The sequence below is a fragment of the Metopolophium dirhodum genome, chromosome 3, assembly GCF_019925205.1.
Source record: "Metopolophium dirhodum isolate CAU chromosome 3, ASM1992520v1, whole genome shotgun sequence".
NCBI lineage: Eukaryota > Metazoa > Arthropoda > Insecta > Hemiptera > Aphididae > Metopolophium > Metopolophium dirhodum.
This window is the reverse complement of record NC_083562.1, coordinates 2,021,940-2,090,404: the sequence shown is the minus strand read 5'-3', so window position 1 is coordinate 2,090,404 and position 68,465 is coordinate 2,021,940. Positions and strand designations below refer to the sequence as shown.

General features: G+C 29.9%; 5 protein-coding genes and 1 pseudogene across 5 annotated transcripts; 1 reads left to right on the top strand and 5 right to left on the bottom strand.

Moving 5' to 3' along the window:
• Positions 1-3,072: 3,072 nt before the first annotated feature.
• Positions 3,073-7,182, top strand: LOC132941046 (uncharacterized). The gene is made up of 2 exons (XM_061008894.1): positions 3,073-3,691; positions 6,721-7,182. The coding sequence occupies exons 1-2, from the start codon at positions 3,354-3,356 to the stop codon at positions 6,827-6,829; spliced, it is 447 nt and encodes a 148-aa protein (XP_060864877.1). The 5' UTR covers positions 3,073-3,353; the 3' UTR covers positions 6,830-7,182.
• A 96-nt stretch (positions 7,183-7,278) lies between these two features.
• LOC132941045 (uncharacterized) lies at positions 7,279-14,226 on the bottom strand (annotated as a pseudogene).
• Positions 14,227-21,267: 7,041 nt separating this feature from the next.
• LOC132941095 (troponin C, isoallergen Bla g 6.0301) lies at positions 21,268-28,402 on the bottom strand. The gene is made up of 5 exons (XM_061008974.1): positions 28,239-28,402; positions 27,774-27,801; positions 22,683-22,826; positions 22,362-22,613; positions 21,268-21,494 (listed from the first exon to the last, which is right to left on the bottom strand). Exons 1-5 carry the CDS (start codon positions 28,239-28,241, stop codon positions 21,466-21,468), a joined length of 456 nt encoding a protein of 151 aa, XP_060864957.1. The 5' UTR covers positions 28,242-28,402; the 3' UTR covers positions 21,268-21,465.
• Positions 28,403-37,127: 8,725 nt separating this feature from the next.
• On the bottom strand, positions 37,128-42,491 carry LOC132940873 (venom protease-like). Its single transcript, XM_061008670.1, has 7 exons — positions 42,265-42,491; positions 40,151-40,360; positions 38,340-38,521; positions 38,143-38,255; positions 37,800-38,062; positions 37,533-37,693; positions 37,128-37,458 (listed from the first exon to the last, which is right to left on the bottom strand). Exons 1-7 carry the CDS (start codon positions 42,374-42,376, stop codon positions 37,285-37,287), a joined length of 1,215 nt encoding a protein of 404 aa, XP_060864653.1. The 5' UTR covers positions 42,377-42,491; the 3' UTR covers positions 37,128-37,284.
• Positions 42,492-46,938: 4,447 nt separating this feature from the next.
• LOC132940874 (serine protease snake-like) lies at positions 46,939-48,777 on the bottom strand. The gene is made up of 6 exons (XM_061008671.1): positions 48,750-48,777; positions 48,085-48,272; positions 47,885-47,997; positions 47,500-47,762; positions 47,241-47,407; positions 46,939-47,158 (listed from the first exon to the last, which is right to left on the bottom strand). The coding sequence occupies exons 2-6, from the start codon at positions 48,247-48,249 to the stop codon at positions 46,985-46,987; spliced, it is 882 nt and encodes a 293-aa protein (XP_060864654.1). The 5' UTR covers positions 48,250-48,272; positions 48,750-48,777; the 3' UTR covers positions 46,939-46,984.
• Positions 48,778-59,369: 10,592 nt separating this feature from the next.
• LOC132941160 (ribosomal protein S6 kinase 2 beta-like) lies at positions 59,370-67,476 on the bottom strand. The gene is made up of 16 exons (XM_061009096.1): positions 66,778-67,476; positions 63,436-63,723; positions 63,295-63,376; positions 63,078-63,238; positions 62,867-62,973; positions 62,600-62,777; positions 62,377-62,542; positions 62,149-62,304; positions 61,945-62,093; positions 61,690-61,812; positions 61,528-61,617; positions 61,111-61,269; positions 60,759-60,997; positions 60,583-60,700; positions 60,377-60,514; positions 59,370-60,311 (listed from the first exon to the last, which is right to left on the bottom strand). Exons 1-16 carry the CDS (start codon positions 66,844-66,846, stop codon positions 60,198-60,200), a joined length of 2,337 nt encoding a protein of 778 aa, XP_060865079.1. The 5' UTR covers positions 66,847-67,476; the 3' UTR covers positions 59,370-60,197.
• Positions 67,477-68,465: the final 989 nt, after the last annotated feature.

The following is a 68,465-nucleotide window of genomic DNA, read 5'->3' as shown; positions in this document are numbered from 1 at the left end:
CGTATGCGGTACTGGCTGGCAATCGTATTAGCGGTCTCTCAGCGGTGAACTTCCCATAAGATGCTTTTTGGGTAGGTACCTAATGCAAGATTAATAATTAATAAAAGTACGAATAAGGGTAGTATGGTAATATTTAATTGGTTTTTATTCTTACATAAATATAGAATTAATTAACGTGTTTTCTTATAAATTCGTAAAATTACTCAATTATTATACCTATAATCGTTTTATTAATAATTTAATACGGTTTTTCAAATCGAATTAACTCTTACTCCAGAACCACTATATAGACATGCAGTGCCGGATTTAGGCATCATAGCCCTACTGCCCCAGGCACAACATTTTTGAAAACGTACTAAAATAAATATTATATATATATATGTAGATATTTTGTTTAGCAATAAATTGTTATAATGTTAAATAAAAATTGACTATAAATTATAATATTGGAATAATAAACAAACTGTGAGATTCGTGAATAAATGTAAAACTGCAGAATTTTGGATCTGTTAGTTCACTTTCATATACCTACCTACCTTTAATATTTTGGCTGGTATAAACATTTGATTGACTTTCGATTCATCTTAGATATTTGTATTTAGAAAATATTGTCCAATTATTATTAGAGTACACATTTGTCTTATAGGTGGGTACAATTGATAGGTAACAATAACTGTTCAAATTGTAGTCGCTACGCATTTTATATGATTCCATGTTGGTATGTTTGTGCTTGTTAAATTGTAGGTAGGTTAAAACTAAGTGACAAATTCATAAGTAGGTTATACACATCTATTCACGTATTTTCTTCTTATTATATTATCTTCTTTGATAGATTTTAAATTGTTTTTCAATAACGATTTATATGTGTTACATTTATTTTGGTTGATAGGCACATCGGGCGATTTTGATGGATTGTTATTAAAACTTTATAAACGTTTGTTATAGTGGATTTTGTACCTACATACAACTAAAATAAACTATATTATTACGTTGTAGGAAACAATTTTTTTAATCCTAAAATCAAATAAATATTTTTCATTTCAAATTGGTTGGTTTTTATATATCATTTATTATAATTATTTGTGTTATACGGTTTTACCATCACTGATGATTTGTATTTTTAAAAAAAATATTATTAGTTATAAGTACTTTAAATATTTCTTTAAAAAATTAAATTTTTTAGATGATAAGTTAATGATATCTATGTTTTAAAAAGTATAGAGGGAAAAATGTGGTTTCATAAATAGAATAATCAATCAGAAAAGTATTTTTTTCAAATATCTAACTATACATATAATATATTATTATAACGTGAAATTGGCTGAGAATAGTCAAAGAAACGTAGGTATTTATTATCATATTATATTTATTTAAAATAAGGACTTTCTGGTTCATTGAATAATTATGTACGCATCACGCTTACAATATAATTTTTTTAAAAAACTTAGCCGATTAACTAGGTAGGTAGGTATATTCACCGTTCATTTTTAAGTGATTTCCGGAAATTTTCAAATTAATCTACATTTAAATCAAATTGGTAGGTATATAATATTTATGTGGTATAAAACAATCTATTCATACAATATTTTTTGTGGAAACAATTTATTTATTGTTTATACCTTAACTAAAATAAAATGGAATAATATTAGATACTACATTCCGCATACCTTTTCCACAAAAAATAATACGTTTTATTGTTCATTAATTATTGATGTAAATAACACTAAGTGTTATAGTCCTAAACTGAACGGCATGAAAATTTTAAGTAAAAAATAGAGTAAAATATAGAGTAAAAAATTATGTAAAGTTACAGAAGACACATAGAAGTCACGATATAGCTCGAACTCGTTCAAATAAACATTGATGAAAAAAGAGGCCCAAAAGTTTTTAGTTTTTACATTGTACAGGAGAGCTAAAATATGTTTGATCTCGTAAATGTATTATATATTTTATATATGCGTTGAAAGTGTTTATTTTTGAGAACGAATTATTATGGGACTTTTATCATATCGACAAAGATGTCTATAACTTTTTCTATAATTAGTACCTATTTATTTTTTTTCATAAACACCCGAGTAATAATAGAGAACAGTGGTAAAATCTTCGGAAGTAGGGGTGTATAGTCCCCAACAAAAATTCAGTGGTACCTATAGGCATGTTTGTATAATATAGTGGTTGGTGGATCCGATTACAGTAGCCGGTAGAGGTTATACTCATATGATTATATTAATATTCTAGAAATCCCCTATATCTCTGTAGTACCCACATAATATATTGCAGTAGATAGGCGATAGCGGTATTGTACTTGTTAATGAATTACAATTTTTTCAAAGCACGCCGCCATCTTCTCCGCGATCGTTATATTAATACAGGCGGCTGCAGACTTCTATAATAATATACGTTTCTGCTGCACCTATATATGCGATAAGATAGTCGTCAAGATAAGCATTAATCATTGATTTCAAAGGTTAGGTGAAGTTTTATATTGATTGTATACTTTTCCTGCTTTAGGTTAGGTAATCTATAGAATACCTAGTTATTGTATGTATTTTATACTTTTACTGCTCATTTTTGGCATTCTATAGAATACCTAGGATTTCTATATAATACCGGATTCAACACTTTACCGGTAACATATATATATAGATGAGGCGGAACGTACATACCTAATAAAGATAATTATACTGTATTCGGTACTTACTGTACTTGGGTACTTCTGTTTGATATTTACGCAGGTACCCATATAAATTATTATATTATATTTATAAATACATTAACGGGGGATATCGGACACACAGGTACATCGCATATCATTATGTGCAAGCAGTAACGGTCATGTCGTATGGAGGTTACGCGTCAATGACCCGAACTGCAATAATGATATTATTATTATAATAATATATAGGTACGCGTATACCTATAACATACAAATAGATACACCGGGCATCGACCGGTTTTACGCGAAGTAGGAGGCTATTCTGCGAACGTTCCGCGAGATCTCCGCGCAGAGATCCGCGTCCACCTCTTCCGCCGCACAGCTCCGCGACCGTCGCCACATCCTCCTCCTGCAGCTCATCGTCGGAGCTACGCGCCGTCGTCGCGGGCCGGCGGAGGAGACAGAGCACTTTGTCCTTGCAGCCGTCCACCGGTCCAGTTAGCGCAGTTCCTCCGGTGTAACGTCTGCAGCGAATCCCGCCGTCACCGCGATCTGAGCACGGATCGACACGACGTCGCGTACATAATATTACCGTCACAAACATACGTCCTGCGAGATCTGCGGATCCATCATCATATCAATACGCGCTCAGCGATCCACGTCAGTCCCCGTCATCGTCGTCGTCGTCGCTGCCACTATGCGCCGACAATTGTTTTGGAGCGGTTACGTCCTGTTGGCGCTGACCGCCGGGGCGGCAGTGACCATCGCGGCCCCGCTGGCCGAGCCCGCAGCGCCGGACGCGGAGGACGTGGTGACGTACGACCAGCGGCAGAACGGCACCGAGAACGTGCGGATCAGCCTGAGCGACCTGAAAGTGGTGCTGGCCCCGGCCGACGGCCTGTTCCAGATTATGTCCATGGCCGGCGCGCAGTTTCTCAACTCGGAGTTTGCAGGCGCAGCGTCGGAACACCGGCCGACGGGTGTCGAGTGCACCGGGTTCAAGTGCAACAACCGACATAGGCAGGCCGCCAAGAAGTCAGTATTGCTATAACCTAATTACCTATATTTAACATAATAATATTACTTACCTACGCACCTGCAGAAGCATTATATGATAGTTTATAATTATTCATTTTTATAATATTTTGCGTAGTTTATACAGTTGTAGGTATCGTATACGTATTGAGTAGGTACGTTAAAAAAAAACACGTGATCACAGGCGCGTTGATATGTCATTAATCAGTGATACATTATAAGTATGTAGAAAATTGATAGTACCTATAGGTAGATCGACAGGTGTTATATAAATTGTGGAGCCCAAATTTATATATTCCATCGCGATTGGTTCCCGTGACGTATATTAAACGTGTATATAGTACGAATACTTATGCATATAAAAATTAATACATACACACAAGCCACAAAGTGCCAAGGTGGGATCTGTTTAACCTATGGACATTAATTTTCTTGGCCAATTTTTGTGGTTTCCTATATTATATACTTACGGCATGATAATAAGAGGATTGCCTACTACAATAATAAAACAGTAAAATTACTATATTTATTAAATTTCGAAAATGGCAAAAAAGGCGTACCGGAAACTGGCAGAGGGGTATAAGTGATAAGTACCTCGATATGACGAGACATGGTACCTATAGACTATGACAATTAGTGTAGTCCAACTTCGGTGACCATTCATTATTTCAAAAATTAATAACTTGAAAATTTCTTTATGAAGAATTGAAAATAATTACGATTTTGACATTTTATATTGCTCTTGTTATTGTAATTGTACCATTATATTTGTTGTTGAATGACTTATTATAACAACAAATGATTTTAAATGATAGATATAATGTAAACCATACCGCTTTTTAATTTCAATAAATCAAGCAAAATCATATGATTAACAACTTATGAAAAACCTTGTACTAGATTTTCAAGCTTCAACTATGCATTAAAAATGAAAAATTGTAGGTATGTATTTAACTAGAAAATAATTTGCACATGTTCGTTATTTTGTGAAAATATGAACATTCAACGCTTATAAAAAAATGGTGACTTTATATTATAGATAATTGCTATAAAAATCGTATGATTAACCTTATATTACATTTTCAAACTTTTTGACATAGAAAAACATAAATCGAAAAAAACTTTAGTTAACCCTTAGTACCAACGTTCAACACTACCTACATGATTCAATTTTCTATCATAAACCACTCTCAATGTGGACGATTAAAACATTTTTTACTCCTCCAAAAAACGATGACAGACACATAAAACACAAATTATATTTTCAATAATAATAATACATACATTGTAGAACATGCATCGCTAACCTAACCGTTTAGAATCTAAAATACAGTTTTTATCTATAGTTTAAAAATTAAGTTAATAAAGTATGGGCAATGGGAAAATACGAAAATTGGTTTACCAAGAAAGTATGTTTGTTACATAAAGGGCAACATAAAATGGCAGAATTGAATAAATTGTCAAAAAATATAGTTTCTAAGAGTTACTATCTTTCCATGTGAGTGTTCGCTGTTAAAAGTATCAATTGGGTATCACTAATGACTAATCACACAATGTTTGATATATATCTGTTAAATATTTATTTTTATTTTTATAATCTATAATATTCTGTGTAGTATACTATTATGCACCGTTTGTAACTCTCAAAGTTATGTAAAAATTGTGTATGGAACTGTCTTCGTGCAAATGTAATAATAGTACGAAAAATCATTAAAATACGAACACGTTTAATAGGAATTTACTGTATTTGTGTAGGTACCTATAGCCTATATATATATTATTGTAATTGATAAACATCATGATACATAATATCAATATTTGATATACATGCACAATGTATATTATGTAGTTTAGGTTACAAATATATACCATATTCTGAGCTGCAGGTTAATATATATTAGAATTTATAAGTAAGCAATCAAAAGTTTCGAGGTAAAAGGGTGTAAAAGGGAGTAAAACAATTCAATATTTAAACAATTTTATCAAAGTTACTTATAAATCATTTGGAAAATATTAAAACCCAAATGTGTTTTTTATTATATTTTTTAAATTCATTTATTACGTTTTAGATATATTTATAATATACACATATGAAATGTCACTGCAGGTTTAGGTATGCTCGGACTCTTCAGCTTAGAACTATTAACTACTACTTACAGTGGAACCTCGATGAGTCTAAAACCTTAATAAGTCGAAATAATTGTCGTTTCCTTCCCTAATGTAACCTAACCTAACCGTTGAAAGTCAAAATCCTCTACAAGTAAAAAAAAAAGAAGGAATTTCTCTTAAATTGCGACTTATCAAAGGTTTCACCTGTATATCAGAATTGTTATAGAATTAACTATTATATTATTTGTCCATTTTATAAATTCTAAGTATTAGAGAGAAGAGTTTTATTTGTATAGACAATTTAAACAAACTATTTAAAATGGTATGAATAAATTATGATAACTTTAAAAGGTTCCTAAATTAAAAACTTAACTTAACTCAATTTAGGATTTTTTCAAATTTAAAAATATATACCTAATAAGTACTCACATTTAATAAAGAATAAAAATATGTCCTAGTTTCACTAGAATTCACAATGTATTAAAATATATTGTTATTATTCTATAAATTGTGTGTCTATACCTATTATATAGAATTGTATATATAGCTTTAGTGAAAGTTAATGGATTTTTTTTAAATTGAAAAAACTCAATCGTGATGGGATAAAAGCAGGATTTTCCATTCAAGTTATGTATGATAATATGTTCCTTATTATTTATTAATTAGGTAACAACAATAATTCGTAACCTATTTATTTTCCATTACTTAAAGTTATTTTAATATTAAATTTAGTCCATCACTTCACATAACTGTGGACACACCCCGTAAACGTAGAGTGTATATAGACACACGTATGATGTTATATTCTAGATATATTCTACGATATTATATTCTCACCAATCACTATAATAACATATTATTTTGTGTACATGTGCTAAACGTTTATACAAAAATTAAACTGATCATTTATTTATTTTTAGGAATCGTTTCAAACTATCGAGTCTTATAGCGCCACTGTTAAACAGCCAAGCCGAACAGAAAATTTCAGAAACAGAAAGTATTAGTATCAACAACCATAATACTAATTAAACATTAAGTAGGTAGAAATACAATTTACAATATCGGCTCAAATAGGTACAGTTAATAACAAGGACGAATGCAATATTATAATACCCATTTATAGGTACGGTGTAATAGATTTTTTAAATCTAAAATATTGTTATTCGTTATCGTGGTATATTTAATAATTTATTTCAGTATATTTTGTACTATTGGCATTAAAAATATAAATTGTAAAAAGTTTTCGTAAAAATTAAGTATACAATATTTTAGTCTAATAATTTATTTGTAAATTGTTTGCATTTATATAAGTACTTACATTTAATCATGTTTAAAGTTTTGTATAAAATGCAGTTTTGTTCAATAAAGAACTTCAAAATTAAGTGTTTTATGTATTTAACTTATAAATACCTATATATTATGTTTTACATCATAGGATAGAAGAGGAAATTGTTCATTTTATTATACATATATTCACATGCATGTAAATAGAACATATTTTTGTATTTATTTAATTTATATTATTTAACAATACGGGCTGAAGCCCAATTACATGAACATGTTTTAACAATATTAACTAATAATAATTTATAATATTATACATAACAATTAACAACAAATACAAAATATACTAATAAGATGATGCCATTTACCAATTACCGCACACATCATTCTAATTAATGGCTGGTTCTCAAGACAATTGGTGTTGAATTTAGGCATAGAAAATGGATACATGTGAGTATATGACGGACACAAGGTGAAGGGACTTTAAAGTTTATCATAGAACATGGTACAGGTCAGTTCACATAGCCATCCATTAGTCAGCTGAGAAAAATTAAATTATCAACTAATAAGTATATTCAAACCAAGCTTGTTCATAACTGAATACAAACCATGAGCCATGAGGTGTATAATATGTATAGGTAATATAATAAAATAGTTATGTCGGTTAACAATTTTACATATATACAGCATTCACTTAGTATATTACATTATAAACTAAGGTATACACGTAAATAACAATAGTAGTACAATACTATAAAAATGAAAATAAGTGATGATAGTTAAGACTTGTCTATTTGAACTTTGAAACAATGAAAATAAAATTCATTTGCGATGGTTATAATAATATAGTCATATTATATTTGTTAAATCTATATTTACAGGTATAATATCAAATAATGATACTTCAATAATTTTAAATATTTAAAACTATTTACATGTTATACAATATGAATTGATAAAACTAGCAAGTAGACCTACCTAACTGTTATTTAAAATTAATTAATACCGAAGTATGATGTAATGATGTGGACATTATAACGTGTATTTTTTGTATGAGAGTAATATATATAAATATTATACAAGTATATGAAATCATCTTTTTTCTTTTTCATTTGTTATTTCCATATAAAATAACGATTTATTTTGATCATAGTACCGTTTGGCAGTTTTTTCTTCATCACGTCACTGCGATAGATTTAATATTTTAATAATAATATGTAGGTGATTATTATTATTGGAAAAAATATTCATTTTCCGAAGCATGACGAAGGCTTACAATAGTAGTCATTGCGGGGTAGCCATAGTCTGGTAGTATGTACTGGTGCAGGCACTACTAGTCAAGTAGTGTACGAATAACTATGGAATTTCGTTTCCAAGTCGGGAAATTAATAGTAATGGAAGCCACATCGAGCTGGATGTCATTCAGTTATTGATAATTATTCAGACTTCTCAATTCTTCGAGACGTCGTGTGTGGATTTAGTCCAAATGAGTGGCAGATATCTAAAACGAAAAAAAAAAAAATAAATAAAAGTTAACTAACATAAAAAGCCAATTACTATTTTTTTAGCAGAACATTCTAAATTGCATATGCAGACTTATCAGAGTTCAACACATTTTGAATGCTAGAAACATCGCGAATACCGATAATTTTTTTAAAAATAAAAATCAACTACCTATTTATATTTATAGAGCGTCCTTTATCGTGTTTGTTATTCATCACCATTTACTTTTATTCATAACCAAATATTCCGCAGGTGGGAATACAATATATAATAATATTTTAGAACCAGAATTACTTGTATATGTATAATGTCCAGCTTAATATATTTGACAGTATTATCTAATCTTTCCATCGTAATCGTTTTCTGTATTCACAATGAATAAATTAAAAAAAAAAACACGGATAAATTCTAAATAATATGTAAACAAATAATTGTCGATTACAATGACCTAAATATCGAATAGTAAGTATAGGTGCAAAATAGTAAATCATAATACAAACAAATAGTTTGCGGACAGGATACAGAACTACTTGCAGAATATCGGGTGATATGTCTCACCTCGAGTTACTCGTCTCACCTGCAGATGGCATAAGCAATTTAATATTTATCATCAATAATTAATCATTATTCATTATACGGTATTAAACAACCATTGCGTTCGAGGAGAAATTTGTTCTCAGCATGATTTGCCAGCTAAATGTTGGTATTTTTAATAGGATTCGACACCATGATTTTCTGTTTTCGTCGAACACACGCTGCAAGGCATAGGATTTTTACCGTATTCTTTGCCAAATGTATCGATTGATATAGTGAAACGATAAGAATTCTGAAAACAGGTTTAAATTTGTCGTCAAGTCCTAAATCCTCACGTTTTTGATTTTTTGATTTTACTCCTCCAAAATTGAAATAAATTACTTTTTTTTTTAAGAATTTGGGAGGATAATAAGTCGGGAAAGTCAATTTCAAATCTTTTTTTAGAATTCTTATCGCTTCATATTAGATCAATTAGGACGTTTGGAAAAGAACACGTCTGTAGCGAAAATCCTATGTTGCACGCGTGTGTTATGTATAAAGACAGAAAATCACGGTACTGAATCCCCCCCCCCCCCCTTAAGTGTTCAAAAAAATAACGAAAACCTGTTTTATTGTAATTTGTGAAATTAATATATTTTGGTAAAATCTGCAATAACCTTTTTCAAAACTATTTTTTAAATAATTCATTATTGCAAGTTTTAATTAATATTATAGTCTATATAGATGATTATTATTTTTTTTTATAGAATTACGATATATACATCTAATATTTGCATATATTTTAAATTATTAGGCTAATTAGTACCTACGTTTATTGATTGAATCGAAATTCTTTTAACGACATATTGAAGGACCTAGGTCTAAAATCTTTAGGTAAATATCGAGTAGGTACTGTCTATAAAATGCATTAATAAATAGATTGAGGTATATACAACAATTATACAACTACATATAAATATAATATACAAGATAATGAATCGAGCAATGAGCATCACCAAATCGGTAACAAAATACCCACCTTAAGTGTTTTTCAAAAAAATAACGGAAACATGTTTCATTGTAATTTATGAAATTAATATATGTTGGTAAAATCTGCAATAACCGTTTACAAAATTATTTTTTAAATAATTCACTATTGCAAGTTTTAATTAATATTATAGATGATTATTATATTTTTTATAGATTTACGATATATACATCTAATATTTGCATATATTTTGAATTATTAGGCTAACAATTAGTACCAACGTTTGTTATATTGAATCGAAATCCTTTTAACGACATATCGAAGGACCAAGGTCTAAAATACTTAGGTAAATATCGAGTACTGTCTATACAATACATTAATAAACATATTAACAGCTACATATAAATATAATATAAAATGTGATGAACCCAGCAATGAGTATCACCAAATCACCCACTTTTTTCTTAGAAAATGCGGTTATTTTGGAATTTTTTAATGTCCATAAGGACCATATTTTAAAATTCTTTATATATTCTGTATTACTTAAGGAGTAATTTCAAAATGAAAATCCCCCTTTTCTACGATAAATTATTTAGTGTATAATTTTTCCGAACATTTAGATGTATCAAAATCAAAGTTCGAAAGAGTTGTGTTTTGAAGATATGACGGCTATGGCGTGATTTTTAAATGTTAGTAATTGTTATTAATTTATAAAAATTTACAATTTGTTAAAATGAGCCGGGTATCATTAATACCATATCTAATATTACATCTATTTGATATTTTTGAAAACCATTTTTAATGATTTCATTATTCTTAGTAATTTAGTAAGTAAAATTATTTTAATAACTGAGAAACTATACTCGTTTGAATTTTGAATTAATAATATAAATTTCATTATTTGAGATAAATTATATAAATTAAAATATATTTATACATTTTTTGTCTTATCAGATTATAAATCGATAAATTTGGTCAAATCAGAGTACAAAATTAACAATAGTTAAATTTTTTTAAATTCCAGCATGCCATCTTTACTTCGTATATACAATATATACCTACCAATACAGTACCTATACATAACACGTATCCATGTACTATATTCACATTTGAGGTCTCGTTAAGTTTTTTACCATTATTAAACAAAAACACAGTGAAATGTTATTTTTTAGCTAATGCACGCATGTTATATAATAACTCAAATAAGTATATAAGACACGATAAACCATTAACATTTTCGCGTACGGATTTCAAATTAAAACGGTGTTTTAGAATTTGCAATTCGGTATTCTAGTAACCGTGTTCTCAATTATTTTTAAAATAAATTTATATATTTTTTGTTTTATCAGATTCTAAATCGATAAATTTGGTCGAACCAGAGCATACAAAATTAACAATAATTATATTATTTTTAAATCCCAGCATGCCATATTCACTTTGTATATTATACAATATATACCTACCAATACAGTATACCTAACACATAGGTACCCATGTACTAGATACACATTTCAGGTCTCGTTATGTTTTTTACCATTATTAAACAAAAACACCGTGAAATGTTATTTTTTGGCTAATGCACGCATGTTATATAATAACTCAAATAAGTATATAAGACACGATAAACCATTAACATATATCGCGTACGGATTTCAAATTAAAACGGTGTTTTAGAATTTGCAATTCGGTATTCGAGTAACCGTGTTCTCAATTATTTTTCATTGCTACACGCCGAAGGACATCACGTTTCAAGATTATGTTGTTTTTTTTTTTTTTTTTGTTCGATATCGCTATTAAATTGATTCAAAATCGTTTTTTTTTTTTTTTTACGTTAAACTGTTTTGGCAATGAATTTACCGTGACTTAATAAATTTGTATCTGCCGTCTATACGTTTGAACACGACTCGCATAATATGTTGTTCCATAGTTGTTGTTGATTCGGTAACGTACGTTTTCCATCTAATACAATACAGGTATAGTATACTAACTGCAGGCATAATATGCCTATGAATATTTATTACTGAATAAACAACGATTTCATCTCGACATCTTTTAACGCGTCGATGATGATAATGTTATGTTTTAAACATTCTTACCATTTACTATATATATATATATATAATATATATTATACAGCTATACGCGATTAAGAGAAGGGGAAATATGGTACTATTAGCGGTAGGTACCATATATTTATTTTATATGGCTATGTAATATTATATTGGCGTGTAACATATAGCCATATCGTTCAATAAAAACTAGAAAATAAAATACCTACTGTATAAAATAAAAAGTGAGTGGTTATTGACCTTCGTCGTACTAATATATTTAAATCATTTGTGGGTGTTTAGTATGAAAAACAGAGTATGTTTTTTTTCTAACGTTGTAAACATACACATTTACTCTTATATTAACAAGGTACATACACAAAATTGTATTTAATCATATTATTATCTGTATAATATATGTATAACGGAATATATTATTATAGTGTATTAAACTTTAGGTAATTTCAATTTATTTTATGAATAAAAATAACCCAGCAGCTAGTTGTTATAAAAAATATAAAATACTGAATCCGTAACAAATAATTAAGCACCAATACAGATTCGGTTTGAACTAGATACAATGTATCCAACCCAAAAAATTCAAACACATTCATCTAAGTAATGTCCGAGATTTTTTTAAGGAGCACTGCGCAGTAATAGTAACAACTTTTCAAAATAGGTTTTAAATTTCTTAAGTTAGGTATTCAAAAAAATAAATAAATTAGTAATTACCTACTAACAAAAATATAAATACAAATTTACACTGAACATTAACACGGTTTTGATATCCATATAAATATATGGCGTCGTACAAATATATCTATTATTGTAGTAAAATAAATTCATCTAAGTATTCTTCTATGAAAACTGGTCAAAAGTGACTTCGATTTTTATAGCTATCAAGTTGTGTGCAGTCACAAACATGAAGTGACGTTAAATAAGCTGTAACAAAATAAGTAAGTCAATTTATCTATTTAAATAAATGCATAATAGTTATAGATGCACGGGAAGAAAATATTGAAGTTATTTTATTTTAAACGTTTTACAACTAACTTTAAATCGTATATAATTATGATTTGATTTTGTCCATTTTGTATTAAAATTCAATAGATACTTCACATTTATATACATAATAGTAACGTTATACGTACTTATATAGTTATAGTAAATACTAAATAGTAATTGATAAAACATTTTAACTATTTTAAGACTAGGTGTGTGCAGGTTATTATGATAACGAATCACTGTACCTAGTTGTGACTTGTGAACCGGCATTTTCGAAATCGCCGTCTAGCCGCAGTAGCAGATCCAGAAGTCACCGAAGCGGGGGTGCATTTTCAAAAATGAAATTACCTTTTTTTAGTCCAGCAAGAGAAAACGTCGATTCTGCGCATTCCCGCGTGACACCCTGTCATCGAGACCGGTTGCACTTTGGCAGGGTGTCGCGCAGAAGAACCGATTTCCGTCGGGCCGCGGCTTGTTCTCGCTGGACAGAGTACCTATGCATATTTGTGCGCGGGACCGTCGCGTCGCGGGCACACTCGCAGTACCCATACACGCTTAGAAGTTAGAGCGCCGTTACCGTTTGTATAAAAGAAGCGGTACTGCGTGTGATCCGACGGCGATGCGTCGTGTTCCGGGCTGCCGTGGCATCAGACGAACTGCAGTTGGGCGCTAGCGGACCCGGCGAACTCGTCGTACACCACGTGCTGGAGCGCGGGCCTGGTGGCGTTGTCGTAACGGAACGCGCCCAGCCCGTCGCCGTGCGGATTGCCCAGGCAGTACTTGAAGAACACGAATATGGACAGCGAGACGAACAGCACGGTGAGTGCCGAATAATCGGCCATAATAATAATATATTGGGTGCGTATTGCACTGTTCCGGGGCGGGCGCGGTGTACCTGTACGATAACGCGTGTGATGTGTCGTATACGATATTAGAGGTATGTTATATGCACCGTGTATTGCACCACCACCGTACGATCGCTGCACCGCGCCGAAGTGCCGAGATCGGATCGATTCCGTGCGTCGTTCGGATCACGTTTTTGTCGCGCGTGCGTCTATGTCGCGGGTGTGCGTCGCGTGTGACATGCCGGCATGGATCGCGATTCCAAGCTCGCGGCCGCGGCGCGTGTCCTCTCTCCCACCGACCGACCGACCGACCGGCCGACCGCGTGCACGATAATATTATTATTATTTTATTGTGTGCATAATAATACACGATTGGCCGGATACCCGGTGATTTACCCGCGACCCCCCCCCCCCACCCTGCCGGCGGACGAAACTCGCAGACATAATAATAATAATAATGACGCTCGACATTGGGCTGTTATTGGGATTTAGAATGTCAACCACTTATTACCGTCATTGATAATAATCAACGATGAATTTTATAGCTCGTACCGAATGCGCACGGCCTGCAGTTCCCGTATATTACGTGTAGGTGTACCTACAGGGTGCGTCAGATAACATATTATTATGTCTATAGTGTGCGATGGTTTTTTTTAAATGGAAAAACACTCGTTGTTTCGAAAAGTGTACATATTATTTGAACATAATATTATGGTTGTTAATATTATATTCTACAAAAAAATAAAAAAAAATTGAACTGCTTACCGATTTCAATCATAATAAATTATAATTCAAGTTTTTACTCTTTTGAACGAAAACATATTTTGTACATTTTTAATTTCATATTATGAGTGCCGTAGAAGAATATTTTCCGGAGTTACTTATCATTTTATAAATTTAATTTAATTTAAAATTTTTTTTCGAATTTCGGACGTGTAGCTAAATATTGATATAAATACAAGTTAAAACAATATATTACTATAGTTACGTATTGCACACCAATATTATATAATATTATAATATTATTATATTATGGCATTATATTATTACTAGGTATACCTCTAACCACTGTTTAAATTCGATTTTTATGCGATGTTGCACCGAAAAATATTTTGCGTGGACTTCAGAATGTATTCAAAAAAGTTATAAAGTAAAAAAAAATTACAAGATAAAAATATAATTTTCAAACAGTTCTTTTTGAATCACTTCAAATCAAAACACATTTGAAAAAAAACCATAATTATATATATAATGTTTTGTCGATATCACAATAATTGTACATATTATTTCGTCCGCAAGTGCCTATATAGTATAGTATAACCGTCTACTGCGTCGTATTGTTCCGGTGAAAATAGTATTGATTGTAAAGTGCATCGATCTATATTAGCGGTTCTGTGACGAATCCGTCGGTAAAAGTAGCTTGGTCTCGATATAGATATTATTGTAATCGTACAGACGATATTATGTTATGCATATTGTCGTGAGCACTGCGCAGGTCTATAGACGAAAACACGATATTGTTATATTATACTCATAATAATATATACGAGTGTAATATATATATATTAGGTACCTACATAATAATAGTTTTTAATTTAACATTTACATTGTATACACCGCGGACCGTTACGCCGTCAAGTATATTATATTATATGGTCTGCCGGCTTTCTTTCCTATTTCTTATGAGCCGATAATGAGAAAGCCGACATTTACGTATCGTATAATATATAATATACTGGCTATGATATGACTTGGTCATAACGACTACTGTGTATATTGTTGTTATTTACGCGACAGCGATTTAATGAGGAAGCAATGCTGAACATAGCTGACCATATTTTTAAACTTGGGTATATCGCGCCGGAGAACGATGATAATATTATGATAAATATACACAGAAAACATAATAAATTACCATGACTAATTTTTATGAATTTCCACTTCTTGATTTTTGTTGGACGTGTTTTTGACGATAAATGTAAACAAACTGAGCCGACGTAAAGCCAATATCGGTAGGATTGGTATTCGTCTTTATAGGTTTACGTAAAAAAATTGTCCTGCAGGATAAAGAAAGTAAAATATCATTATTGCAAATCATAAAAGTTATCATTGTAATAATTGTGTTCATAAGTATTTAATTTTAAGATTTGTTTTTTAAATAATATTTGATTAGACAAACAGTTTTGATGAAAAAATTTTCCACAAAAAGAACACGTGATTTTTTTTGTTGGTGAAACGTTCGATTTACAGACGTTACACGGCATTATAGATAAGAGAGCGAGGACAACTATATTAATCGTAACACAACCGCACTAGACAGACAAAAGATCACAACAATAATAATATATTTGTAAACAATTTTTATGCCGTTTTTTATTTACTATAATATATTATAACTCATTATATTATATTCTGTAACTAATGGCAACCATTTAAGTAAAGAAAAAACATTGAATTTTCGAGAGTCAAGACTAAGTTCATGTGTAGTGACTGCAACCAAACATAGCTTATAGAGGGGTTGATATATAACGAGCTATACCTAGATAATCCAGTTTCAATCAATCTATTGATATAACTTTTATTAAAAACGGCCCAATAGTTTTAGAGTACAAATAGAGGACAAACAAACGGAGAAATATTCTGTTGAATATTATCCTAGACGACCATGCATGAAGTTGCCCGTGCAAAATTAGACAGAGCCAGTGGATTTACCTTAATCTCCGTTAAATGTAGACCTCACATAATTTTAACACAGTATTTTGAGTTGTTTCGGCCTAATATAAATTTCAACAAGTTTAAAATTGTATACAATTTTAATGACTATCAATTTTTCTGTAACCAATACAAACAAACAAATATTTGTTTTTCGTGAGCCTACAAATCTCTGTCGCACTTCCTTAGAGTGTAAAATTTCAAAAATTTTCTTCGGGGTGCACATCCTCAGGTGTTATAGGATTACCTGCTATGTACTAAATTTTAGAACCATGCGTGTGGTAGATTTGGCTGTGGATAGCTTATATACAGTATACACAGAAAAACATTGTATTTTATTACCATAGATGAGTATAGTAGATTTCAGGTTACCTACATCTTGTCAAACGATCACGAATGACTCGGTGATGCATCAATAATAATATATTCGTCGGCTGCTACGCAGCCGACCCGAGTTCGATACCTCGGTCGCGGGCGGCATTTTTCTTCGGGCAAGTCACGGTGTCCGGAGAACAATAGCGCCGCCACCCCCCACCCGGGCATGGCAGATACCTACGGGTGCCCAAGTTAAAAATTCTGCAAAAACATACACACACGTGTAAACTAATCTACAGTACCGCAGGCTAACGACCTAGTAGTCGAAGCCTTAACCCTAATAAAAAAAAAAAATAAATAATAATATATTTACATAGTAGTATCAAACTTTTTTTTTTGTAATCATGGTGACAACAGCTATTACAACACTATATAGATTTATTTAATTATAATATCAAATGATAAGTTGCGATATTTTAATCTAAATGAACGAAGTGTCTACCAACAGTTAACAACTATACCATCAAGAATGTGAATGACATATCGCGACGAGTTATACATTATTTATATACTAATATATATATATATATTGTATTATTAAAGTATGTGAGGGGAGTGAATATTTAATAATTATTGGCCCGCGTGCAAAACATAATATCATAACGAGACGGCTATGTATATATAGACAGTCAGCATCTACGTATAATTATAGTTTCATATAAATCCAGCTCTTTGGTCATATTTTATTCAGCACTGAGATTCTAATAATTTAAATAACGATTGGTAGGTATAATAAATGTAGTTTATTCAATGAGTATTATTTCTCATTTTTTCATGTGTTATTTGAATTTTTTTGTAGAAATAGGAGGATTTTTAATAGCCTATGCATAACAGGATCGCGATTTCCGAGCTTACCGCAGTGAATGTGTTTTTGACACACATTTTTGGCCATCGTTTATTATTTTTTTTTTATTTAAAAAATTAATATTAATTGGTTTCTCTAATTAAAATAAAACGTATAACGTTTTTAAACGTTATAAGATCATAATTATAAATATAAATATGCTGAACACTATTATAGGTAGGGTACATATACGACACAGCTCAGTTTTCAAGGCAACACCCAAAAAATGTTTTAAATATATTGCCTTGAAAACGGATGTATATCGTATAATATATATATATTATACAATGGTGCAGGTCAGGTTAGGTTAGGATAGGTTGTACCGCAGTGTCCTTCTCAGTCTTTCCAAAATGCCAATTGTTTAAAATATTCCTTTGCTTACATCACTAAAATCAGAATAACTAATTCAATAACACAAATTTTCTAGCGTGTGCGTATCGCGTTATTAACATGGATCAATGTACGTTTATATATTATCATGTAAAATTGGCTATCGGAGTAAGTGAGTAACGGAATAAATATGATTTTTGGCCGACGTTAAATGAAGAAGACAACTCACAAGGTAATGGTAACCAATGATGTTCAATCAACATTTATATCGTTAAATGATACAATAAGCATAATGTTTATATTATTTGTCTTTGAGGTAATATTTGTCATTTCAAGGACCGAATAATAAGTTTCGCCGTTAAATAACAAACATGCACAGCGTTTAGGGTTAGGTTGGCGCTTAAAACTATTGTCTATTACTACAGGTACCTATAATGAGTATAATGGCTCATGAGATATATCTTATGTTTCATTAGGAAAATCGTGGTTGGACCATTAGCAACTCATAGGTACTGCAAATGTCGAGAAATGGTACTTTACAAACATCGGATAATATATAATATTTTGGTGAAAAAAATTCGTAGACTCAACCATCTCTTGACTCTGAGCTGGGAAAATTCCGCGGCTCAAGTATTTACGCCAATGGCGTCTTATTTGGCGTTTTCTGTATCTGCGGTACAGTGATAATACGTGCGACCTGCCGGGAAAGTTGATTTTCCCCAATTCAATTTCAAACTTTAGGTATAGATGTATTCAAGTAGGAATAGTATAAATTGGGTAGTACCTAAATATGCGGTAAAATAGTTCTGTAGACTTGAGTAAGTGGTAAACATTGATCTTCACAGTCCATACCTGGGTATCTAAACTATATTTCTGTCATAATTGTCACTTATATTATAAGTACATTATTATCTATTACTTATGTTTCTGACGACTCGTGTGCCTCAGATTGAGTCAGATAATATATGATAAAATTAGCTATTGTAATAAGGCACCTATATATTTTATATTTAGATACTATAGTTGTTCAATAGGAATATCTCGTAAGCGAGTGTTAAGCGGTATAACGGTATCGTAGGTACAAGCAAAAATATTAAACAGAGCCCATGACCCGTGTATTTAAATAAAAATAAAAAATATCAATTCAAAATATTCAAAATATCAATCTAAATATTATACGTTTACTCAAAACATATTGATAAAATAGGTACTTATATTATTCTGTATCTCTGGGTAATGTTATTAAATATTAATGTATTCGAACCTAGAAATTATACTATTGGTATAATATTGGTATAATATTGGTCTCGTTCCGTAATAATAATATAATAATATACGATAATATAGATCGGAGAGATATTAAAGTATAATAATATACGATAATATAGGTAGTTGATTTTATTCTGTTTTACGTAAGCATATAATATGGCATACCTATGGGCTATGACTTAAGATAAATGGTTACCAAAAAAAAAAATTGTTTGAATGATTATTAATTTCAGATAAGCGACGATAGCGTTATAATTTGCCAAGCATTGGCTGGTGGATAGTCATGGCTTTATACACAAATACACATAATTATTAACTAAAACATTATATTTTCATAGAAATGAACAAAATTGATTAGATCGAATCATTAAAATGTATTAAGTATTCATATTCATAAATTAAATTGAGCTGGTAAAATCATATAATTGCGTGTATTCGCATTAGGTGCTTAAATAAGTTACAACGAATTTCTTTTGACCTTGAGAGTTTTACGTTTATTAAATAAATGCTATCACTTTTTATTGTTTAAATTAGGTTAATAAAATATTTTAGGCTAAAATAACCGCATCGATATTTTATATCGTCTAACATATTAATACTATAATATTAAATAATATTTAGTCAACTAAGTAAAGTGTAGTCTGCAATTTTGTAATTTATGTACATTGTACCTACGCAATTACTTATACTGTGACTTTCATACAAAGTGCTTAAAAGTTAAGGTTATAACTTTGGAGAAAATTTAAAGTCCTTTTCAACAGAGTTAATAGATGTATTAAATCTAAAAGACGCCGGAGGTGATTCAAAAAATATAGGCTATAACTTCTCTACAAAATGTTGAATACATTTTTTTCTTAAAATTTTTCTTCTTTAATATTGAAACTGAGAAATTCAAGTCTATTAATTTATTTGAATATTATTGTGGTATATAATGCAACAACACAGATTTCAAGAGGAAATTATTTTTATTTTCATATTTATTCGGTTCGTAAAAAGGACAAAATAACGTTATTATTCAATTATTACCTATAAAACGTAATAATAATGTTCTTCTTTGGTAGCTCATCCATGTTCAGTTGTAATATGTTGGAGTTAAACTCTTCATTGTGAATGATAAGTACTTACACATTCTTTAATATTAGAAAGTCGTACTTAATGTATAATTGATTAGAAGTATAGCGTACCATTCGGTATCAAATAAAATGTTTATAACGGCTAATGATAAGATCACCCACACCACATCGTCCATCACCACAAGCACGCTGCAAGGTCTACCACATCAAAAGTACATAGGTATACCTACTGTGATGGGTAATAAAAAAACCTTAGAAAAAGATTTTAAATTTTTAGCTTTTATCTTAAAAGAGTATTTGGTGTTACCTAGGTCTAATAATTTTGGGTGCATCTCAAAATTTCAATATTTATTGAAAAGTTCGTTTTTCAAAATATAGAGTTTTTTTTATCGGTATTGATAGTAAGATACCTATCGTAGATGACACATATAAATGTAGGTAGGTACCTATATATGAGATGTATACTTATAATTAATACCTTCAAGTGCCGTGGTCGTCTTACAATTTTTTACTACAATAGAACACGATTGCAATTCTCATTTTTTTCTACAACAATAAATTAGTCACAGTTTATTTATAATAATGGTATATGTTTCATCCAATTGTTACAACAAGCGATGGCTATCTGAAGAGATTTTCTCCAGTTTCACTAATCGAAAATTCATATCACGTGGCATGATTAGTTAAAACTTAATATTTTATTATCTTTCGTATTTTATAAATATAATTTTTAAGTATGTTATGTTTGATAGAGGTTTATGTGATTTATATAAAAAAAATTCTGTTTTTGTACAAAATAAATAACATGTTCTGAAGGGTGTTGACGGACGAATCCATTTCTCGAATGACTCCAGTTTGGTACACCATCAGATTCTCTTATTCTCCAGTCATCATTTCCATGAATTCTAAAAACAAAGTTTTAATGCATGTTTAATACTTATTTTATAAATTATAAAATAGATAGTTATCATTGATTGTGAAATGTAAGTATAATATTAGTATTATATTTAAATCACTTATTGAATAAACTACCTACTAAATGACTTTATACGACGCTAGTCTAAACTATTTTACACATTACAATACAATATTGTATACAAATAATTTCTTTCGATGTTTTAATAGTTGAATACAATTATCGACAATAAATCAGTATCTTACGGTGAATGCTCAAAACCTAGACTCTATGTCCGTTTTTGAATTATTTATTTTCATATAGCATCTTTACGTTTTCTAATATTATTATATATTTAAAAACAGAAATTTAAACAGAAATGTACCTGGTCTACATAGATTGAGTAAGTACAATACGAACAAATTTCGTTTGTAAATTGAAACTTTAATATTATATTGTATTGACAGACATAATATAATGACAATATTAAAATTTAAAATACTTTCTATATTTTTTGATGAATTTTAAGTGTTAACAATAGATACAGAATGTTTCTTTAAGGTTATAGCTTATAGTTGTAAGCAATACACATTTTCCAAACAAAAGTGAGAGTTAAAAATGAAAGTATATATAGGTATTTAGATTGATAATCATGATTGAAATCTATAGTTGTATATTATGAATTGGTTTAAAAGTATGTTTTGATTGTTAATAACAATAAACTACAGAGACTGGTCGGGGATATAGAGGGAGATTTCATATTTTGCGTTGATGCTAGATTTGTATTATATCAAATTGATATTATTTGACTGAACAAGTAAATATATATTAACCTTAACACTAATAACACTTCATGAATCTTTTTTTTTTAACTTACCGTCAAAATCTACTGTTCCTGAACCATCGGAATCAATTTCGTCAATCATCATGTCCAATTCTTCGTTGGTCAGCTGATCGTCAAGCTCTCTCAAAATTTCTTTCAGGCATGATGTAGGAATATAACCATTTCCTTCTTTGTCGTACAACCTAAAAGCTTCACGGAGTTCTTTTTGCATGGCCTCATCGTCTTCTTCGACAATGAACTTAGCAGCCAATGTCACGAACTCGTCAAACTCCAAACGTCCAGATTCTTTAAATTTAATTTATATGCAAGTTGTATTTAAAACCGAATTATTAAGAATGAAAAAAAAACATTTACTGTCTGCATCAACTTCTTCAATAAGTTCTTCGAGAATCTTCTTGTTGAAAGGCTGTCCCATAAGTCGTAAGATATCGGCCACCATATCTGTGGGTATACTTCCAGAACGTTCGCGATCGAATGCATCGAAAGCTTTCCTGAGGACTGAATATTAATCGCCAATTAAAAATGTTTTCTTTGAAATTTAATGTAATAATGGCAACTTTCAAAGTATAATTTTCCCATCTTTCTCAACCATATATTATACGTATAGATATATACATATTATAGTAAAAACGGGTTATTTGTACTTCATGGTAATCTACAAATTTATTATGACTGTCTAATAAAAATAAAAACATAATATGAGATAATTTCAATTTATCAACAACTATTTAAATAATATGGGTAGCTATTAATTTTATTCATGGTATATCCTTAAGAAATAATAATACATTCGCATAAGCTATAAAAGGGTTTTGCAATTTACGTGAAAATTATGATTTTTTAAATTTCAAATGTTGATTTTGTTGATTTAATGGTTCCAGAAATTCGAATATTTTTAATCTGCACTGTGATCATTTTTAAATGTTATATCGTTAAGACTTAAATGTATCGTAACATGAATATTTTAGGAACTATCCATATATTTATTGTTTATATTCATTCGATATCCGAATGCTGTTTTGATAAATTCAGTATAAATTTCAACAGTAATTATCTAAATTTATCGAGCGAGTATTCAAAAGGTGTGTCAAAAGTGATTTATATCAATATTTCCACCCCCTTAAACATAAGTAAGTAGATATCCATAGCACTTATTTATCATATTATATTATCATAAATGCATATTTCGATATTGCAAAATATATTTTACCTAAATAATATTATTTAAAAAAATATATATATTCCCAAAAATATCTCAAATTTTAATAAAAACACATAACATAATACATAACGAGATCCAATACAATAAAAAAACAATAACTACCTATTCCCTCATTTCAAGAACTTTATATAACTTAGTGCAGCGGTTCTCAACCTAACCATCTACACAGTTTGAGCATTTTCATGTACCACTTGACGAAATAACCTTTTTATTGGGTATCAAAAATGCATACGTTATTTTACATATTGTATGGAATTTTATTTTATTAGGAACTACAAAATCATGACAATATAAGCACAAAGAGAAAATTAAATAAGTAAAATTATTATTTATGTTATTATTAATATCAAATAAACCAAATAATATTTAATGTAAATAATGAACCATTCCATATTTTTTTATAAAGGAAGATTTTCTTCGGGCGTACCACTTATGGAGTACCACTAGTGGTACGCGCACCACAGGTTGAGAAACGCTGACTTAGTGTTTTGAGTATGATAACAAAACAAAACGTAACAATTTTTGACAATACAAAGTCATTGGTAAATTAAATATTAAAATGGATTTTTTAGGTATAAGTAGACAAATATTGGCATATTTAGGGTTAATAATCATTAGTCATATATTTGTTTTATTGTTTAACACATTTTTATTAAAATATTAAAGCATATCAATACAATATATATAATATATATATTTATATATAATATATAGATATATAAAATATGTCTAGGTAATAAATACATTTTATGACATAAATAAATTGATCAAATTATTTTGTTTTTATTTTATAATTGGTCAAGTATAGGTACTAATTATAAATATAATTTTTAACAGTTTTACTGAAATACAAACCATTTATAAGGACACTATGTTTACATATTTAATATTATCACAAATTAAAGAATGAAATTTATTGACATAATAAATAAAAAAAAAACATCAGCTATTTATTTTTTATTTTTATTGATCTTAATAATACATCGGAAACGTGGCCATTTGTATATTTAAATTAAAGATATTACATCTAAATACATCAAATTTATATTATCAGCTATCTATTAATGTATATTATATAAATGTGTATGAAAACAATATGATATAAATTGAAGATAATAATATTATAAAATGAGTTATATATTTTTTATTGTTGTTATCTAGATATTGAATAAGTATAATAGGTATGTAACGAATCTAGAAAGTTGTGGATCAATAATTATCTAATTTTATTTAATTATTGTTTTAAAATACTTGTCTTGATTTATTGATGTGTAAGTCCTAGAAGGACTAAGGAATGTACTTACTCTAACAATATGAATAAAATAATAATTCTATGCCACTAAATACTGATCCACCAAGTATACTATGAATACCCATAACGGAAATAATAGTTTTGTTTTCAGTTACGTTATAAATGGTTTATACTGCGTCCTTTTATATTTTATGCATTATGCTAAATGTTTATATGATATAATATTATATATTACATATACCTATATATATTAATATTTTATATAATTACTTCATTGTCATACATAATACATTTAACTAATTACGTATCTACCTACTTTACTTTTAATTCATCTGTGTACAAAACTACACAAATTTGGAATATAAATTGACTTGTTAAACAATAAAAATTAATCTTAGTGATATCGGAACATATTTCGTGGACTACTATGTAATCTATAGGTACTCTATAAGTTGGTATACATAGCAATATAAGTAATTCTAATAATCAATTATTTTATCCATTAAAAACTATATAGGCACTATGATTCTAAAATTAATGAGTTTTTATTTAAATATAGGTAATCAACTACCCAAAGTCACCCCAATTTACAATGTCTATGTTTCATCTTAAAGCAAATAAGCTACTTATTAACGTCAATTAATGTTGATATTTAATATATTTAATCATAAATATGGAATAATTGACAAATCAAAAACAATTCATTATGGTTTATGGAATAAAAATTAAATTTGAGATGTTCATAAAATTAAAAATAATTTCACAATTTTATATTTTTCTTAAATAGCTTATTTGTGTTTTTTTTCGATATAAAAAAGGTAATCAACATTTTCAAAACATAATATTTAAATTGCAAAAGCAAAATCTAATCAAGCATATTTAAGTTGCAGGCATACGTTATAGGTATTACGCATTTTGGTCAAAATGTTGAAGTTAAAAAAATAAACAAAAATAATTATATAATTGTAATATAAATTGGTAACTAAACAAGCAGGAATGCCAGGAACTTATTTGAGTAGGTCGTACAAATTAGTGTAATCAAATAAAGTTTGCAGGATTAGTGAAAAAACACAAATAATATGAGGCATATTAATAATATGGTAAAAAAACATGTAGTTTTTTGAAACCGTTTACACCACAGTCGTATACTGGCTAAGCGATAACCACCGTCAAAACCTGGGAATAATAAAAAATAGAAACTAAATAACTAAAAAAAATAGTTAAATTAATACATACACAGTGTTTCTGTTTTGTATTACTTTTGATACATTATTTAATAGTTATTAAAACAATAGTAACGGTTGGCATATTATAACAGTACCAACTTATATTAAACAAATTTACAAAAATTAACCATCAATATATTATTATCTGTATAGGTAACATGATTATATTATATAATTTGAAAAATATTCTAAATTATTTAATTTTCAATACCAGCAATATATATTGCTCAATACAACACGTAGTAGTTGAAAAAAAATTCTATCTCTGCGCATATAGGATGTATATTTTAGATTATCTATGGGTTACCTATATATTCCTTGTGAATAATTAAATGTACCGAATTATTAGAAAATATTATGTTAAGATTTGCATACTATGTGCCCAAATAATTACTATTCTATTTCAGTTCAACATTTGTATATTGTATACAATACGATATACTAATAAATTACAATATTATTATTACAATATAAATAAATTAGATAATTTCATCTAGGTTTATGAATACCATATATACCTATATGTATTATGTGTGTGTGTGTATATAGTGTATGTTTATTTGTGTCCTTCAGCCTAGTAGAAAAACGTATAAAACGTTTGACACAAATTTAGTTTGACTACATGGATGTATTTTAATATTTTATGATATAACTAGGAAATACAAGTAACCTAGGCAAATTATTATAATAAGAGCGATGCTAATTTTAGTTTGTGGTCATAACACACTCGCTTAACCGATCCAGCGCTCAGCTATTATGGATGTGCCAACGCTTGGTATGACGTGTGCCAAGAAGTTTATTATTATTATATTAATAAGCGTGTATACGACACTAAAAGTTTATCGAGTGAGTGTATATATAATGGGAAAAAGTCAAATTTGCACATGTACGAAAAGCAGAAACCTAGATTAAAAATAGAACATATGTACATCGTTTCGGATAGCTAAACATTATAAATTGATATTCAGAGATAAACATTTTGAATACAGTATATTAACAATATCTATATGTATATACATATATATATATATATATTGTGTGAAAATTATTCATGTAATATACCACTATGTGTGCCTACATAAAACCAAGTTCATTATTTATACAAACATAATATAGGTTAATAGGTACATAATATTATGCAATTATTATTTTTAAAAAACTATTGCTTGATTGTTTTTACTAAGGAGTTTAAATTATTATTTATAATCGTTTTTTCTGTTTTAAACTTCTAAACCCGTACCTACAATATTATTTATCTAACTAAAACAGTATTTAAATATTTATTATTACTTACAAAATACTAATTATTAAGACTGTTAAATGTATAGGTATTCATTAAGTTCAGTACTAAAGGTACTTAAAACTTAAAAGTATTATAAGATGATAATATACGTGAGTATAGGTAATAGATACTTTTTGTTATAGTGTTTTTGTTTATTAAACAATATAATATGTAAAGAAGTGAGATGTGAATGCATGTAAATAATTACAAAAACTACAATTATTAGGTATGTTATAAGTATGTATTTTTAATCGAGACCTACGCTATTTAATGAGCCATTTATTTATTATTTATTTATTTATTTATATATGCTGATCAATTCGTATAGAACAGCCAATATGAAATAGTAGATACTACTTATAGGTAATAATATGTATTAATTCTTTTTCGGTTTCAAAAATTACTCATAGACAGGAGAAAAAATTAACACGGCACACGACGTTCACAAAGAACACGTAGTTACCTGAGATTTGTTCTGGTGGTAAATCTTCCTACAAAACAAATAACAAAAAACAAATTATAGATTTCAGCCAAGAACATTTTATACGCGCGCATATTATAATAGGTGTAAATAGTAGAAGAGAAACTGAATGAAAATATTTATTTGGCAACTGAACACATACAATTGTAATTTTGAATCGAATTTCCAACGATTGGCAAAACAATAATTGTCTGCCAATGTGCCAATTTATCTTCGCTCTATATCTTGGCAGATGACAAAACTCATCCAGCAGGTAGAAACGACAATAATATATATATGTGTATCTTTCTTTCTTTTTTTTTTTTTTTTGACACGAGTTAATAATAATTAAACAAACTACAACTATTTAATATATAGTATGGTGAATTGCCAAATTTTTCATTCATCGACGCATCTACGGTAAACGATATAACACAACACAAAACATTATGCCTATATTGTACTTACCATTTTTTTTTTGAAATTAGGGAAATCGACTTAAGCAAACAACGGGAACGTTTCGAGGAAAAAAATTGTGCCGTGCGTTCGCCGGTTGTGAACTGGAGAACTCAGATTATTACACTGAATCGCAAGCCTGCACCCCCACCGTTTCTGAATTTTCTGTCTCCGGGTCTGCCGCTAATGTGCTCGCCGAAGTCGAGGAAAGGGACGATGTGAAAATAAAACCGATAAAATTAGAACTTTTGGAAGACGATCGTCTACGACACTCTACGGCACTGTATTGCCCGCGTGATGTAGTCAATGGCATCATTTCAGACTAACACGCGTTTGCTGGTATCCAATAACAAGTCACATTTAATTTCTAAAAAAATTGCGTTAAGAAACTTGAAAAAAGATAGGCATTATCATATTAATATCACTAGGAGGTACATTATTGCACGTTAAGTGTTGGTCATCGAAGATTTATAAAATTATAAATAACATTCGATATCTTAGTGCCAATATGCAGTTTTTCAATTCAGGGAGAATTTCAAGAAATTCATAAAAAAAATACTCATTAATTTTTATATAATAAGGTTTTTTTTTAAATATGTTAAATAGGTATTGTCAAACAGGTAACTGTGACATAGGTATTTCAATTTCACGTGTAAAATTACATCGGCTCATATAACTTGCTCGTTGAATATCCACAACACCGAAACGAATAGAAACGAATGAAATACATTTCACGTAGGTAGGTATCATCGAATATTACAAATAAATAATAATACGTAGGACAAGAACATCAGTTAGGTACCTATTAGGTAGCCGTTATTATATAATATAATATAAAACGTAAAATAAAATAATAATTGTGTATTTGTGTGTGACAATAATGATGTTATATTATATTGTATTTTAATGATCAATTTTACTAATATTAGGATTAACCTTTTGTGATTATTTATTCATTTGTAATGTATTTTAAAAGTATTTAGATGAAAAATGCTTAAAAAAAAACAAAACATTTATATTTTTAAAAGAGTAAATAATTGGAATAGAAAAGAGTCGGGATGAAATAAAATAGGAACATTCCCATAAAATCATATCGTTATAATAGATATGAGGCCAAGTTTTGCGGGTGGCAGTATTACTAAGACTTAATGCGGCAAAGATATACATAAAACAGTTCGCAGAGTGTTTATACGATTTAATAATAGATTCTGTGGACCAAACATAATATCCCACACAAACCCATTTAGTTGCACTCACGAATTTCATACTGACACCATTTCGTCCTTAAAACATTATTCTAATTTACAATTTATTATACGATTACAATTTACATTATTATAATACGTCCATATCTGCAGCTAGGCCTTTGGATTGATTACCTAAGGTTATAAATGATTAGAATTTTGTGTACACAAATTCATTATTGTTAGTTATTATAACACAGATAAATTAATAATATGATGTATTAAAGGAACGTATACTGCATATCGAATCAATCAATCTAATTCTTAGATAAAATATTCACTAATCCAATATAATATTCTATCACCTATCACTCGTACATATTCATATAACATGTAACATAATTACCTATTTTAATTTTTATACTTTTACTCGTATGTCGTACTTACAATATGTCATTAAATATAAATTGTACAATACCTATTAATAATAATTCATGCATGCAGCCATAAATCAAAATAGTGGACGAAAGAAAAAAATGAATAGATAGAAGGTACCCTCAATAACAGCTTTTCTTTAGTCTATTATTATTAGTTACCTAGGTACTAATATCAACTATTGGTCGAAATTCGACCAGAAAAAACCGTTTTAACTGTAAAATCAACACACAACACGCTCTAAAATGTTGCATTTCTTAGCACACCGTGTTCGGTATTGGATTTTGCACTTCTTTTCCTTTTATTTGTATGAAAAATTGGTAAAATTGGTACTTCGTATGTTGGTTTTTTAGTCTATAATAGCTAAAAACAAACAGACTTTGCCTTTTGATATTCACATTTGAATTACAAACAATAATTAACCATTATTTTATTTTATAAATTGGGTAGATTACTGCTCTTAAGTTTAGAAGTTTAAAACACCTATTAATTATTATACCCCACTGTTGTGTCTATCCGTCCGTTTGGTTACCAGTAGGTACATAGTAACGTTTGTTGGTATACATATTTCCATTTTAATGTTAGTATTTATAATTGAAAACAATTTCAATTCAAAACATAAAACTAGAAGTACACTTAACTAGAGTCTTACACATATTTTAATACTAAAATTGGATAAATAAATAGTTTAATAATGGTTCTGTTCAAAGTAAATGCATACTACCCAGTAATCAGTATAAAAAATATCAAAATATGAGTATTTACTGTTTACTTGTATTATTTAATATAGATTTAACTAGGTAATATTAAAAAGTGCGTACAAAAATGTAAAGATTGTAAAATTGAATACGCATGGAATCATATTCTATTGCGTTGTATATAATATTAAAAATTCAAATATCCTTAGAAACCTAAAATTTAGCACACTTGCAGAGTGAGCTTTCCTAACTTGTTTAGGTTTCTAAACATACGTTTAGAACACCTTATAGCCCCACTGTGTCTGTTAGTACGTCTGTCCGTTCGTTACCAGCGCATAGTTACGATTGTTGATATTAAGATATTTATTTATTTATTATTGTTTGTAATAACTGTGAATAGTTACGATTGTTTGTATGTATTAACTATTAACATATTCAATTACGATTGTTGATATTAAGATGGTTACTTATTGAATAAATATTTAATATAGATTCATAATATAGCTTAAATATACTATCAGAGTATCAAAGTTACCAAACTATTTTAAAATTGTATTTAGAATTATAGTTTATTGCTTTGTATTAAAATTTAAAATACCAGGCATCATTGTGCTAATAATGCCCTGAGCTTCTCTAAAATGTTTATACTTCGTATTACCCGACTTCGCCCGCGAAATTTATTTTATTTTATTTTGCTACTTGTTATATGTTTTTCGTTACGACTCTACTCGATACTATACCTTTCCAATGATATATTTATTTTCCCTATGGACGGAGAAACCGGTACGACAAAAAAAGTGTATTAATGTATAATATATTTGTGCCATTGTCCGTTATAGTATAGTTAGTAATAGGTATAAGTTGGGTATTTCAAAATTTTACAATTTAGTATAGCACTATAGTCGGTACCTACGCGTGGGCGTGGCACTTTAACATGATAAAGCACGTCGACAAGACAAGCTCGGATGATCCTTAAGACAACTCATCGTCTGTACTGGGACGGTTTCTTTTAAGGATTAACAAAACTCACAGGTTTCCTAGTAATCTAAAAGTAAATTGTCTACGTTTATTCCTCTAAAATTGTCACCTAATTTCCCTTAATAATAATAATTATATATATATATATATATATATATGCCTATCAGCTATCGTGTTACGATAAATTCTAAAGTACACCTTTTACATAAACAATGTCAAAATAACACAAATAAAGAAAAGTGCAAAAATAACCTTCGGGTAAAGCGTTTTTCTTTATTTTCTCACCTCCTTTACACGCGCTACTGATGTAACGCTACGATCATCCCTGCTGCAGCATTACATTTATCGAGCTATTTTCGTCCACTTATTTGTCAGCCAGGAATAGGTACGAAGGATGAAGCATATAGTGCAAAGGGGGGTTGCATTTTATGTGTATTGCCCATCGCATTTGCAAACTGTTACTCCTGTAGCTTTTATTTGGACTACACCTGCTGACCGGCGTGAACCATCTGTTCCTCGACTATATTTTTTCATCAAATTTATCGGATTCACTGGTTATACTTATTTATACCAATAAATTATTGTTCTACTATTTTTACTTCGTGTGTTCCTCAGACATCGGTCGTTTTGAAGAGAACTCGGCGATATGATATTATATGTATATATTCTCGCACTCCAGCAAGAAAAATATAAATACATTTTAATAAAATTAATTTTCGGAAAAGCCAAATTATATAATATTATTACCTACTCTGTTTTGGTCAAAAGCTCCATTCGACATTCAGCTTTTTCAAGAGTTATAATATAACATAGGTGATATAATATATGTAATATAATTAACATAAAAAAACATTCAAGTGATAATATTATTGCACTGCAGATATAGGTATACGTTCCGTAATTGTTTTAGACATACGTAGATACGTACATATTTTTTATATATTTGTCAGTGACGTATAGGTTCTTAAATAGTACCTATTGTGTTTGTATATTCAATAAATTTTAACAGTTAAGCACCAATGTCACTGTCGACAAACCGCTTATAGGGTCTACCACGGGGCTTTTGTGCATCGATCCGATATTTTACAGTAGCTATATCTAACCCAATTTTGACGGGCTCTTAAAAAGCGAAATCTATGCAGTCAACAATATCCAGTGAACAACACATACGCATTTTGAAGCTTCGCCCGTCGCTATCGTCCGAAGTTAAGTCATTGGCCTCATTTGCATGTGCTACGTATATTATTATGGTGTTGTTATTACTTGTTACGCAAGTTTCTCGTGACGTGTCATTGAACGAATATATATTATATGTTATGTTTATATACATTTTACAAGTATTTAGTGTGAAGATTTTAATTTGTGGGACACCACGACTGTAAGGCTCGCTTAAATATAGTACGTCGTAACCGGTTTGGTCGGTTAGCATAAAATCGCATATTATATACTTTAATTAATAATAATTTATAGGTATGCACTGTGGCGCGTATTAACGATAAATCGCATGATTTGTAAATAGACGGTATAAGCAATATGGCCATTGAGCCGTGAGGTATGGTAATGACACTAAAAAGTTAGGTAGTGTTTGTGTATCCATATATACCTACGTTTGTTTTTACCTACAGTCCTACATATAAGCCGACACGCAGTAAATTAAATTCCGTTAACCAGTACCACGGTCGGTTGATCGGTACCTACCAACATTGATTTTACGTCGCGAACGCAAACTCGTTTGAATGGTTACCTATTTAAAACCAAGGGGGATCCATTAGGGTGTGCAAAGGGTGACGGGCCACCTCTCCTGAAATGTAAATTCAATAGCATCTACCTACCAGCTACCGCCTACCATTGATTGAAATTGATGAAAGAACCATGGTACATAGTAGACGATATGCGTGTCCTTGATATGATAGAGGGATATCTATCGTAGTTAGTTAAGTTTCTGTAATGTCTAGTACTTAGTAGGTATCTATTAGTAATAAGTAATTTTGTTGGTTCTTATTTGATATTTTGTTTCTTCCTTATAAATTGATTTGTCACCCCACATAATAATATATACCATACTATACTTTGATCTGAACATTTAATTAATCGTATGCAATTAAACCATAATACTTATGATGACTTATTAAATGGCCCTAACTCCAAAAAACAGAACTATAACTAAGAAAATGTTTTCATATGGGAGACCCGTGGTATAGACGAATATGCGAATATTTGCGAAACCACTTCAGTCACTACATGTCAAAAGACTTACCGAGTTACTGTACGTCTATGCACCCATGATAGGTGTACACTGTGCATGAAAATAAATTTCTTATCTGAATGGTAATATATTCTTCTATTTTCCAACTGCCGATACTTAAATACTTACGTACTATAAGTACAGCTGTATTCGACCATTTAACAAAAATATTAATCAATACTTGGAATGTTATTAACACATACATCCGAAATTTAGGAATTTGAAGTGACTTGACAACAAAAGAAGACAAACCAAACCTAAAGAAAGGAGTACCAAATATTACAACAAACTATTAATACCGCTTTGTTTATTTCTTAAATAATATAATACAGTAGATATAATAATTTGCGTAAATATATTATAATCGTATACTATTAATTAGTAGGTATGAAAGTTATATTGGCAGGGACAACTTACACCTTGTATACAATGATAATATATGCAACGGCGCTCGAAAACATTTTCTCAATTAGTGCCAACAATTTAAAATCTCCTCTTCCCTACACTAATATCGAAAAAAATTCCTATTTATTATTTTTTTCTCTTCAAAATATTAAGGAAATTATAATTGTAAATAACAGTTTGTTATTAGTTCAATATATTATAAGCGATATATTTACTGAATAGCACAAAGACTTTTTCATTAAAAAAGTATATGATAAAAACAATTGATTATTATTATTAATTAAAAGGTAATAACTACTAATAAAATAATAACTAATATTATTACAAACATTTTTTGAAAAATAAATATGACTCACCTAGATTGCTCTCCATATTTGTCGATTAGGAGAAGGTCTTTTAAAATGTGTGAAATAACTTTTGCCATTAAAAAGATTTTATATTCTTAGTGGAGCGATGAATGTATTGATTTTACAATGATGTGTGTTTTTTATTATTTCACCACCGTTGGGACAGTAAAATTGCTTCAATTTTCTTCAACAGTATCTTGTTCGATGGGAAAGTGAAGCTAGTTGGTGCATTCGGGAGGTCAAAATTCCCAATAGTTTTCTAAAGCGCCAGTAAAAACAACATACAAATTAAGAGAAAACGGAAATTTGTACGCAAAATCGGTTTTCGACAAAATCGATTTTGGTTTTTTGTGTAACTCTAAAACATATGAACACATAAACGTATATACATCGAATGTTCACTGGTTATTTATATTCGAAATTTCTATACGCGATAATATTTTCAAAATATTTTGATTTGTTTTGAACTGTTTAGGGACATTTTCAGTTTTTCAATTTTATTAGTTTTTTTTTCTATGAATGTTAATAAAACTTAATTTATTGGGTAAAACAGCTTGAAAATTTAATAAAAGGCTCCTACTATATTGTTACAATGACATTTGAAAATATTAAAAATCCCTAGTCACGGTTTTTTTTTATTAGCATTTAAAGTTAAGATCTTGACAAAATACGGTGAAATCACGAAAATTAGCAAATTATTTTGATTTAAGAATTCATAAAAATTTTTCTTTTTAAATATAAGATTTGAAAATTTAAGTAAAAATAATAGGTCATACTCACGTGGTTATTATAATAAAAATTATAAAAAAATTTTGTTGTTCGTTTCGTCGTCTGCATTATGAATAATAATTATTACCTATCTTCAGTTGACACGCGCGTTTCGATTTTGATTACCATTATTCAATTATTGGTCTACCTACTGTCTACCAATCATATTATATTATGAACTTTATACAAGTTAAGCTCTTTGAAAATAGGTCGATACTGGATTACTCGCCCTTTGGGTATTATAACCTAACAACAATATAACAGAAGTCATATATTGAAGATTTTAAATGAAGAGTCCACTTATTAGTTATTGGTAACGTACCTATACGTCATGGCCCGATGGGTATACGTTTCACATGTGATTTGTGTGGTGCATCCAAATAAGAAATAGAAAGGGATAGGTAGAACGATAAAAGGCAAACTACGAGACCACGAGTGCCGTCTTTAAAACTGAATCCAATTGCAGCCGAGAACAAATTTTCCCGAAATAGCCTAATGTCAAGGACACACCAGCAATAGTTATTGGAAGAACTTTAATTATTAATACCTATAATTTTATATTATCGTTGGCAGCACTCCAATGTGCGATCTAACGATACCGTTCGATCTACTTAATACTAATTACAGTAATAACTTACTGTTACGGTCTTGTGAAATAATGGACTAATATGTTTCATTAAGTATCATCAGTTCAATTGCCCACAACAGTTCTGAAATAAAATTGACGATTTAATATTATTTATTTATTACCTATTAATATTTAAGAGGACACATGAGTTCATCTTATAAAAGTATAACATATCAAATTTTCGATAAATCAAAGTTTAAATTATTTGAAAATATAAGAGATACATGTGTAGATTTTTTTTATAAGTACTTAGGTATTTGAAGTTCAAATTTTCAGAAAATTGGACAAAATCGTGAAAATTTGCATTTTATTTTGTAGTAAGTAACACATTTATAAAATATTCAATTTGTATAGTTATAATAGCTTAAAAATGTAATACAAAGTTAAGATAAAAGTGAAGGTAGAAAGTAATACGAAGTATAAGTAGTTTATTATGGAACTAAATAATCCGATGAGTATAATATATTACAAGCATAATTTTTTATTGACCTGCTTTTATAAGTTAAAATTTGGGTGAAATTAGATATTTAAAGGAAGAATAACAATAAAAATTATTTTATTATATTTCAAAAATATTTTTCGTGGAGACTTATAGCTTTTACGTATATAATTATATTTTGTGTACACAATAAGACTTTAAAAACATTTGGATTAATCTATTAACTATTTATACCACAAACCTATTCACATCGTTCGACGGAAAGATGGTATAGATTCTAAAGTAACATTTTTTGGTCAAAATGTTTGACGTGTTTGAATTATTTTTTAGTTTGGATTAATCATAACATTTTAAACCAAACCACTAAAGTTTGGCCTGGTTTTTTGAACTTCGAACAGTTCAACCCACCTCTACTACTATTATAACAAGGCGTATTGGATATGCAATTTAGATACACCACTTTTATGGTAGTACATAATATACGTCATACATTTATTTCCAACAAAAATCAAAAAATAACCTTGGAGTTAATCCAACCTAACAATATTCTATTAAGTAATAATAATGTTCCAGACATCGTGATGGTTATGAAATATGAGAATAATGGAAATAAGGAACTTGGAAGGTTTAAATTAGTGTATATTTTATCAACATACATTTTTTCTTTGACCCGGAACTGACACAGGTAATTGTAGAATTTTATTTATAATCATTTTATGATTAAATTCTCGAACAGGGTAGTAGAATGTATCTAATATCAATAAACATGTGAAATCAAGTTAAAAGTTAAGGTGTTATAATTTATAACTTAGTACAATTGTTGACAAATCACAAACTGTATACCAGACTCTTTTGTATTTCATTCAATGGATTAGAAATTTAAATAGAAAATAAATACGATTTTTTTTTTACTACGCTTTATTATACGTCTTCAGTTATTTGAAAATACTATTTTTTCGATCCATGGAATATAATTGGCTACTTTAGTATAAATTCCGGGTGTATCCTTGTCGGCACAAAATCTCCCAAAAGATGTAATCCCGTATTGTGTATACATTCCCGTGTAGTTGGCATGTTCTAATTGAAGTGGACCTCCCGAATCACCCTATACAGTAAATTTGATATTATTAAACTATATAGTAACATAAAAAGCATTACAACTACAGTCAAAGTTCGTACCATGCAACTGTCTTTTGTACCATCAAACGAACCCGCACATATCATGCTGTCAGGTAATATTCCAAATCTTAATTTTGGATCATTATAATAACTTTCGTTGCAGTGTTTCATCGAGAAAATATCCAAATCCACTTTTAACAAATTGTCACTAAGTGGTCCAGCTAGAAAATTGTAACGAAAAGAAAAAATATTAAGTTTTTCACCTACTATGGTTGTGGCTAATGGCTACTTTTCTATTTTAGATCATCATTTAAATTTTAAACCAACCCGTTGAAATTCGTCCCCAACCAGTAGCTATTTGCTTTGGCGGAATTAAATTTGGATCAGTGTTAAGACAAATCGGTCGCACTTTTTCGGAAAATACGACGTTCCTCTCCAAACAAAATAAAGCTATATCGTTGTACAGCGAAGGTGGATTGTAATCGGGATGTATTATATGCTCAACTATTTCATAGTCATTGGGACGATGTACGTGGCTTTCATTAACGACTCTTTCTAAAACTCCAAGGCGAGCCCAACGAGCCATATTCCTTAAAATTAAAAGAAATGCGCAGTATTGGTTTTAATTAGTTACTTATAAGCAGTATTTAATTTATACCATCATATTTACCCAGAACTTTCTAGACAGTGTGCAGCAGTCAATATCCACCTTTTGCTTATCAGCGAACCTCCACATTTCCAATCCTCTCCATTTGTTGGGGTGGCACCATAACCCAATAGCACCTATTATAGTTATATGTTTACAACAATACATAATAATATACTATACCTATCTCGACTTTGAATATATTTATGATTAAATATTACCATGTGTGGAAACTCTTGAGGTTTGGCCGCTGTACCACCTACTGAATAAGGATGAGGCGTTAGAGATCGACGTTTACGATTCAATATTATCGTGGGTAGAAACTCTTCTTTTTGAATTGGTTTGCCTCTCACAGATGAAGGCTTATATTTATTTTTAACTAATTTGGAAAATTGATAACATTCTGAAAATTATTTAAATTACAACATTTAGTCCGATAGATATGATTAGTCAATAGGTTTAACTATGTCAATAACAGTAAATACCCAAAATCAGTTTATTTGTTATTCTTTGAACCTCATAAGTCTATATAAAAATAACTATAGTTACAAATTTTTTTAGATTTTTGGTTTCTGTAAGACCTATTTCTAAGGGACTTTGTATTCAATTTTCGATTATACATTCCCTATATTGCATTCAATTTTTCGTAATTTTGTCATAGTTTAAATTGAAATGCCTATGAATAAGAACCGTGCTTACGTAAACACTTTTGTGGAAAAGTTGACAAAAAGTCTAAAATGTTTGGCAAAAGTGAAAAATTCTCATTAGTTTTCAAAATAGTCGAAAAACAGAGATTTTTACGCAAAACTAGTTTTCTACAAAGTCGATTTTGTTGTTTGAAGTAACTCTAAAAAAAAAATAACTATACCACAGTTAAATTTAATTTTCACCGAATGTTTATAATACCGTTTTCCATAAACATTAACATTTTAAAAATATTTTGACTTGTTAAACTATTTATAGGCAGAAGAAAATTTAAATTTTTATTTGTGTTTTTAAAAATGATTGCCCATAATAATTGTTTTGCTATGTTATACAACTTAAAAATCTAATACAAGGTTTATCATACCTTGTTAGTGGTAATTTAAAAAAAAGTTGAGCATAAATTCAGAATATTTTATTATGAGCGTCTGAAGTTAGACATTGGATATTCACGCGGAAATTAACAATATTTCTTAGGAATTTTCTTATTTTGTTGTAATTTAAAAACTTATAACCGTAGGTACTTGAAATGTTCACCAAATGTATTATTTTATTATTTTCTATTCATGAAAATAAACAATTTTCAAATTATTTTGACTCATTTTGGTTTATTATGAATATATTATAAGCCCCCCCCTCCCCCAATGAAAATTCTTGTGTACGCCACTGATGACGTTACATTAATATTTATAATAAATTATATAATGTAAATATCTATAATAACAACGTATGAGAACCTTTTATTAAATATTTAAGTTTTTTATCAAACAAAATAATTTCTTTTACCAATATTCATAAAAAAAAGTAAAATAAATCGAAGAAGGAACCAACAAATTATTTTGATATGTAATAAATATTACATTTTTTGTATTTACTGATTATTTTGTATCGTAGCTACTGGACATTTTTAATTTTGGCTCCTTAAAGAAGTCTCTAGTTTACCAATTAACCCCGATTTGTTACCAGAACCAGTAACCACTAACCACCATGAACGTTGTAGATTGAAGTATTTTTATTGTTACAGCGGTTGATAAAAAGTTTCTCTAATAAAAACACAAGAAAATTAGATTAAAAAAATGGTACCTACACCAATACATTAATTGCCGTTCCACTGAGAATCAATTATACTAAGCACGAATTACCCATGAGGCAGAGTCCTTCTCTATGCACAAAGAAGGCATTGGAAAAAAAGTTATGTTAAACAAAATAGAAAAATTTTGTAAGGAATAACTATTAACTGATTTCGGGTATTTACGTATTTAAGCTTATAGGTATATAACATAAATATATAAATAAAATATAATATAAATTAGGTAATGCGTTTTCATACTTTCATCGGCAGATATTGATCTTTCTGCATTTTTAGTTTTTAGTAATTCATTAGACGTTACTGGACAGCAAACTATCGGCCGTAAACCAACGAACTTACATATATCAAGATAATTACGGGTTCTAATACTTTCTTTAAAAGCGTTACAGTGTCTTGTAGCTGTACACACATACTTTTGATTTGCTTTAAGGGCTTTCCGACAAATCTCACCTGAAAGAAATATACATTTAACATTTGAGCTAAAAATATAGCTAAATATTTGGTTTTTTTTGTATTTTTTATATTTTATGTTTTTTTTTAATGTAATATTAGATGGGGGTTGTATCCATACAGTACTAAAACATTTTAATATCACTATATAAAAAGAGCTCAAAACTGTTGAATAAAGAAAAAAAATAGTAGAAAAAAGGAGTTATTATTTATATAATAGGTACAGTTATAGGTAAAATACTCTTCGAAATAATTAAGGTCAGCGAGTTGTATTCAAATATGGTTGGTGTTTTAAATATTTTCAGAGTTTCATAATAATTATTCAACATCCAGTATACAAAATATGTCAAAATAACTCCTTTTTAAATGTTAATATTTTTTACTAAAAACATTGGTATTTAGAAGTGCCTAATTATTATAATTTATTAAAATAATTTGCATACAGAGCAGTCTAAGTATAATCCTTGTATGAATATTCTATTATTATTATTATTATTATTATTATTATTAAAGGTTTTTATTTAATTAAAAGTTTTTATTTAACTTCGAATCTTGTCTGTTTGTCCGCGCGATTTCTCGACAACGGCTAAACGTACAGAGATAAACTTGGTATATTCTGAACCAAGTTGGTCTCTAGTTTTGTATGACGAAGAGCTTTTTCTAAGATTTGATTTGGATGACCTTCAAAAGGCAACCGCGAATCGATGCCTATATAAGTTATAATAATAGATAAGACATATATATATATATATATTATATATCGACGGTAACCATCGATTATTTCACTATCGTTTTTGTCTCACCTGCAAACGGACATCATATTCATTTTAATTTGACCTTCAAAAGACAACCACAGTAACCGTATATATATAATATATGTATATCACGTGCAACCGTAGCAACCAAGTCAATATTATTATTGTAAATTAATATATATTAAATTTATAATTAGAGTTAAACTAGTAGTTAAATTAAAACACCCTTTTTAGTTTTTTAAAATAATTTTTAGCACTTATTATTATTATGCAGATATTAGTAGGAAACTGAAAATGTAATTTATTATATAAAAATCGATGCATAATTATAATAGTATTTAAAATATAAGTTATTTACAATAATATGTACCTGCAGTTAGATCGTAAGACAAATTATTCTGAGTTGGTCGCAGTTGCGTAATTAACATTTTTTTCTGGTACCTACGCATAAATACTGTGCAGGCAACTATGTTTATTGAAATCTTTCACATTATTTATGGCTAATTTACACAATTAATAGGAGGTTAGACTAACAATTTGTTTCAGGTTACCCTTGATGAGGATTAGGGAAGGTTTAATAGTATTAATTATTCAAAAAGCCATCCTTGCATCCACAGCTTAATCAATATATTTGTTTTTAGCTATAAACCATAACAACATGCCTTAAATCTTAAATTCTGCTGTATCTAGTGGACCTAAAATATAATAGGGAGCTTTACAGTGTACCTATGTATACCGTGCGTACCGCAAACAATACACCTACTTTATTGAATTATTCCTAAATAATATAATATTAAAAATTTGGTAATATAATCGGTGTAATTTTTTAACTAAAAATGTTTACGATTCTCAAATATTATATTATAATAACTATAGTGTCGTTGAATCTTTATTAGTCTGATTTGTTATGTCTGTAGTCTATACCTACTAATATATACAAATGCCGCCGGGCATGGCAGAAACCTAAGGGTGCCCAATTCGAAATTCTGCCAAAGCTAAATACACGTGTTAACCCAACCTACAGTACCCTCCCCCACAGTTAAAAAAACCACCCAATGGCCCTGTTGCAGCGGGTTGATCAAAAAAAATATATATATATATATACAAATGTTGTACATTTATCAATGTGCATAATGTAAATCGACATACCTTCATTCAATCCAAGATTTTTTACCACTCGTTGTGATGATGTGTTGTAAATGCATAAAACGATTAATGCAATGCTGAATAATATAACTTTAAAAAATATGGTATTTCCCATTTTCAAATAAAATATTTATAAATAACTTCTGAAAAGCAATTCCAGGTATGTAAACGATAATTTATTGCATATTTAGATTATAGGAACTAAGTCCTGTTGTTGTATTACATCGTATTTATACTATAGGCAATAGCCTTTATGGTTAGGCAGAGGTGAGTGGTCAATGTTATAGTAGAGCTGCGCAGTACATACTTAAGTGCGTTATGGAAATTACGTTTGAGCGTTGTTTTCAGTGTACCTTGAAACACGCGGTATGCATTTATTAAAATTCTGGTTTTGAAATCTTGAAGGATACTTATAAAGGACCATATTTAAAACACTTAGACTTTTATATAGATTCATACCATTTCAAGTGTGCCACACAAACTTCCTTTTTCGAATGCAAACACCGCTATTTTTCACTGGAAATTGTTAAGCAGAACTTTTTTTTAAAAATATTGATTCATCTAAATTAGTCATCGAGTTATTAAACCGTAAGTCCTTAATTCCTTAAGCAGTAAATAGTTACATAATATCAAACTATTTACCCCGCAGTCTGCCCTCAAACAGAGTTATTTGGATTGCTGGTAGATTAGGTACATTTCCTTGGCACCCCCCTTTTGAATTTTGAAACCAAAACCATGGTTTTCGATTGTTCTTGTTTGTTGCAAAAATCTTGTTCTATCCTCGTTTCCAACTAATAGCCGACTACGGTGGGGTGCCAAGAAAATATCAACACCTTCGAGAATTTCAGCACCGGACCATAGGGTTTCGATTGTTCTTCGTTTGTTCACGTTTGTTCCATCCCTGATCCCTGATCCCTGTTCCTAATTTATAACTGATTTACAGTAGGTCTCAATAACAGTCTAGCGTCTACTAAACGACTGAGCGTGTTTAAAACTGTTTATCTCATTACTTAAGTCAATATAATATAACTATAATATCATAATCATCAATAATTGTTAAGTTATGACAACTCTGAAATGTATGTTAAGTTAAAATAATAGTTTGCAAAATTTGATTTAATTATATGTTTAGAACACATATTATATTCACATTGTGCCTGTCCGTTAGTTATACCAATATACATAGTGACGATTAATGATTTAAAGATATTTATTTATTGTCCATATTTACTAGCTGTACATCAATTGTATATGGAATAATTAGGTATTGTATATGTAGAGTAATTTAGCTTTCCTAACTTGTTTTTAGTTGAAACTTCAAATAGTTAACAGCTAACATATGAAAATTAAAACAATTAATAAGATAGTGGGCAAGTGGATGTCGCTCTGTTGTACAGTAGTGTACAAGAGGATCCCTGTAATGGATGGTATTACATTTTAATTCAATGATATAATATCATTGTATACGAAAACACGATTCTGATTGGAGACGGTTTGTCAGTCTAGGATATTTTATATTATATTTATATTGTTATAACTTATTATTAATACGGTAGCCGGTAAGTTGAATTAAAATTATAAAACTACAAAAAAATAACTAAAATCGTTATACTTGGTTATTTAATAATATGTTATTTCGTCCAAATTTCAACATAAAATAACTATAAAAAAGGTGGATAAGTGGATGTCGCTCTGCTGTACAGTAGGTTACAAGTGGGTCACTGTAATGGATGGTGTTAAATTTGAATTCAATGATATAATATCATTGTATAAGAGAAACGATTCTGAGCGAAAACGGTCAGTCAGCCTATGATTTTACCAAGTATATTTGATGATACTATTGTGAATAAAGTAATTTATATATAACCTATTTACTCGGAGCCTTGTTTTAAATTTTCAATCTTTAGCCATAAAAGTTAAACATTTTATACATTTTTAACCACAAAATAATTAATAAATTATAAATTTGATAAATGTTGTCAAAATTTGAACTTTAAATGCTTATAAAAAAAAATTGTGCCTATGTATTTTTAATATTTTTCAACTGCTATTAGAACGATATATCAGGAGCCTTATATTAAATTTTCACGCTTTTTTACCCAACAAATAAAAATTTATTGATATTTATAGAAAAAAAAAACTAAAAAAATTGAAAACTGACAATGTCCGTAAACAGCTCAAAAAGAGTCAAAATATTTTGTAAATTTTATTGTGTATAGAAAATGCTAATATGAACATTCAGTGAAATTCTCAAGTATCTACAGTCATTCGTTTTTTAATTACAATAAAATAAGAAAATTGTTACATGAGAAAACGAGTAAATATCAAATGTTGTAAAAATATAAATTTCAGACGCTCATAAAAATTTAATTTAAGTTTCTTCTAGACATTTTTTTTTTGATAAAGGTAGACAAACTTATGAGTAATCTTATATTATATTTTCAAATCTTAGATTTAAAAAGAAAAATTTTTATGAATTCTCAACTCAAAATAATTTGCTATTTTTCGTGATTTTTCCGTATTTTGTCAAAATTTGAACTTTAAATGCTTATAATTAAAAACTGTGACTAAGGATTTTTAATTTTTTTCATTTGCCTTTGAAACAATAACCTAGGAGCCTTCTATTAAATTTTCAAGCTTTTTTACTCAACAGATAAAATTTTATTGATATTTATAGAAAAAAAAACTAAAAAATTTGAAGACTGACAATGTCCGTAAACAGCTCAAAAAGAGTCAAAATATTTTGTAAATTTTATGGTGTATTGAAAATGCTAATATAAACATTCAGTCAAAATTTCATGTCCCTACGATCATTTGTTTTAGAGTTACACCAAAAATCAAAATCTATTTTCTCGAAAACAGATTTTGCGTATAAATTCCCGTTTTTCCATAATTTTTCTTTTGTTTTTCACGTCGCTTGTGAAAACCACTGGGAAGTTTTTACTTTTGACCCCCCAAAGTACCAACTAGATTCACTTTCCTATCAGAAAAGTTACTATTGAAGAAAATCCAAGCACTTTTACTGTCCTAAAAGGTGATGACAGACACAAAAATAAAAAAAAAAAATAAAAAAAAAAACACACATCATTGTAGAATCAATACATTCATCGCTTCGCTCAGAATCTAAAACTGTGTTCATGTATATTATTTCTTAGTTAAAAAATTAACTATTTACGTGTAACCTTATTTTAAATTTTCAATCTTTACAAGTACAAATTTGATAAATTATGTCAACATTTGAACTTTAAAAGATTATAAAAAAAAACTTGCCTACGTGTTTTATTATTTTTAAACTGATATTGTAACAATGTATGAGGAGTTTTGTATTACATTTTCGAGTATTTTAACCTAACCTAACCTAACCTAACTTACGAATAAAATTGTAATAACATTTATAAAAAAAAAAAACTAAAAAAAATGTCCGCAAACAACTCTAAACGTGTCAAAATATTTTGAAAATTTAATCAAGCGTAGAAAATAATAAAATAAACATATGGTGTAAATTTCAAGTGTTTACGGTATCCGTTTTTGAATTACAACAAAATAAGAAAATCGCTATATGAGGAAGAGTGATTATTCAATATTGTAAAAATGTGAACTTCAAACGCTCATAAACATTTAATTTGACTTTTCGAAAAAGGTAAACAAACTTATGAAGAATCTTGTATTACATTTTCAAATTACAGATTTAAAAATACAATTTTTTATGAATTTCTGACTCAAAATAATTTTCACATTATCGTGATTTTTACGTATTTTGTCGAAATTTGAACTTAAATAGTTGTTTCACGACGCTTTTGAAAATTACTGTGAATTTTTAACTTTCGACTCCTTAATATACCAACTAGATTAATTTTCCTAAAAGAAAAAATAATGAATTAGAAAATTGAAGCAATTTCAAACTGTCCGAAAAAGTGATGTCAGACACACAAAAAACACACACACACATCATCGTCGTAAAATCAATAAATCCATTGTTCTATTCGAAATCTAAAATTACTGTATGGTAAATGATAGTTTCGAAGGATCATTTAATAGGTTAACTTGTAAGCACGTTTATCTACCGAAAAAGATAGAAAACGCATGTGGTGAGTTGGGCAGGCAACCAGACTTGCATGCGCTAATGTCGGATTCAGGCGATGGATGTATGAGAGCGCCCTTCTTTAAGGTTGATAGGCAACTCAACAATACATCAGCGACAACTATAATATGAGTATTGTGAGTATTATCGACGAGACAGACAATAATTATCAAGGACGAGTGACAACAAGAATAAGAAACGCATGTGAAAATCAATGGATTTGTGCTATAGGTACAACAGGGAATATGATAATGCAGTTACATTTGAAGATGGGAATGCCATTGTGATCGGAGTGGTTAGTTGTGGTCAAAATATTTTGACTCGTTTCTATGATGTATTTATTATTAAAAATGTTAAGTATATAAATCTACAATTAAAACCTTATTTTTAAAGGTATATTGCAAAAACAAGTTATTAAATAGGTAGGTACACAAAATTATGTAATTAAACATATTATAATAACATTACTTAATAAGTAACATTTTTACTCGTAGTTTTATCGAGAATAATATTAAAATAATTATCAAAAAAAGAATTCATGTTTTTAATGTTTTAAATATTTCCATGATTAAATAATTATATGGATAGGTAGCAGTGCAAAAGTAGCAGATGGAAAACAATTTTTTTAATTTAATTACATTTTTAATTATTTAAAAACGCAATTTTTTCGATCCATGATATGTAGTTTGCTACTTTAATATAAATACCGGGGGTGTCCTTGTCACCACAAAATCTCCCAAAAGATGTAATTCCGTATTTTGTATACATTTCGGCGATGTCAGCATGTATTACTTGAAGAGGACCTCCCGAATCACCCTACAATTATTTGGATATTATTTAACTATATATAGTCATACAGATTATACAGACACATCATTACAACTTTCATAGTTTGTACCGTACAACTGTCTCTTTTGCCATCAAACAAACCCGCACATATCATACTGTCAGGTAATGCGCCAAATTGTAATTTTGAATTATTATTTGTAAAATAACTTTCATTGCACTGTTTTATCGGTAAAATATCCAAATATACTTTTAACAAAGTGTCACTGACCGGTCCACCTGTAAAAAATTTAATTTAAAAAAAAAGACAACTTTTTACTTACTACAATGATTATAGCTACTGGTTCTTCGGGGAAATCATATAAACTAACCCGTAGAAATTCGTCCCCAACCAGTAACTATCTGTTTTGACGGCGTTAAAAACGGATCCGAATTGAGACAAATTGGTCGCACTTCTTCGGAGAATTCGACGTCCCTTTCCAAACGGAATAGAGCAATATCGTTGTAAAGCGAAGGAGGCTTATAATCGGGATGTATTACATGTTCCACTATTTGATAGTCCTTGGGACGATGTACGTTGCTTTCATTGAAGACTGTTGCCAAAACTCCGAGGCGAGCCCAACGAGCCATATTCCTTAAATTAAAAAAAAACTAGTTTCTAGTTTTATCTATGATAAATAACGGACAGCACACACTATTTATTTTCAGTTGGACTTCACTAGTATTTACTATTTAATTTGTATTATCTTATTTTACCCAGAACTCTGTAGACAGTGCGCAGCAGTCAGTATCCACCTTTCGCTTATAAGCGAACCTCCACATCTCCAGTCATCTGCATTCGTTGTGGTGGCACCATAACCTAATAATGCCTATATAGTTATACATTTACAAGTTTACAACAATAAATAATAGCTATATCTATCTCGACGGAGAATATGTTTATGATTCAATACTACCATGTGTGGAAATTCTCGTAGTTTAGATTCTATACCACCATACACATAAGAGTAGAACTTAGTAGGCCGAGATTTAAGTAGATTATGTGTATCGTTCAATTTCAGCAACTCTTGATTTTTAAGTGGTTTATGATCCATTGGCACAGGAAGATAGTCAAATTTCATTGATTGGAAATTTTTATTACATCCTGCAAATGATTTAATTGATTATGTTTATTTCAATAGGTAAGTGTGATTAGGTATAGGCGTGTATCGTGTATGTATCAGTATATACCCAAAATCAGTAAAAACTGAAATCGTAATTATTAAATATCTACAATTAAACTTCATGTCTGTAAAACAAACTATTTTTGATTTTAGTAAAAACTACAAATATGGGACTTTGTATTACCATTTTTTAATTCTACAATTTTAATGATATTAACAAAATTTGAACATTAAACGATAAAAATATTAATTATCATTCCATAAGAACATGTGAAAAACAATTCCGAGCGTAGACACGTGTCGTGTGACATTCCAATTTTTAAAAATATTATATAATTTATATATATTTTTTAAACTACAAATATTAATCTTATTTTCTTATTAATAACACTACTGTTGAAGCTAATTATTTCCAAAAACATTGCATATAACATACACATCTTTTTTAATGAAATTACCTTAAATTCGCCGATACACTTTTTAAATAATTATATTATACTAATCAACAGACTTGGTTAATTTTAAACAACGACAAATAAATGATTTAACACATTATATCATTATAATAATATGCAATTTCTTTATTCATAACGTAAGTAATCTTTTTAATGTATCGGATGAACCAGCAATGGAATTAATAATAATGTTCTTTATCAATCTCTATATCTTTCTGGACATTCATTAGCATTAATGGAGTTAAATGTACCATATTACGGTATGCCCGTATGTATAGGTACAACTATTAATAATTGAACTATAGAAGTGATACAACTCCGACCGGTATAAGCAGAATTCCAAAATATATATTTATAAATCATATTATTGTACGAGCGATAACATTATGAAAAACATGTAGTAACCAAAAATAGAACAAAAATAATTTACGAAAAATAATAAATAGGCAATCGCATTTATAGACATTATGATGCGATAATAGAATTTATCGTTGCATGACAACAAAACAGACAGGGAATACTTACATTTTAAAAACAATTATCCCAATAAACTGAAAGTATTCAATGTTAATAATTTTTTATTCTTTAAATTCTCTTTGCTCAATAATTGTATATTTTTGTGCGAGACACAATTACCAAAATTTAATCGCACATGTAGTGATGTAATAACCTATTGACCTAAAGAGCCTTTAACAATACCATAGACATATTAATGGCCCCCTGGGAAATTATATCCCCGCCCATCACTATTTGAGGTGCCTATGCTAAAATAAAAATAAAAAACTTACTCTAATAATTATTAGTTTTAAAAATTCTTAATTTAAAATACAGAAATTATACTATTCGTAGATACACAAATATTATTATTTTTTTTTTTTTTAGTAAGCAATCGTAGCAACTAGCAATCGTTATTTAGTTAAAAATATATTTTACGATTCTCAAATATACCTATAATGACTACAGTAGCGTTGAATCTTTATTTGTCATGTTTGTACTAATATACAAATGTTGTACATTTATGATTTATCCAATACGTATAAAGTATATCGACGTACCTTCGTTTAAGCCAAGATTTTTTACTACTTTTTGTGATGATGTGTTGAAAATGCATAAGACAATTATTAATGTAATGTAAAATAATATAACTTTAAAAACTATATCATTTCCCATTTTCAAATAAAATATCATACACATAACCTCTGAATACGTATTCCAGTTATATAAATGACGAGTCGTCGTATGGTTAGGTTAGGTATATTCTAGTACATAATATTATTAAATGTATAATATATTATTTATATTATTATGAAAACAAATTAACACCGGGAGCGCTGTCATAGGTACTAGTGGTTAGGCGGGTTCCCCCCACGTGGAATCAGGTTATTATCATCAGCTCGTATGCATTTTCCCGACATTTCGTATACGTTTTGCTTTAAGTGAAGTGTATTCGATAATATTAGTAGAAATTGTACTTACCGACGTATACAGTTTAGTTGCCCCAAAACCTATAAAGTTAGTAATTATACTAAGTATTTTTAAAATCTTTACGTATTGCGCTCAAATTCTGCATAAGTTTTTTTATACGCATTGAAACCTGTTTGGAGGGATCTTTCATAAATAATCGAAAAAAAAAAAATTCCCATAAATAAGAACCACCCTAGTGAGTACTACTAATGACTACAGGCTATATGTATACGTAGTGGTGCGAGTGTTCAATGTTATAGTAGAGGCGTAGAGCTGCGCAGTACATTTACTCAAGTGCGGTTACGAAACTACGATCTAGGGTTATTTACTAGGGTGAAATATATTTTATTGGGGAGGTATTATTAATTGTTGTATTTTATAAAATATAACCATGTATTTCGTTATTATAAAAAATAAATGAAATAAATAAAATATGGGACCTTTTCCGTTAATTCACTACCACCACTTTTTTTCGGTTTTTCAAAGTTGCAGCGATTACGCGTGTATCGGCACTCGTCGCTCCGCTCCGCAAATCGAAAATATCCCCCGACTTGCTATGCAACACCACGTCAAGTTGGTCACAGGTTGACCACCGTATATCCACTCTTAATAACAATACCTTCATTTTACAACGACTATTCAACTTAAATAATATTTATATAATACGTATTAAGAGTGGATATACGACGGTTACCCTGTGACCAACTTGAGGCGGAGCTGCACAGCAAGTCGGGGGATATTTTCGATTTGTGGAGCGTAGCGACGAGTGCCGATACACGCGTGATTACGGCAGCAACTTTGAACTTCCATAACTTTAATAATACCATTGAGAGTTCTTGGAGCAAAATAAAATCATGGAATAATAAACAGTGGGATACCTACCTACCGATTATTATTCACTACGGAAAAACCAAAAAAAAAAAATGTTGGTAGTGAATTAATGGAAAAGGTCCAAATATGTTATAATGTATACTAAAGTATTGGCATCAGATAACAATATTTATGTACCCTGACTCCGTGGATACATTAATATAAATATATATATATATATACTAGCTGACCCGGCAAACGTTGTTTTGCCATATCAATTATATCTAATGAATATTTTGGTATTCAAATAAAAAATAATTAAATTATTGTAAGTGTGTGGGAATGTCGTATACTGGTTTATGACTGAGAGATGAATGGAGCACTGTGAAAGATGACGGCCCATAAAAATAACAAAACACCAAATATTAATTTTTTTGAATTCATTGTAAAAAATGTTAGCTAATAAATTTAAAATTACATCTCTATCATAAATTATAAAAATTTAAAAAAATATTATCAGTCTCTTAGTGCAATGGAGTGTACGATATTGTAACTACAACGTGCATCCACGCGATTGGCAAGTGCGCTTTCGGAGTCCTCACCGCCCATAAAGTAAATTTGTAAATATTTATGTGGTTCGTTTGGCATTGGTAGCAATGAGCCCGCTCTATGATAAACTTGGCCTTTGATTTTGAATGTTGAATTAAATTGTTGACCATTTTCAGCATTATTTTTTAACTATTTCTGTTGCTCCGAACGATGTCATCGGGAAACATGAATTGAATGTTCGAATTGACTTCAGGAACAGGTCAGAATCTGGATCCGTACCGATAAGTAAACCGTTCAATGGTTCGGGTGGTGTTTCAATTTCCGGTAGATGCACTCTTCCGGACGCGCAACACACACCGGCTGGCTCATTTTTGAACTTGAGCGGCGCATTACAATGCGGACATTCCTTGTCCACCAATCTCTACTTTCGAATGAGCGTAATATTTAATATCGAGCCCATACTCGAATGCTAGACGAAGGAATGAATTGGAAGTAAATGCTCTATGTACTTGTTGACGTTGTCGGTCATTAATATTGCTCAGCGTGCGTCAACTACGAATCGACGCGCTTCTATAATCGTCTTTTTTGATTTTGTTCAGCTTGTGCCTCACTCAATCGCACCATGTTCACACGTACATTTTCATCATTCGGTTGGATTTGTACGTCTCCTCTTTGTGCTCTTCTATCTCGCATGATTGTACTTTTGGTCGTTGGACGGGCCCAATCACACCCCTTGCGTCTTGCTGGCACTGTACAAAATACACAAATCGATCCAATTAAAGTTCATAATTATAATATGTGATTATTAACCTTTCTTATAAATGAGAGAGAAAAAAAAATTGTGTTAGACCGGCCCATTCAACGGTCGAGTCGTTTCTGATGAATTCGTTAAATGCGATAAATACGCGGTCGTTTAATATTATGGGTATACACTATACATATTACATAATTGGTAAATTATATTATATAGTTCGATAAATTTCTCGGAACAATTATATCAACAAACCGATAAAAACCAACAAAAAGGTCATGTTGCAGGTAGGTGGAAACGTAATTTACATGTTAAATATATTTATTTTTTTTTTTATATTTTTATTAAAAGAATAATTACAATCTATACAAACATTTTATACCATAAGTAATTTTTTGATGGAGAATAGCGTTGATATAACAGAGAGGGAAGGTACTCAGTAGTACCACCCGACTATGTTAAATATTAAAAAAAAAAATATTTGTGGTGAGCCACCCTTAACACCTAGGGGTATAAAAAAAAGTTTACATCACTCTCTGAGACCTACTTAATATACACAAAAGATTTCATGAAAATCGGTCCAGCCGTTTCGGAGGAGTTTGGTAACAAACATTGTGACACGAGATTTTTATATATTAGATTACGCATGATACGATAATGCTTAACCATGAATCTACAGTAGGCATGTCATACCTTTATCTACATTAAAAGTAGAACACTAACATCGAGTGTATAAAAAAAACGATCACTCGTCATTGTAAAATCTATTAGTTCATGGTTGAACCAATCTGAATCGAAAAAATGAAAGTCAACTTTTTAATATGATTACATTTTTAGTTATTTGAAAACGCTATATCTTCGATCCAATATATGCAGTTGCAGGCTACTCTAGTACAAACAGCAGGCGTATTCTTGTCGGCACAAAATTTCCCAAAAGATGTAATCTTATTTGAAATGGACCTCCCGAATCGCCCGCCCTACAGCAATATTATTGATATTAATTAGTTACTCAGTTTTGTACAGAGCATTACAACTATCACATTTCGTACATAAGTGTAATAAGTGTCTCTTCTGCCATCAGACGAACCCGCACATATCATACTGTCACGCAGTATGCCGAATTTATATTTTAAATTATTTTCTGAAAAATAACATTCATTGCACTGTTTTATCAGAAAAACCTCCAAAACCACTTTTGACAAAGTGTCACCAAGTGGTCCAGCTGAAAAATAAATTAATAACAAAATGTTAACGTTTGACTTACGTCTTTATCGTTGGCTATTGGTTTTTTAGTAGGAGTCATATTATAAACACTATAAACTAACTCGTAGCAGTTTGTCCCCAACTAGTAGCTATCTGTTTTGACGGTGGTAAAGACGGATACGAGTTGAGACAAATCGGTTGCACTTCTTCGGAGTCCAAAAGAAATAGATCTATATCGTTGTATATCGAAGAAGATTTATAATCGGGATGTATTACACCAGTGACGGCTTGAACTTTTTTTTTCTTGACTCACATTTAATATTTTTACACCAAATTTTTACACCAAGTTTTTCACTGCTCTCCAAAAGGTGAATTCATAGTTTTTTAGCGGATAAGTTATGCCAGTTATAGGTATTTAAAATTGGTATACACAGTAAATATTATATAACCCTGTATCACCCCTGAACCATATAATAATATTGTACTTATATTACATATCAATATATTTATATTCCATTCTTTACACATGCGGGTACCGGGATTAACCGCTTAACCTAATGTTGGCTGTTACTGTACGACTTACGCTGATACACATGTAGTCCATATAGAGCTGAACATTATAATATTTCTAATTGAATTACCAACTTTTAAAACTTCTTCAAACTAACTTTCCCAACCACAGGACACCCACCCACCCACCCATTAATATTTCTATGAATCACATGATTCAAATATACCTCCTTCGAGCCGCCACTGTATTACACGCTCCAGTGGGGCTCTACTATTTTATAGTATTTAGGACGATTTGCGTTTCTTTCACTTAAGAATCTTTCTAAAACTCCGAGACGAGCCCAACGAGCGATATTCCTTAAAATTAAAACAAATTCCATGATAAATAACGGATAGCACATATTATTGATTTTAAATTATTTATATCATAGATTTTAAAACGTAATACAAGGTTCCTCATAAGTTTCCCTACTTTTAACGAAAAAATAAGTTTGACGGTAAGTCAAATTAAGTTTTCGACATTCGCCCATAAATTAACAAATTCACATCGAACGATCATCTTATTATATATTCTTGTAATTCAAAATCAAATAACCGTAGATAGGTAGGTACTAGACATTTTCATCATATTGTTTATTTTATCATTTTCTTTTTAAATGATTTTAATATAAAAATTAGGAGACACTTTCAAATCTCGAGGTAAATATCTATCTTAAATACAACAAGAAAACAGAAAATTTTACCAACGTAAAAATTACCTTTTTCAATTTTTTTACCCGTTTAATTTGAAAAGTAGGTGCTGGACATTTTTCATTTTAACTTCATTTAGTGAACTCCGACTTACAATTTAAATTCAATTTGTTACCACAAACTATCACAAGTATCGTACCATCTTTAAAGTTGAAGATTGACGCATTTTTTTGCCTCAAAAGTTGATAAAAAACATAAAAATCAAAAAATCTCTCTTCTTAAGAATCTAATATTTTGTGCGTAAATGAGGCAGAAACCTTCTTAATAAATAAAAAAGGAGTGGAAAAAAAGTTATTTAAAAAAAATTGTATACAATATATACATATGTATACCTAATTTCTAATCGATTTCGGGTACTTTTAGTTATAGGTGTATAACATATAAATGTATAATATAAATTTGATAATGTGTGACCATACTTTCATCGGCAGATATTAATGTTGTAGATTTACTTTTTGGTATTACAAATTTGTACGATGTGTTTATTATTAATAATGATGTAATCTTAGTCTACAATTTAAAAATCATTTTTAAAAGTATACCTATTGCAAAAATAAATTAATAAACTGGAGCTTAAAAGTATAGGTACAATTAAACATATTATAATAACATAAGGTACTTAAATTACATTTATTAAATTTTTTAGTTTTTACTCGTAGTTTTATCAACAATTATAAATTATAATATTATAATGATTATCAAAAAATTGTTCATGTTTTCACTATTTTTATATTTCCATGTTTAAATAATAATTAACAGTGCCGCAAGTCGTTACTACTAAGAAGGGCTTCGGAACGAAAAATTTTTTAGGACGTTCAATAAACTGACATAATCAGGGGGCCGTCCCTGCAAGGTTTTTCGGCGGCAGGGTCAAATTAATGTGGGGCTTCGATCATCATAATACGGTAGTATTTAAGTCTTTTGTCGGGACAGAAAACTCAATAACGGTTGTTATTGATAACTATACATCAAGACTTTAAGGGCCAAGGGGGGCCCCTAAATAAAATTACACAAATGGAGCCTGTGGCAAAATGGTTCAGTTTCCCTCCCCCCAGGCACTGAATGGCCCTGGACATAATCGTAATAAATTATTATTTTTAATATCTCAATCATTTTGATAATATTTTTCGATGTATTTTTTTGGATAACCGTAATTTTAACCTACTGTACAGTAGAGCGACACCCACTTGTCCACCTTTTTTACTATTAATCCCTCAAAGTTCCAAGTTTCAACTATAACTTATAAGTTCAGACAGTACAAATAAAACGCATATAATTTTAAAAACCAATGTGTTCATCACTCCGCTCAGAATCTTAAAAATGTTTTCATGATTATATTCCACAAACTTTGAGGATTCTACCTATTATGTGTATTTTTGCACTTACTACTTAGTACTTACTAGTATACACATTAATCATAAGGCTGTATATTTTTTCAATATTTTATGTTTATACTAATTTACAAATGTTGTACAACTATCAATATTTAAATATTTTGAAACTCCCGCAATATTATTTAAAATTTTACTATTTATATCTCCACAAAAAAATATTTTTGTGTCATATTTGCAATTATTCAGTATCTAGAACTTTAATAAAATCGCCAGCTATCAAACTATATAGATGATCTAAAAACTCCTAATAATTTATATATACATTTGAATATTATAATAAAAATGTATTTCAAGAGAATAAATGACGATTTTTGTCGTATGATACGCTAGTATATATAATATTAAATTATTAATTTTGTATTAAATTTTGTGTGATGGGAACTGTGTTCTGTTATAGTGTTACGCCATATTTATAGTACAGACTATATCTAACAGTATAACATAATAATAATATATACGTGGGCAGTATATAGTGACTGGTAAGATGTCAATGTTATAGTAAAGGTGCACGGTAGGTGCATATGAAATTTTAGAAATTGCAATTGAGCGTTGCTTACAGTGTACCTTGAAATATGCAATAAGCATTTATTAAAATTCTGGTTGTTTAATAAACTAGGTACCTACCTTATAAATAAATATTAAATCATAATAATTCAATTGTTTCAAACCGTACGACCGCTATACTCCTGTGATCTTCGATGTACTACCCTCTAGAACAGGGCTACTCAGGCGATTGTGTCCTGTATAATCGTATTACTATTTCAAACGTATTTGATAACAGCCTTTGTGCCTTTGTTGCTATATCGTCTTCGATTGTGTTGGTTTTTGAACGCGGGTCAAACGTTTTTAGGACCTGTAAAATATAACTTTGAAATCTTTATCGATATTGGTTTAACAACCAGGTTCATGTAGTGGGAATAGCTAAGCAATATCACCCCTTAACTTGATAGTATTAGGTAGGTAGGTATATAAATATTGACAGTCGTTTGATATTGAAAGAACGAATATGAGGTGTGTTGCAATTTACTAACACTTGGAATAAATATATAGGTACGAAAGTAGTTTGCTAGACCTAAAAAACTTCGCAGTTGTTTTATAGTGGTACCTACCTATACCCAGGTAGGGAAAGTTTCTGATGGCTATAAATGTCCTTCTTCTGTCGACTTATTTATACCTACCTTGACAATTAATAATATTGGCTGTGGTTCAATATGTTCTGCCGCTACTTTTTTGGTTCAGTATGTTATCTACCCGTCGTTTGTATCCATTGCATTATTTTTATTTAATTTAAAATACAAATATTTAGTATGGTATACGGGTAAACCTATGCATGCGTATAATGTTTAAATACAAAAATGTGTACTATTTAGCGGCGTTCGCACGAATTTGGTATTGGTAGAGGGCGGGGGAGGTGTCATAAAATAATTTATATTATATAAATGATAGAATATTTTTAATTTTTATTTTAAGGCATCAACTGCATTATAAAACACTGTGAATTTCAATTCCAGTACTACAAACTTATAATAGGAACCTTGTTTTCACTTTCAAGCTTTTTTACAAAATATACATTAGGTATTTCTTATAAAATAATTAAAATATCTACAAATAGCTCAAAAAGAGTCAATGTATTCAATTCACACCGTGTATAGAAAATTATAATATGAAAATTTTAAGTATCTATACAGTTATTCGCTTTAAAATCACAACAAAAACAGAAAATCGATGATGTCTAAAACTTGTTTTGCGTAAAAATTCAAGTTTTTCCCATCTTGTATATATACAAATGAATTGCTGTCCGCAAGTCTCGCTAAAACTCAAAATTAACTCGACAGATTCGAGTAATTTTTTTTTGTTCTGTTCGTAAATCTGTCAAGTCAAGGTTTGTACGAAAAAACATTTTTGAAAAGTCTACGGAATAAGTCAAAATATTTTAACGACCGAGATATGAACTCGACACCGTTACACTAATATTATAAACCATGAACTAACTATCTTCTTAGTTCATGTTATAATCGTATTGTCTTTATATACTCTATGGACAGATATAGTCTATAGGCACATAATACTCTATGGGCAGACCACAGACGTATATGTAAAATACTATGTTCTACATTGTTATTTTGTTATTTTTGCTCGACCGATTCAACCAATTTTTTTTCTGTTGTATTCGTAATTGTCAGGACAAGTATAAATTGTATGGAAGAAAATTTTACGAAAATCCACCGAAAAAATAGGAAACTGGAAGGAAAAATACGAGTGGCGCCAGCTGGTTCGGCCAAAAAAAAAAATAGGTAAACTAAATAATAACATATTTTTCACTATTTTTTGTTTATCGTAAGGTTGTGTTATTGCAGGTTATGATTGAACATAATTTTAGACCTGTAATTTTAGCCCTTGCCTACATTATATTTGGTCAAAACTATATGACTTGGTGAAAATGGTATTCCCTAGGCTAATTTTTCGACCGTTGTCCCGGGAATCTACACATGCACATCAAAATAACGTGTTAATAAAACATTCGTAATTAGTAATTACGTACGCACCTCGCGAGGTCTACAATATCTACCTAAAATATACTGCTCCCATAATCACAAGCGTGTATCAAGGACAACGCCGGCTATAAATTATGATATAATATAATCGAACGTGTCCCGACCAACCTCACCGTAGATCCTAAATAATGATAGCTCGAGTCTTGCAATTTTCACGGTACCTTCGTGAAGTGTGCACTAAGATAGAATTTTCCAGAATTCGAATTTTAAAGCGGTGCTGGCACAGTTATTTTGAGATCAAAGATGATCGATGAAAATTTTTAAGTTTTGGACATCATACACCGAATAAACCGAATAAACGAATTGAACGGGATCAGCTAGTAATTATTAATAAAAGTATCGGGAATATTTTAATTTTTATTGCCATCCCTTAATTATCACCAAAAATCATTTTCCAAACCAGAAATTATATTCAAGATTAACATTCGAGCGGTTTTACTGTTCCAAAGGGTGATGAGTGATGACACATAAAAATATTTTAATAAAATAAAAACACCATTGTAAAACGAATGCATTCATCGCTTCATTATATGAATCTAAAATTATGAAATGGTTTGGACATCAAACACCTTAATTACAAATGGTTGGAAGTATAAGTTTCCAGGAATAATAACAACAAATTGTTTGAGAAAACAAATGAACCATATCAAATACATAATATATTTCTTAAACCTGAATTATCAAAAAACTTATTTGATAATACAGATTTTCAAAATTTTAATACAAGTACATTTTTAATTAAAATATAAATAATATGTAGTAATTTTATTTAATTACCTAAACTAATTACTAATTAATACAAATTGACTAAACTATGAAATGTACCAATGACATTTCCTTATTGCATAATATTAGCCATTGGCAGCCATATACTGTTATAATATAAGCCAGTAAAAAAAATTTAATATAAGAGAGAATCTGTGTAAACAATACAATTTAATACTTTTAACAAATTTGTATATTTTTAAACATAAAAAATATAATTACATTCTTGTATACTTTGTAAATGTAATTAATAAACATAACAACAAACTTACTTGGAATGTTTAATACTGTTTATTATAAGCACATGTGAATAAACCATTTGTAAAAAATAATGTTATGAACATCATAACGTCAGACTTAATAATTGATGCTCATCTAGCTTTTTTCACTAACAGTATATACACATTATATAATAATTGAAATCCATTACATTTATATTGTCAATGTTAGCATGTTGCTTACATACCTTTTGTGCCGCGGTAAACAAATGAGTTTTCTCTGAACTTTGAGAATTAATAGAATAGTTTAGATATTATAAAGTCGAAAAGTTATTTTAAAAATATTAAAATACACTAAAAGATGCTAAATTTAAAATTGAAATATGATATTAAATGTATTCAATATAAGATAAATATAGAAGTTATAGAAATAGAATAAAAAGGAATATATAGTGTTATGTATAATAAGTAGTTATAAAGTATCATTTAGTACGTGACTTGTGTCGTCTTTGAGCCAGCTGACTTAAAACTACTGGTCCTAAATTAGGGGTTGGTGGTGACTGACTAACTGCTCGGTAAGTTGCTTCCATTGCCCCCTGAAACCAAAATAGAATATTTTCATAAACACTACTGTGAAAACATGTGCAATCATTTGAATAACCTTAATCTTGTACGATTCCTGCAATTGTATCTGATGTGTTGGTAATTTGTCTCGGTTCATTATCCACGGACTTAATAAAACCTGACAAGCTGTTGGCCTTTGATGAGGATCTATATGTAACAACTTTTTTACCAAATCCTGAAACACAAATTTGTCATTTTATTTAATAATACATACAAGACTGCGACAAAACACAAAAATAGTACCTTAGCTTCAGCAGACACTACTGTCCAGTTGCCAGACTTTAAATCTAGATTACTGTTGCCAATGCGATTTAGTATTTCAGTTGGTGTATCTTCAGGTCCATTAGCAAATGGAGTATGTCTGCATAGAACATAAGTCAATTTGTGAAGTTCACTGTTAAAGTTTGGGCAATACTCACCCAGCTAGTAATGTAAACAAAAGTACACCCAATGACCAAATATCACAAGCCGCATCATAACCTTGTCTTTTCAAAACTTCGGGAGCTACAAAGTTTGCGGTATAACAAGGAGTCATCAAAAGTCCATTATCTGCACGCAGTTGTTTGGCAAAACCAAAATCACATATTCTCAAAGCCTCAGGTGATGCACTTTCAGTAGCATAAAGAATGTTTGATGGTTTAAGATCTCTATGCACAACCTTAAATTAAAACCAAATACATATTACCAATACTGAAGTTAATAAAAAAATAAACAAAATATTGAATAATTTGTCTTTTTTTAAAAGTATTATTTCAATAAACAATAACTTACTCCACTTTTATGTAAATAACATAAAGTTGAAGTTACAACTTGCATTATGGCACTAGCTTCTCTTTCCGAGAAGTATTTCAACTTATGAAGTCTGTCAAGTAACTCTCCACCTCTCATATATTCCATCACTAAATACACAAACTTATCATCTTCATAAACCTTGTTAAAAAAATGAATGATAAATAAATATATATAATATTAATTTGAATTTAATTTAGATAAATATTATAGATCTAAAACTTTAACAACCAATCAATTTATTTTAAGCTTAGCTCAAGTATTAGATTTCGAGTTCCTCAATTATAGCTGTTTAAATTAAAATGATTCTAAGCTAAAAATTAAATATATGTTATATATTTTTCAAAGTTAAAAATTAATGTTGTTAAAATTGTTTATTAGGTGTTTTAAAATACTAACGTCTCTTAATGTAACTATATTATTGTGATGTCCATAACGTAGAAGAATTTCAACTTCTTCTTGGCAGTCTTTTTTTGATTTATCAATTATCTGAAAACAAAAACATCAATTATTTATTAACTAAACAATAAATATTAATATCACTATGATAAATATTCGCACCTTAACTGCATACTCAATACGAGTAGTTTTATGAACACATAATTTGCATAAAGAATAACTACCACGGCCAATTTCATGTTTGAATTCATATTCATCAGCCGCATTTCTTTTAGCATAAGGTAACTATGATTGTTAAAAAAAAAAAATATTATCAAATTTATAATAAATTATAACTTTTATTTTCTTGTACTTGTATACATTTAGAAAATGTTTTTGAATCATATTAAGATATTATTTATTCAGTTTTTATTTTACCTTTGAATAAGGTTCAGTTGCTTTAGTCGGTATTGTTGATGGTTGTTGGAGATTTAGTATGTCCTCCTCGCCAATTAAACAAGGAGCAACAAAACTGAATCCTCGAAATAGCTCATGGGCATTAGCACTTGGTGGAACACATGGAGAGTCTAAAATTGATATGATTATTTTTTATATATTTTCAAAAATAATTTAAATTTAAACCTTTGGGAGTTTTAGAAGTGAATTCACTATCGAAATAAAATGCATCATCAGCTCTACTAACAGCTGGTTTAAACGGTGGATGGATTGTTTTATGGTATAGGTTGTCCCAATTTATAGATGCGAAAAATGCATGATCTTTCAGTTCCTGAATACCAGCTAGAATAAAATATAAAATAAGCTATGATTAAGGATTAGATACTATTATTCATATAATTTTTTGTCACTTACAAGCTCCTAAACGATTACTAGGATTTCTTTTGAAAAGTACACGTAATAGAGCTTGAGCTTCATTTGACAAGAACTGTGGCATACCAAGTTTGGCGCGCAATATCTGTGACATTGTTTCTTTACGATTAGCGCCTTGGAAAGGCAAAGATCCAGTTAACATTTCATACTAAAAAAAAAGTATATTAATTTACAATATTTAAAATATTAAAACTGCATGATTTACCATCAACACTCCAAATGACCACCAATCAGCTACAAATGAATGACCTTTGCGATTTACTACTTCGGGGGCCATATATTCAACGGTTCCACAAAATGAATAAGCTTTTTGATCATCTAAAGGTAACTTGCTTAGACCAAAATCAGTCAAGGATATATGGCCATCAGCATCTAACAATATGCTAACATAAAGGATAGTTTTAATATTCATATTTATTATTTAATCAATAACTTACTAATCGATATGAATAAATCTATGTTTTTCACTTACTTTTCAGGTTTTAAATCTCTGTAAATTATTCCTAGGCTATGTATATGATCAAGAGCTAATGCTAACTCTGCTAAATAAAACTTAACATCTTCTTCGGTAAACATAACCTGAAATACATTTATATATATTTAATATATTTCAATGGTTAGCTTTTGTGGTTAAATATTACAGCAAAAATGTCTTAGTAGAAAATAAATTAAATATAACATACCTCTTTAGAAAGCCTTGTAAAAAGATCTCCACCACGTAAAAAATCCAAAATGAGGTAAAGTTTACCTTCAGTCTGAAATGCATAGTGTAACCGCACAATGAATGGATGTCGGACATCAACTAATATATTACGCTCCATTTTTGTTCTTATTCTATCCCTCACTGAAATAATTTAAATAATGTAAAAACTTACAATAATTAAATTAAATAAACCATACCTTTTAGAGTTGCTTTTTTTAATACTTTCATTGCATAAAGTGTACCATTATCTGGTCCAACAATTTTTCGAACCAAAAATACCTATATTTAATTTAAAATTTAAAAATGTGTTTTTCATATGAGTAATGTATATAACTTACTTTTCCAAATGATCCTTGTCCAAGAACTTTTAACAATTCAAACTGAGATCGTTCAGCCCTTTCATGTCCCTCTTTTATAAGTTCTTTTAGTTCAATTTCATGACCACTATTCTCATCAGAATCGTTTTGATTTTCATCCTGATCATCATCTAATTCATCAATGATTTCATCATCTTTATCCGGTCCTATACTTATATCGTTATGCAGACTTGAGGGATTGGATTGATTAAATGGTATTGGCTTTGACTTAGATGTACCTACAACCATGGCGTTGTTGCTAACTAGATTCTAAAACATTAATTAATACAAATAAATAAATAAGAAGAACCTTAAACAATATATAATAGAATAGGGCACACACTAAATTCTGAAGAAAATTGCCTTGAGTGTGAAATAAAATTATATTGTTAAAATGAAATCTGATATTTAATATTTATACACACACTTAGCTGCCAATTAAGATTAAGAAACCTGCTAATAACATCAGTAAAGAAGCCATTTTATATTATACTTGCGCGACAAAATAAAATGCAAGGTGGGTAGTTGCGTGTTATAACCCGCTACTGGCTATCTAAATTGCTCACCCCATATTCCATTTAAAATTCAATACAGTGATAAATATAATATTCTTGTTTTAAATTATATTGGATACTTTAAGTTCATTGCTCTACGTATAAGTTTATAATGCATTCTAGATAGATATTTTTATACTTTACACTGTTGATTTGCTATAAAACAAACACAACTTCTGGAAGAAGAACAAAGTTTGCAAACAAACAACAACTTGCAGTTGCTGTCAATATTAATTTTTAATGATTTGTATCAATGAATTAGTGTGAAACTGTACAACATTACGGGATAACTGTTACAGAGTAAATAACAGAGGGCAGACAATATAGATTTAAAATTTTTAGTAAATACAACATACAAATTACAACGAAAGAGAAAGATATTAATTATTCTTTTCAATTAGTCTACCATTCAAAATTGTACAATTAATGTTGTAAATTATTCTGGATACTTAGAACAAGGTATGTAAAAAGAACCGTAAAAACCTAATGATCAAAAACCAATAGAATAATAATTTAGACGATTGGGTTATTGTCCCGGTTATTGTTATACCCATATCTGGTTATATAATACAGTTTTTAAAAACAAACTGATTGGTGACTTGGGTGCATTATCTATTATCTGCTTACCTATTATGTTCAGGGATGGGCAACAGTAAAAAAAATAAATTTCTTGCTGGTATGCGGGCCAGGTTAATGTATGTCCTCTGTTTTTCACTCACTATTAGTCATTTCGTGATCCCTGACATAGAGAGACAAGTGATTAGCATATCATTGTAGGAAATCCAGATAATGAAAACAATAAATTACTTATATCTAAACCAGCACCCGTATTCAATAATAATAATTTTGTTTTTTGTTACAAATTTAAAAAATAATTTGTATTAGGTAATACTGCAGCGAAACACAGACCTTTTTAAACTTGTTTCGTGATTAATTTTATGATTCTGTCAATCAGCTTAGGAAAAAAGAAGAGGCAAATTTAAAAACTACCTAATTTGAACAAATTATTAATTTTTCCTTTTTTGTTAAATTCCAATAACATTTTTTTTTTCATTTGTACTTAGTATCTTAAGACGAAAAAAGCCTCACAATACATCAAAGAAAAAAGTGTATAGATACAAGATGTATCTAAAATGCTACAACCCCTAATAATTTTCCTAATGCAGTTTATTATTTTTTTTCATTTTTTTCGTATATACAATAGGAATTATAGAAAATAATAATATATATCTCTATAATAGAAAATGTATCTTTGAGATAACGCAGGCAAAAATTGACAAACCCCTACATTTATGTTCTATTATTTTTTTTCTTTAATGTACGTATGAATAAAATTGAACTAAAACAAAACATAATTTCATCTTAATATTCTATTATCTACAAATGATACTCAACTCGTCTCAAGTTATTTGTTTTTATTATCTACCAACTTAACGCGTCTTTTATGGCCGATCATGGGACAATAAAAAATATACCCAAGCTCTAATAATATTAATTATGCATTATGGAAAAACAAACTATACCTATTTAATTAACCTTTACATGTAAACCACTGGATTTTATAAGCCAGATTAAATGTTTTTAATTAAAATTTTTATAAAACCAAAAAGTTTTCAGAAACTAAAAGTTTAGGTCAAAAGTTTTTAATTTTTATATTGTTGTAATTTTTTAATGTGTAAACAATTAAATGGAATAAAAACGATTTTCCATAAAAAATAACATTCATTTTTCATATTTTTATACTCCATAAGCAATGTGTTAATATGATTGGATTTTTTACGGAATATCATCTTTTTTGAAAGGTTGAACTGTTTCTAAATTAAATTGACTTATTTGTACTTCTCTCCACAGAAACTTCATATCTTCTCATAAGCGCAAATAGGAGGGGGGGTCTTTAGGGGCTAAGCCCCCCAAAAATGTCCATAGCCCTCCAAAACATTTCCTAAATTTTGTTTTAAGCTTATTCAATATTATTAAAGTAAGACTTTAGCCCCCCAAATCTCAAACGCTATTTGCGCCTATGCATCTTTTTATTGTGATTTCAGATAAATTGTATCTAATGCAGTAATGCCAACTAAATTGAAAAATGTATGGTTCCAAACTTTGGTTGTAGAGTTAGTCCTATGATTCGATGCCTACTATTAAATTTTGGTAAAGATTTTAAACTAACAAAAATATTGTTAGGAACCTATTGCCTATAGGTAATATTATAATTTCAATTTGGGTCTTTTTTCTTGTTATCGTGTATTACAATTTACAATGCTGTTAGGTAGGTATAGCAGTTAATAAAAATACAAGAAACATATTTATTTTAAATTAAAAAAAATAACGCTAACATTCTGAATTACGTTCTAAATCATATTAGGTAAGGATTTTTATTTTAACTGAGTACCCGGGTAGTTAGTAATGTTGGATGACAAACGTTATGTCATCGTCGAGTTTTAAAATATGTTTCACAGGACCACTTTGACTGAAAATAACGTCGGAGCAAAGAAACCAGTTTTGGGAATACTTGCTGTTAGGTAAGTGAAACAGAAACGGTGACCCCACGATTAAATTCGCCGAGCATTTGCAGCAAGTGAGACGCATACCTAGGTATGTATAAATATTAATAATATTTACTTTCCCTTGAATCCAGCAAACCCCCCCCCCCCCGTGGGGTACACTTTCGCCGGACGAAAAGCTTAATTATTTTTTTGTCCTAAACCTTTTGGAACTACATTTCAGAACACACGACACGCAACAGCCTACCAGAATAATGATCACTTACGTTAGGTTCGGTTTGCAGCGACACTCGTTTCCAAGGATCGACCGAATCTCCGAGACCAGCGAGTGGCATAATATCGCACTAGAGTACGTACTTCGGGTAAAGTGTGCTGTAAGGCAGGAAGTGCCGTGGGGGCCGTGTGGCGGCCGCGAATTCGATTCGTGCGGGACGCGGAAGGACGTAGACGGGCCACACACACCTCGAGGATCTATCGTTCGGAACGGTCGATCGATCTGTAGCCGTTGTCGTTGTTGTCGTTGTTATGGTCGTCGTCGTCGTCGGGCGTACCGCGACCAGACATGGTACAGGTGTACACGACCGCGGACAGGGCGTAGGGCTGTAGACGGCGGAATTGGTGCGATGAATCTTCGGATGATAATATTGGAAAAATCGTAAGGAATTCCCGTCGGCGACTGGGGGGTGTGTGCGCGCGTGTCCGCGTTGTGTGCGAATGCGAGTGCGGATGGAAGTGGCACGGCCGCGCGGGCGACGGGAGGTGGACACCGGAAAAGAAAATATAGCTAATGACTAATGATACAATGTTAATAATGTTATGCGCTACGACGATTTACATGAATATCGTGTTGTTATCGGGCCGTCGGTGTGTGACAGGACGTGCGATAGATAGATTCCCCGGAACCTACAACAGGTACGGCGGAATAATAATACTCACACCAGCGCCGACGCGCGCACACGATACGCACACACACACACATGCGCGCTGTGCAGATGATATCGGTTATCACGTGACAGGTGTTTTCGTGCGTACAGTGTGCCGGCGGCCGTGGCGTGTAAAAACGTTTGGCGGCGACCGGCGAGTAGGACGTATTTCCGGTCGTCGTCGTCGTCGTCGTATTATAATCGTATAATAATAATAATATTGTATAATGAGTAATGATCGTATAATATATTGTGATATTTGATCCCATTACGATCGAAATCGCAACGCATTCATAATAATTTATATTATGCTGCTACAACGCATTATTATGCTGTAAAGGCGATCGAAACGGAAATCATTCGACTTGCTCATGGCTCTTGAATGTCGAAGCACACTTATAGGAGTACTATAGGAGAACTTACTGCAAAAAGCCGCACGCCCTTAGACCAGCCGTGGTCAGCAGTTGGTTTCTAAGGGCTTCCGCACCAGGCCCGGCTCAAGGGGCAGGCGACATAGGCCCACGCCTAGGGCGGTACTTGAGCAGCATTTTAGTAATAGGGTGGAATTTTCAAAATACTGATAATATTATATTGTGAGGTGCGGAAAAATTTTGATTTTGCCTAGTTCACTATTTTCGCTCAAGCCGGTCCAGGTCCGGACGATATGAAAGAAAAATGTCGAGGTCCAGAAAACTTCTTTATTTTTTGTAAGTTTTTTTTGTGTCCACAAATGAATAATGAAAAAAAATCAGTTACGAGGACGCTACACGGCCATTTGTCGTCTCCGTCTGACATAGTATGTGGGTTTTTTACGATCGTTAAATTTTATAGCAAGTTATGCGTATATACTATAGCGTATTAGCGTAAATTAAAAATGCTCATAAGTCACTTAAAAACGGAATTATCGTACAAAACCCACATACAAACACAGACAATATTCTTGTATCTTACCTTCAAATTTCATAATAAGTCGATCCACTCAAATTTTCAAACTAATGGAGTTATCTGCTGAGCATAAATTTGCTATGTTA

What these genes read in the sequence shown, in the direction of transcription:
- LOC132941046 (XM_061008894.1), top strand. Translation starts at nt 3,354, where the DNA reads ATGCGCCGACAATTGTTTTGGAGCGGTTACGTCCTGTTGGCGCTGACC. An exon ending in CATAGGCAGGCCGCCAAGAA is followed by an intron (nt 3,692 to 6,720) that starts GTCAGTATTGCT and finishes ATTTATTTTTAG; the next exon opens with GAATCGTTTCAAACTATCGA.
- LOC132941095 (XM_061008974.1), bottom strand. An exon ending in ACCACCAGAACAAATCTCAG is followed by an intron (nt 22,827 to 27,773) that starts GTAACTACGTGT and finishes ATTAATATTCAG; the next exon opens with TCCTCAGGAAAGCTTTCGAT. An exon ending in TGAAGAAGTTGATGCAGACA is followed by an intron (nt 22,614 to 22,682) that starts GTAAATGTTTTT and finishes TTAAATTTAAAG; the next exon opens with AATCTGGACGTTTGGAGTTT.
- LOC132940873 (XM_061008670.1), bottom strand. Translation starts at nt 42,376, where the DNA reads ATGGGAAATACCATATTTTTTAAAGTTATATTATTCAGCATTGCATTA. An exon ending in AAATCTTGGATTGAATGAAG is followed by an intron (nt 40,361 to 42,264) that starts GTATGTCGATTT and finishes TATTTCTTTCAG; the next exon opens with GTGAGATTTGTCGGAAAGCC. An exon ending in CACTGTCTAGAAAGTTCTGG is followed by an intron (nt 38,063 to 38,142) that starts GTAAATATGATG and finishes TTTAATTTTAAG; the next exon opens with GAATATGGCTCGTTGGGCTC.
- LOC132940874 (XM_061008671.1), bottom strand. Translation starts at nt 48,249, where the DNA reads ATGAAATTTGACTATCTTCCTGTGCCAATGGATCATAAACCACTTAAA. An exon ending in CACTGTCTACAGAGTTCTGG is followed by an intron (nt 47,763 to 47,884) that starts GTAAAATAAGAT and finishes TTTTAATTTAAG; the next exon opens with GAATATGGCTCGTTGGGCTC. An exon ending in TTGGGGACGAATTTCTACGG is followed by an intron (nt 47,408 to 47,499) that starts GTTAGTTTATAT and finishes AATTTTTTACAG; the next exon opens with GTGGACCGGTCAGTGACACT.
- LOC132941160 (XM_061009096.1), bottom strand. Translation starts at nt 66,846, where the DNA reads ATGCCACTCGCTGGTCTCGGAGATTCGGTCGATCCTTGGAAACGAGTG. An exon ending in GTTATTTACATAAAAGTGGA is followed by an intron (nt 60,998 to 61,110) that starts GTAAGTTATTGT and finishes TTTTAATTTAAG; the next exon opens with GTTGTGCATAGAGATCTTAA. An exon ending in AGGAATCGTACAAGATTAAG is followed by an intron (nt 60,312 to 60,376) that starts GTTATTCAAATG and finishes TTTTGGTTTCAG; the next exon opens with GGGGCAATGGAAGCAACTTA.